This window comes from Dermacentor albipictus, chromosome 1, assembly GCF_038994185.2.
Source record: "Dermacentor albipictus isolate Rhodes 1998 colony chromosome 1, USDA_Dalb.pri_finalv2, whole genome shotgun sequence".
NCBI classification, from domain to species: Eukaryota; Metazoa; Arthropoda; class Arachnida; order Ixodida; family Ixodidae; genus Dermacentor; species Dermacentor albipictus.
The window spans coordinates 402,253,543-402,325,631 of NC_091821.1; positions in this window are offsets into that span (position 1 = coordinate 402,253,543).

The following is a 72,089-nucleotide window of genomic DNA, read 5'->3' on the forward strand; positions in this document are numbered from 1 at the left end:
TCTTAAAATCCTGTAATGCTGGCCGTTTGTGCGTTGCAGATCTATTGAAACAGTTATGCCCCGCCACAGGGAGCATATATATATATATATATATATATATATATATATATATATATATATATATATATATATATATATCCTCCTGAGTCCCCGCTACGGGGATTTGTCCAATATATTGGACATTAAGAAATAAGACAGCACTTCTGTCACAAGGCTTTCATCCTCATGAAACCGCACTGTCCAACTTATTGGACACCTGCTTGCGCCATCTATGCAGCATTGATGAAAATACATCGTTCAAATTCCTGCCGAAACAATTCCACAATGGCGGCATTCAGCGGCGCGGCGTTTTACGGCAGCTGCCGGAGAAGTAAGCACTGTTTCTCGTATTTCTACCTGCTATCAGGGAATATCTTTGATTTTATAATAAAGTTAATACAACAGCATAAGCGCAGAATACGAAATTTAAATTTTTGGCGCGCTTACTTTTTTTCACGATTCCTTTGATTTCGCGTGTCCATTATGTTGGACGCTAGGACTCAACCCGGTTATTTAGACCGCGCTTTTGAGATGGCCTTGTTATGAACAGCAGGCGAGTACTCTTGGCATTTAGCGGCTTGTGGACGAAATCGCGTCGCTTTTTTTTTTCTTTAGGGGACCGGCCTCGCGTGTCTGATGAATTAAGCGGATAACCTTTCTTTTTTCAATCCATGGCTAGGACCCGCACGACACCTGTCACAGGTGGTCTCGTAAAGAACAGAACATATCGATGTTCCTCGACCAGACATTGTGCGCATGTACAACGTCAACATGGGGGGTGTTGACAAGGCAGATCAAATGATAAGTTGCTACAGGATAAAAGCACGCGTCAACAAGTGGACAGTCAGAGCCATCTTTCACCTCTTCTACATTGCCCTCAGCAACTCCTGGGTGCAGTACACGCGGGACATACGCTCCCTAAAGAAACAGTGGAAAGAAATACTCAAATCTATGCAGTTCCGCCAATCTGTTGCTTAGACTCTCGTGGCTCAAGGGAAGAAGCAGGATGAAACGAAGAGTGAGAACAAAGCCGAGTTGCATCCGCCATCAAGGCAGGCTCGACTGTCTCCTCGAGAACCCCCAAAAAAGAGCACTACCCACTGCTCAATGCTGGCTGACACTGCAAACGCTGCCCGTTGCAGACTACATGGCTGCGACATGGAAACAAATCTTTTTCACCAAATGTCGGCTCTTCTTCGGCATCACCCAGGAACAAAAAGCGTTTTGAAATTGCCCACAGGAAGTGAACACAAGAGCAAAATTTTTGTTGAGCAGAGGAATGCTCTTTTTTGTACTTTATTCACTACTTTGCCTTTCGAGTTATTAAAATATTTTTGCACACGAGTTTGAGCGAAATATCTGCGGTATGACATTACGTGCGCGCTGGGTGAAAAAGACCGGGTAGCATATATATATATATATATATATGGAAGGCGGTGTTCGTTTAGAAATCTGAGATTATAGCTTAACGAATGCAATTGTTGGAACCGCTTGCGGGGCACTCGAATCCCGTTCGCTTCTGCAGCGTTCTGCTAGCGTGCATTACTCACCATGCAAGCCAGTCCGAGAACCAGTGGTGACAAGGCTCGAGATGCGCGGTGTGAGCCAGCCGTGTCTCACGCAAGTGTGAGCCAGTAAACTTTTTTACACGATACGTTATGTAATGAACTTAGTACACGCTGTTTTAGAGCCTGCTGACACAAGAAGGGGAACAGAAAATATTAGGGAAAACATTAATTTCATTATTCTTTACAAAAAGAAAGCAGAAAAAGGAACCTGACACCTCTATCTGTGACAGGGTGTGTGCACTAAGCGTAGACATACTGCCATTATAATTTGATGGATTCGTCTAAGAAGAATTAAACAGAAGGAAAACTCTAACGAAAATTTATTTTAAAGACCCGACAATTCGGAGCCTGGCCTGCTTCTTCTTCAGGGGGGAGGCGGCGTGAGACGTATAAGTGCTGATATGCGTTTTTTTGGCGCTTTGACAGACGCGCAGACACTTTTCGTAGACCTTGAGAGTAAACGGCGGGAAATGTTCCTGACAAAGATTCACGTTGTAGCCGCCGTGTTCTCGATGTATCAAGATTCCAAAAGGAGCCGCCGCCGGGGGTTGTTTTCTCTCTCCAAGACAACAGGAGAGAGAAAACACATTATAAGGGGCTATAAGCTGTGGTGGTCAAGAAAGCTCGCAAGGTTCGGCCCCAGCACCGCGTTCTCTGTTTCGGTGGCGAAGGTAGTTCTTGTGTCGACAAATTCTTTACAAGTTTCTAGCCTCGCCAATATACGACGCGGGGCATTCGGCACAGGTTATCTTGTACACAATGCCCTGCGCCTTTTCGACAAGAACGCAGCCTCTTGGACGAGGGATGGGGCTACACGTCAACCCCTGCACATCACAGCCCACGGGCTGTCTCGCTGACGCCTCGAACATATGGTATCAAGACACCGTGCCGTTGCTTGTTTGGCAGCCACCATCTTCTTTTCATTCTCGTTTGGTAGGGCGAAGGTTTGCCTTTGTATAACCGTTCATCCCAAGGTCACGGATTACTATGCTCTTCTCTTCCGTCCGTAGGTGCAGGAACGAGCAAATTCTTTCGTCTTGAATTCACTTTGTCACCGACCACGCAGTGATCTGCCAAAAGTCTACCTTCGTCTAAAAAGAAGCCTTCGGGGTGCCTAGCACAACACAAAGTATGCACAGCACAAGAAAGTTGTGGTATATCTAATTTACCTCTTTTGTGGAAAGGGGTACATTGGTGATTTAGGCTAATGTCCAAAAATTAAATTAATTTTGTTTTTTACCGCGCCCAAACCGTTATCTCGGTTTGCGTTAACGAAATGCTAACACGCTTGTTCGTATCACAAAATTTTAGCCTAGCGTTATATTGGACATATCATTAGTGAATGCTACCACTCAATGACAATGATCACTAACAAACGTAATGTTTTGAGAATCCGGCGCCTGATCATGAGGCACGTCGTAGTAGGGGACTCCGGGTGAGCTTTGACAACTTGAGGTCCTTTAGGTAGCGCCTATATCTAAGTATAGAAAGAGCTCTAACGAACGAGTAAGGAATCACAACTACCGGGTTAAAAGCAACAATGACCAGCAAGCCATGGTTGTCAGGCAGTCAAATGGTAAATTTCCGCGTGTATTCCCTCTCTTGTAGATAACAAAGCTGATTACTTAAACAAAAATGCGCATTCCAAGTGCGCATAGCAAACGTATATGTGCCTCTGTTCTTTTCCCGAAAAAAGCGAGTTGAAAGGAACACTTCATGGACCCTATGCCGTTTATTGTACCCATGTCCTTCAAGGCTAAACATTTTGACTATGAATAATCAAGTCGCCCAAATCACCACTCTCACAAGTTTACAAACGTCGCACCGTAGAGCGGGTCAGAAATTTGAAGGAACAGAAGTTGGGGGCCAATAATTTCTGGGGCAAGCCACGCTTCTGCACCATATTACTGTATCTGTGAACTATATCATGAAACGTCCGTTAGCGCTCACTCTTTGTAACGTTAACTCTTTGCAATTTCTTGATTCGCTGCCTCGGAAAAGCTGTCGGAATTTACTGCGGAACTTCAGAGTTACTGCAATTTTGCATTCATTTTCTTTTTTTGCTTTGTAGGCACAAGGTAAGAAAAGCAGCAGCAGTTTGCGCCAATGATATTCGTACCAGCTCACCCGGCTCTCAAAGTGATTTGCTTTGCTCCGGGAAGCGTGCGTTGGTAGCTTTTGTAAGATCGATCGAATACAAATTCTGGCGTCGTATGAGTTATTTAACCATCAAGGGATTGCCTTATTTAAGTATGCTGAGGCCGTGAGCGTGTAGCAACTGCTAGTGTGGCGCCTTAGAGCTATCAGAAAAAGTGCGCTTTGTCACAGGGTCGTTTGCTCGGTGACGCGCTCAGACGAAAAGTCTCGCGGTAGCGAAAACGTTTCCCTTTGAACGCTTAACGCAAAAAGAAATAGAACCTACACGTTGAACAATTTTACAAGATTGATAATGCGGGTACGCGAGGACCGCTTGTTTCTTGTTCCTAAGAAATCAGACCTCAAGGGGCGCGCAGGAGACATGTGTTCTCCACGGTGGTCGCGTCGCGCCGTTTTCCCTCGAGACCCCGCGAGTTCCGCCCGGCTATGTTCTTCATAAACTTGTTCGTAAACGACACGGCTTCTTAATATGTTATTTAGGCTGCCTCCACCCTCTCCGTAATTTATGAGTCTTTTACCCAGAAAAATTATGATTAACTAGTTCTTTTCCAGCAGCGAGGCGTGTAGTGAGGCGTACATGTCTTTATCAATACCCGCTGTTACATAGACTGCTACTTCGCTCCACGAGAATAAGTTAAACTAAACACGCACTGTCCGCCTCTACATTCCAAATTAAAATACCCCCCCCCCCCCCCCCTCCCCCACCCAGAGCAAGTAAAAAAGTATCTAACCCGGCTGAAGCACCACGGACATTCCGTGGTTTTTGAATTAGCCTAGGTGGATATGAAATAGACTTCCCCAACCAAAGATCTAAAAAAAAAACAACTGAAGCCTTTTCTGTGGGGGGAAGCTCAACTCTCGTGCCGATTCTTAAGGCTTAGCAGTTTCGCGACTTCTGCCCGTCCTACTTCTTTAGGGACGTAAGCTGAGGCAATTATTTTCCACGGACCAGTCTCAGTACCTGAGGCGAAAGCATGCAATTAGACTCTCCCGAATGTTGCTTCCATCGTCGTAAGCTACATCCTTAGCTAAAACTGCACTTTGTGATAATTGTGGTGGTGTTGGCGCAAAGGGCGCGGCTAGTCTGGCATGATTAGTCGAGAATTCTTCCGCCTGGGCATTTCTTACACTATTAGTACGTGCGTTATACCAAAAACTCATTAACGAGGTGTCTCGGAATTAGTAATAAGAGGCTCAGAACTTCTTTGCTAGCTGCTACGGGTGTTTCGGTAACACCCCGACCTGAACACTCGCATCGACAAGACCTCACCTCGGTACGCTGTGAAATCGCACCTGTCTATTTTTTTTCTTTCTTTTTTGCCGTTATTGGGTCGCCTTTATACACAGTGCTGAACTTCATCCAGCTTCGATCTGATTTCCGCTGCTGACATCTGCCCCGTTCCGGCACCGTCATGACTCATGGGGGTTTCATGGCGGTTTCCCGCGTCATTGAAAAGAGCATCGCCCAACATTGCCTGCGTTAAATTTTTTTGCAAAACAACTGGCGCAAAAATGCAGTGTCCTGACGGACGCAGGTACCGTGATGGTGATGGGTTGGGGTCGAAGATGGCTGCGTAAAGGTGACCCTAGAAACTAAGCTAAGATGATAATCTAGTATTAAATGAATAAACCTATGTGCAGGTGGATCCAGTACAAACACAATACAAGACAGCCAGCACCTTCGCAAGTAGGTCTTTCCACCGTACAAGTTTCATGTGGTGGTTTACTAACCATCCGAAAATAATGGCCAAGTCGGTTAGAATAAACGTTTCAGTGAAAGACAATGAAAACAGAACGCACAAGCCATGCTTCGTGTTAAATGGAGCGACACTGTCTATGGTATGGAACCTCGTACCTCACAACTACTCATTCTCAAAAGACAAGCCTGACCGCTCTATGCTCAGCCGTATCTCCCGTATTCTACATGATTGGCTATATAAATGTGAAACGTTATTTGACTCGTTTTCACTACTTAAGGTAGGACACTTAAGGCCGTAAGCCTAAATTAGGATCGCGTGTGTGTGTCGACACTTATTCAGCTCGCACCAACTGTCTCACTATTTTGCCGCACCACGTACCTATCATCAAGGCGACGGGCGCTCCCCCAAGCTCTCCTTACGTGGTTGCCCTTGTGCTACCCTTCAAACATTCACTGACTGCTTGCCCTCTCGAGGGTCTTGCCTCTGTGCCACATTTGAAGCTTTCTAAGTTCCGTTGAACTGTTGACCCCTTCCTGCGATTCGAAGAGAGGGGCCCAGTGACACCCAGCATCAACAATCAAGTACTTCTTCTACGACTAGAAAGAATGCCGTGCGGGTGACGTCAGCATCCGTGCCGTCTCGTTCCTCCTGACGATGGGTCGGCAAGGGCCTTTAAGGAAGAACGAGCCCTTTGTTAAGTCAGACCGTCACCGCCAGTCGCCAATCGGTGTTTTGCGCTCTTGTCGCACAATAACGCTATTCTCTACTATCTCTGCACATATATTTAAAGGTTTTTGTTTCCTCTTCTTATGTTCCAACAGTCCGTCTCTCGTCCTCCGCCCCGAAGTCACAACACCCACTTAAGTGCAGGGAGAACAAGCACAAGCAAAATACCGTGCAATCTGGATGAATGCGGCGAAGTGTGCGTAGTCTTAAGTATATTCTATTGCGCCTGTGCAATGCCCGGAGATTAACTTTCAAAGAATCAGAAACTTTAGAAGATGGAAATTTGAAATGTAATCCAAACAATCATGCCACAAAATGATGCCACACAAGGCTCCCCATTACTGTGGGTGCAATGGAATGGAATGACAATGCTATTTTCGTTCATTGAGTATACCTGACTATTACGAAAGGTGTCCAAAGTCAAAGAGCACGCCGTGACACTGACATTACAGGCTACCGAATGGCGTTGCAGAAGCAATGCTACAAAAGAATGTTGCCGTCGGGCGGATGACTGCTATGGAGTGCCCTCAGTGGTTGAAATCCTTCGACTGTGCCTTTTTTCCCCCGGGGCTTCCTACATGGCATGTACTCCGTTGAGCAACTATGCATAGGGCGGTGCAACGACTAAAGCTAAAGTACTTCTTGGAATTCTTGGCAAACCAAGCAATGCAAACCCAGGCCTTACTCAGCGATACTGTGCTACCTTGAATGTTTTTTTTTTCACGTTGGTATTCACATTTCTACTCCTCCGTCAACACGCCAGAAATGTTTCAAGAAAACATGAAAATATGAAGCATTACAGATGATGCAGAGCATTACAAGTTTGAGGGTTTAAATTGAGTTCATCGCGAATTACTTGAGGTTCTTACACAAACTCATCCCTCCTTGTTTGATAGACGTTGTTTTATTGAATTCCACGAACAATTGCAGATTGCAGGACTATAAAAGCCAGTATTCTCCTTGCACAAGCTATAACCGATAGGAGTTCACATGAGCAAGATTCCTTTTGTAAATGCGCATCTTTTGTATGAGAGACTGTTGCTTCCTTCTTGCCTCTCGAGTTACAAACATATATAAACCTCTACTTCATTATTTAAAACTACGTCCGCTTGATAAATTTTTACATGTGTAGACGTTCACTGACCAGAGTCATTTCTTTTCATTGGCTTATCCGAACAGCACAAATGGATATCCGAAACTTAACGAAAGCAAACCCACCATATTGATCAAGGAAAGTGAAAATAAGGGCTGCTCGTAAAAAAATATGAAACGTTAAAACCAGTTTTGCAGTCATGGGTGCAGCAGCCACTTGCATAATAGGAAAAAATACCGGAGAACACTCTAATCGAACATCGCTGAGCTCAAACCAATTTAGGGATATTCCGGCACATACCACAAGACACCCATTAAAACAACGACTGAATCTGAGAGAGCAGCATATTTTCAAGCACAACGCTTGGTTTCGGAACTATAACTCCATTATATCTAAACCACACACGAGCACACACACGCACACACACGCGCGCACACACACCCTTGATGTCTATTCGCAGTGCACCTCTACTGGCATATACGTGGTGTCCCAATTAATTTTGGCCAGAGTTTAAGGATATGTGAATGCCACGGAACTTACCAGCACCACGGTAGTGTTTTTGGCCATCGCTTGTAGATAGCCAAATAATTTTTTCATTTCCTAACTAGATAATTAGTCTTATTTAATTAATAATCTTCTAAAATATAACAATTAAGTTAAAAGTGTCAATGAGAAAATTGTAGAGCGACATAAAGAACTTCTGATACAGCTTTCTGTTGCTCAATACGTGCTACATAATGGTGTTTTTCCGAGCGCGAAAGGAGCCTGCAAATGCACACAAAATTGCTGCGCGACTGGCCGCTCTAGGCGCTTTGCGTGTACCTTCACGACATTTTCGAAGTGGCCTGTAAAGTTACTTTTGATAACGACAGGTTACTTTCTTCGGTGTCCACGTCAAAACGGCTGTGCTACATCTGGTAACGTAACTGTTGCACCCAGAAAGGAAGAGCACGACGGCCAGATGAGGAGTCGCATACCCACATGTTTAATGGGCTCTCAGACGTGCACTATCTCTAGAATAAGAAGAGCACGCTCTGCCAGATTGCCGATCACGCGCAGTCACAGGGAACTATGTCTCCCCGTTTTCACTAGATGACAGCATATACATCTCCCAACAGAGCAAGTGAAGTTCACTGCAGCAGGCGGCATCACGCATCCCCCACTTCCAGTATGCATCTGGGAAGTGTCTTGGCAACACGAACGGGCGTTTGCTGCACCGTCACTGACACTGCGTCACTGCGTTGGTTTTAGCAGGGGAATAGCGAACTAACTGGGTCCCGTTCCCGCGTACAGCGCCGGTGTCGGTGTTAACCCAGTAAGACTGAGGCTCATCGGCTGGGGCTTGTACTGTCGCTTTGCACTTGAGGGCTGTCAACCAGACGTCGTCTCCGTAGAGTAGCTCCGGCAGGTCGCGGACTCCGTGACGTCTGTCGAAGTCTTTCCTTTTACCTTTCCGGTACTGTTCTTCCAACTTCCGAAGGCTCTCTTGATCCGGCAGTTTGGGTGTCAGCTTGGTGGAACTAAGAGGAAGCTTGGTTCTTAGCCGACGACTCATCAGTAGTTCCGCAGGGCTATACCCATTCTTCAAAGGAGTCGTCTGTAAGCTAGAAACGTTAAGTAAGGGTCTTTCGTCTTTGTCATGGAAGTCTTGATAATTTTTACCGCAGCCTCAGCAAGTCCATCGCTCTGAGGATAGTGAGGGCTAGAGGTAACGTGCTTGAAGGCATAGTCCTGAGCGAAGAGTGATAACTGAGTCGGCGCAAACTGCGGGCCGTTGTCGGAAACCACTTCCTCGGGAATCCCGTGGCGTGCAAAAAATAACTTGCAGTTGTTTACTACAGCTACGGACGTAAGCTTCTCGAGACAAGCCAGTTCAGGGTATCTTGAATAATAATCTATGGCTATCAACCACCACTGGCTCTTAAAGGGAAACAAGTCCATTGCAACGCGTTGCAATGATGTTTCTGGAAAGTCTCTTTAGTGGCTTTTTCCGCCTAATTGTCGTTTCGATGCACTGCTGACATTGCTTCACCAGGGGCCTGACATCAGCTCCTGTAGCGATCCACCAGACACAATCTCTGGCTAGAGCAAGTGTCTTTGTTATGCCGAAGTTTCCTTCATGTAAGAGTCATAGGACTTCATTTGTTTTGGCAAGAGGAGGGAACGACAACTCGAGCCACGTAGAGGAGTAAATCATTCTCCAGAGTAAGCTGGTGTCGATGCTCGTAGAAGGGTTTTCGGTCCGCTAGTAAATCTCGCCTGGAGGGCCACTCTTTCTTTTTGCTCCACCGGCGATGTTGTGCACAAATAGGGCCTGTTTGTTGGGATGTCTTTAACTATTGAAGGCAGTGCTCCTTTATGGGAAAAGAGGTTTTCAAAGGGCGTACGAAAGCTTCCACGTTTTCTTCGAGCTCTGTGTCGTGTATTTTTTGGAGAGTCGCTCTGAAAAAAGTGCCTGCGGCTAGGAGGTCTTTGCCTGGAGCGCATGCAATCTCGTACTCGCATCGCACCATTCTCATCTTTAGCCTCTGTAATCTAGGTGTGAGGTCGTCAAGGCTCTTTGAAGTGAAGATGGGAACCAATGGCTTGTATTCACTCTCCAGCTTGAACAGCTTGCTGACAAGATAATCGCCGAACTTGTCACATGCCCAGACTAAAGCAAGAGCCTCTTTCTCGATTTGAGCGTAACGCTTCTCGGTCTCTAAGAGTAATCGTGAAGCATAAGCGATCACAGAAAACTTGCCATTCGTTTGCTTCTGCCGGATTAATGCACCAAGTCCGAAGGAAGACGCATGTGCAGTGACTATCGTTTCTCTCGATAGATCGTAAACTCCAAAGACAGGGCGAGACGAGAGCACCGACTTCCACCTGCATGTTGAACGCATGCAGTTGTGGAGCACTCCAAGCAAACTGTTGCTTCTTTGACAGCAAAGGAGTAAGTGATTGCAGGAATTGAGACAGTTTGGGAATGAATCTGGCGAGGCATGTTGCCATTCCGAGAATTCTCTGCAGCTCGGTCTTTTTTCCTGGGCTCTCCATCCAGAAGTGGTCCCTATCATAATAGGAATGAGTAAACTTCGACCAGTTGGGAACTGTAGTAACCCTAAAGTATGTGTCATTTAAGAAACACGTTTAAACATGAATGTTGAGCAGGTAACGAGAACTACGCAGTATCGCGAACCATCTGTTATTATTTACGATGACGTCAATAATCATTTACTGATTATTGCAGCTTAAAACATGCCAAAATTTACTGTTATCACTTTCATGCGTACATTAGAAATGCCTTTATCGACCGACAACCCCTTTCTGTGCCAACCAAATGGAAAGGTGAAGAGAAAAATATATGAGGATGATGGTTCGAGGTCTATTTGGTGTAATATTGACAGACGAAGCACTAAACACTCGGAATTTATGCTCCCTTCCGTATGCATGGCATTTTACTCCCGACAGTGATTGCCAGTGGTCAGGTCAGTGCGTTCCCGTCGCCACTGCCATAAGGAGATGATGTCGTTACTCATGATGTATCTTACTTTAGCCTTCGGTCAAAAAACTTATGCCCCTCGCGACCAGCATTTTTCGATATCGCGTCGCGATCATAAATCGCAGGGAGGACGTTTTCGCTGCGGGACTTCTATCAGTGATGGTCCTCTCTCATCTTGCTGCAGAACATCCCAGGGCCAGCCTATAATATGTGAAAGCAGGATCTCCCTTTGCTGCGCGTTGTCGTGGCTTTCAGCGCGGCCTTACCGGTCCTCTTGGTGGTTATTTTCAGAGCTCTCTTAAAAGGCTCCCGCATGCAATCTTGATGTGGCGCGCGGTGATGTTGAAGTTTGATGGTTCCCTTAATCATGCAGTGCCATGGCGTTGTCTGAGTAAAAAACTCTTCTCTTCTATACCGGCACCTTGAAGTTGTTGATGACTGATCGAGGCAGATATGCGTGCATGTCAAGTGTAAGACTAGCTTCTTGGTTTGCGCACTGGACTTGAGACACCATGTCCCTGTGTGAAACCAGGACGCTTTGTGACATTGAATTACGCCACAGTATTTGGTGCTCACAGGAAGTTACGGCGATGATATTGCTAGAATCGCGCTTGACCGCAGTGGAAGGGATACCCGCTTAAATTCAATGACTAGTGGCGCATTGGTTCTTTTGCTTGATTGTTCTGGTGCGCATTGAAATAGTACTGGTAGCTAGGGCACTGTACTCGCCCCATGTATTACTCGGCGCTTGATGTAGTGGGTGCTCTTGAGAACTGCAAGGTTGTATGTTCGAGCGTATTGCAAAGTATTACTGCGCTCTTAGAAATAAAACCACATATGGTAGAAACACGGCAAGCAGTAAGCATATTTTTGCATGCTCTGACTTAGAAAAATTGTAGCATGAGGTACTCCATAACACATGTGCAAGTAGGAAACTGAAGAACACTATTTTTTTTTCGTTCAGAACACTTTTGAATTATGATAATAATTATGTAAATATACTCAAGCTGAATGCTGCTGTGGAAATTGACAATGACGAATGCGAGCGCTCTGTATGCATGCCAACAATATATTTACCAAATAGAGAAGACATTACACGTCTTTAGGTTGTGGCCGAATAACTTCAATATATCATGAATATACACCCAAGATGATGTCACTGTATTGAGAATGGTGGCTTCATCGCCTTTTTCGGTTGAGTTGGCGAACATTACACCTCCTTCAACTTTATTTGTGTCATTTGGTAACCAAAAGGGCTTTGAACAGTGTCGTGTTGCTGCGCCGTGCTTTTTATAGTGCTATTACGTTATTTTCACGTCTAAGTGGCACGTGCAAATGACAGCGTAAACGACGGTGTAACTATACTATAACTATAAACATTTTTGCACAACCAGCAAGCCCTAAGCTTGCTGGTTTCTGAATTTTCTTAAATTCGCTGCCAAGAAAACGCGGACATTATATCAAAGAGCATTTACTAAATGTTCCTAGTTATCTCGGTGAGAAAGCCTAAATAGACGATTCATGTGGAAATGATGGCCAAAGAGATGGCATTGGTTGGAACGTCCTGTAGCGGTGTCGCCTCTGGTCAGCGAGTGAACGTATCCGCAATGGTCAGAATGTGACAGAAACCTTTAAATGGTGACAACGACTCCAGCACGTCAACATGGACGTAGTTCAAAAAGGCATGAGTAAAACAGTGGACTTTGATAACAGTGTGGAAGTGTGCCGCAAGCTAGAAGAGAATGGCAAGTATGGCAAGCCATACTTGTGCCCACAGAAGTGCGAACGTAGATGTTCATTCCTGGCCAATCAAAATGGTCCGCTACGAGGAGTCGTGAAGCACAGACGCCGCGATGTGAAAGCTAGTGAAGTTGGCCAAAAATGATGTTGGTGCAGTGTCAGAGGCACGTAAATGCATTGATGTGGTACTCTCGTTCTTGTAGCTCTGCTAGCTAATGGACCGCCATAGAGAGCTTCCGAGCTTGCACATGCTTCTGAGAGTGTCGGTAGAAAGTTCTCTGCTTCTTTTACAGGCAGACTTCGTTGCATACTCGCACATAGGAATACCGAACAAGTAATTAGACGTATACTGGAAGTAGTTTAGGCCGATGTGAAGGGGTGCTTAGTGACTTGTTATCTGTAAAAATATGGAAAGGCCATTATTGAGGAAACACCGGGAATGACTTACGGTCAAGCTGGGCAAAAACCAATGTACCCCATGCCCACATCATTCAGGTCCACGTCCGAATGCACTGTGTCTTTGCTCCCGAGACGTTAGTTTTCGGGGGAAACGGAAACGTACATAAGTATTGACGAGCACAGATGGCATAGCTTGACGCCGATCATGTCAATCAAGTAGATGTCGAGCTTCGGATGTAACGGCTGAGTTGCTTACGATAAAGCATGCTCGATAACGATGGAGGGGGCGTTGGCAACGGCTGACCAAGCATGAAAAGCTGAAGTTGACTTAGTAGTGCGAAGGAGAGTTTCGAGAGATCGGACGATGGCGGCACATTTGGACAGGAAGCACCTGTAACAATTAATTGGCACTTCACAGTGATGGGTATGGCCTTGGAGGGAAAGAAACATATATTGTTGGTGTTGGCTGAACGTCCACGGAAAAAAAATTCGCAAATTGTATTTGGCTGCCTTGATACTCACAGAGTATGTGCAGAGGTGGCACGTGTTTAGACGGCCAAGCAGTGGCAATCAGGACATTGATCGAGGCATTGGCGGCCAACCCAGATCGCCATTATGCAGTCATTGGTTACTGAATCTTTATACTTTTATAGTGATGGATATTTCTACCATCTTGCGCATTTTTGTTCATAGTTGCCGCGTCATTAGCACTATAATAACTGAAGCAACATCACTCACTTGCTTCTAGTAAGCGCTCTTCCCCAAACGTGATGACCCTTGGTTGCGTAAGCTCTGTCTTAGGTTTTCGTAAGTGCTTTCTGTACCATTCCATCAGCACCAGCTCAATCTTAACGAAGACGTCCTAACTCAATCGTCCGTGCTTGAATTTGGAACAATGTAAACCTCCACCCACTCGGTTTTCTGCGAGCATTAAATGCTCTATGAAGTAATCTAACACTGCGATAGCTGAGAACGTTGTGGCGCAATCCACTTCACGCTTCATCGGTAGTTATGCTTTGTGGCTGCCTTATGTGGCTACCGGAGAAGTTCTGTGAAAATAAAGTTTGTGAAAAAGGCGCTGCGAATCGCAAAATTTCGGGCCCCTGAGCATTCCGAAGCATTGAGCGCCTAGTGTTTTGGAAAAAAAAGGCTTCAGGGTGGTTTCAAATGTCGCGTGCCGTAAAGGGACGCTTTTCTACGGGTTTGCAATATTTGGCTGCGCCAGGAGAATAGAGGTGAAAATAAAAGAAGCGTTTATTGCGCTCGCTTATTTTGTGTGTGTCCTTTGTTGCCCCTCAGCTGGTGACAAATACTATAGATTTTTCGTGAATGAATGTATATACAGTATATGCAGGGTGACCAGCTAACTTTAGCCAGAGTTTAAAAATATGCAAATGCCACGCAGCTGGACAAAACAAAGGTAATGTTATTTGCCACGGCTTGCAGATGCTGAAACTTTTTTTTTCATTCCGCTTAATTAGGTAAATTAGTCATATTTATTTGTACAACTTCTCAAATATTAAGATTACATGAAAAGTGTCAATGAGAAAATTGTAGAGCGACATGAAAAACTCCTGCTGCAGCTTTCTTTTGCTCAACACGTGCTACATAAAAGTGTTTTTCTGAGCATGAAAGAAGGCCGCAAATGCATGCAACATTGCCGCGCGAGTAGCCGCTCGAAGCTCTTTCCGTGCAATCAATCAATCAATCAATCAATCAATCAATCAATCAATTTTTATTATTACTGAATATACTTTACAGAAAGAGGTACCCAGAAGGAGGTCTCATAGTAAAACTAAATTGGCACCTACTGTTCAAGGCTAACATAAAAGTTACATTGGCAAGAAACAGCAGCTGAATCGGTAAAATTACAGAAATGATGAATAATGAAATACAGACATTAGATATATGAAGATATATAGATATATAGATAAATGAAGATATATAGATATAAGCAATATTGTGAAACTAGACAAAACTGAAATAGAAGATGAGGAAAAACTAGGAGAATGCCTGCAAACTTGAAAGTAGAAAAAAATTGAGAAGCAGACATAGACAAACCGACAGTAAGGTGGCAGGAGGAAAAAGAATTACACAAATAACAAACTTGGGTAACATGTTGGAGTACATACGAGTGGCAGGTCTAAAACGAAAAATCGGGTTATGCAGTACACAGCGTCACATATACATCATATAACAAAACATTTTTCAGTTTATGGCAGAATCGATGGGTTTTCTGCAGTTTTATGACAAATGGTAATGCTTTCTATAATGACATAGCTGCATATTGAACGGCCTATTTGTCATAACTATAGCGCACTTTGGGCACAATGAAGTTAGTATGCAGCGCGAAACATGTTTAGTTAGTGTTTGTTAGAGATGATATGGGAATAAGCTAGAATGAGTTTTTGTCATTTATCAGTTTGAAAAGAAAAGAGGCATAGTCGTACTTGACAACGGCTCCAACGTCCGGAATGTTATTTGCTTGTAGTAACTGTTTAGCATTGGCGGTGTGTGGACTCGACGTGATTATTCTAATTGCCTGGTTTTGGATGGTTTATATCGGCTTTAGGTGAATAGTGCGCGTGTTACGCAGAAGGTTATGCACTAATTAATGTGAGAGTGTACAAACGCGAAATAGAGTGAGAGCAACACAGGTCGTGAAAAGAATGGATTTGCCCTAATGAGAGTCTGTGTTTTATGTGACAACTTCTTTTTGATATGAGTTATATGGCGATAGAATTTTAGGTTACAGCCAATATTAACACCTAAGTATGTGCATTCTTCACTTGCTGATAATAAATAGTTACCAGTGGGAATGAGCGGAATGCACAGTGATGATTTATTTTGGGATGAGAATAAAAGACATTTAGTTTTAGTGGGATTAATGTTAAGTGCATTCATTTTGAGCCATTCTAACAAGTTATTCCTACCTGCCATTTCTGTCTTCTCTCTCTCTCTCTCTCTCTCTCTCTCTAACACGTTATGAAGATCACTATTAAGCCTGGTTATTACCATTGACAGACATTTGCCAAAATTAGTAATTGTAATGACATCGGCATATAGTATACACTTGGGAGATGTGAGGCATTAATATGAAGTGAAAAGAGTATACGGTCCCAAAATGGATAATTGAGGTACACCTAAATTAGTCATTTGACGTTTCGAATAATCATCGTCAACATTAACAACCTCGTATCTGTCTTGTACGTAGCTGCACAATAGTAGTAAAGGAGGACCTGTCATACCTATTGAATCGAGTTGAACGTTAAGGAATCTCATGATCAGTGCTATAAAATGCCTTTGCGAATTCTACAAATAAGGAAGCTGTGAATTTACCGTCATCAGTGACTTTCCTTTCATTAGTCAGTAAGAGATACAAGTGCCAGGTCAGTAAAGTAACCCGACCTAAATCCTAATTGGCCAGGTGAAAGAATAATAAATTTGCTTAAGTATTTGATTAATCGTTTTTCGATTATTGTCTCGATGCCCTTGCTAAAGAAACGTAAAACACAGATTGGCCTATAATTAGATAGTAATGAGCGATTGCTTTTCTTAAAAACTGCAGTAACCCCATCACGTTCAAGCTCGCGAGGAAAGGTTCCTCTTTTAAACCTGAGGTTAATAATATCAGACAGTACAAATAATATTGATCTTGAAATTAATTAAACATGGCTAGCATGAATGTTGTCCAGTCCCGCACAAGTTATTTTTTAATTGTTGATCACTGATGCCACCTCATCAGGAGTGCTTTGAAACATATAAATTGTGGAAGGCGCTTTGATGTATGCAAATTCTGTTCAGCTTGAGCGGAAATATTGGGAAAAAAGAAATCGTTGAAAGTATGCGCAATCATAGGTGGTTCTAAATAAGTATTACTATCATGAGATATTTCAGCTACGCTATCCGCTCCTAGCTTCCCATTCAAAAATGAGTTCACTATTTGCCATTTTTCTTTCTTTACGTCAGAACCACATCTGAGTATTTTTTCTTCAGAATATTTGGTTTTAGCTGTCTAAACCGAGAAGAAAGAGTGTTGCAAAATTTCTTGTACTGCGCAAGTAGGTTTGTATTGAATGGTTGTATCTGATATACATATATATGTATATATGTATAAAGGCTTTCTCGTGTGCGCATGGGTTTTAGCACATTATCTGTGACCCATGAATTTTGAGCTGAAGCCACTTTCTTTTTGCATTTGCTTATCTAAGAGTAAGAATGATAGTGTGATAGTGTGATAAGAACTTTGTTAGAAATCGCGACAAGGCTACCTGCGGATCATTGGTATTAAGAGCGAAAGACAAGCCACTGTGAGATACTGCTTTTGAGAACAATGTTTTATCGAAAACAAGTTTGCTGTAAGAGTTGGAATAGGAATACTGTGAAGATGAAGAGCGCAGGAAGATGATAAAATGATTAGTAATCTCAGTCAAGTACTCTAGCATCACGTGGATTCACAAGATTAGACTGCATGATCGATTATAGTGCTAGAACTCCCAAGAGCTGGACGAGTAGGGAAATTAATAAGACATTCGTAACCAGAACCCGGAAAACAATACGAATAACTTACACAGCTCGGAGATGACTCCATTAAATTTATGCTCCGATCACCCATAGTTACGACATTCTTTGTCTCCACGGATAACTTTGCCATGATTTTTTCGAGACAAATCTAAAAGTTTGGAAGTGAAAAGGAAGGTGAACGGTAAACGCAACCAAATATGAAGTTTCTATTATCGGTGTTGAGAAAGTTAGGAGCGAATTCCAGCCAAACTGATTCACAGTTTCGAAGATTTAACGTGAGGTTGAGTCATCGTTTGTAAGGGATTCCACACGAGATAGAGACAGCTGGTCCACCGTAGTTACGGGACTGTCTGTGGGCATACGCTGATATACAAGAAGAGAAACAGGACAAGTTTTAATTAACTTCGTTAAGCCAGGTCGCCTACACAACAATGACTGAAAACGTTAAAGAAAGAGTTGAAAGCATATTCTGGAAGTCATCGTGATGTTTTCCGAGGTTGCGCGTATTGAAACGAATAAGAGAGCGATTACTATTCTGAACGAAGTCCTTTAACTCGCTCGTTGTGAAATGATGCCATGATGGAAGAAAGAGGTTAAGGGAGGCACAAACTTAATGCTCATTAGTTAATGACCGTAGGTCTGAATCATCGGCCATGTGGTACACTCTGATTTCCTCGCCTTTTCTGGCCTTGATTTGGAAGTTGCTGGTGCACAGAAATTGTAATTTGTGTTGTTTTTTAAAGCCAGCGCCTTTAAAAAGAGTGCTTTACTTCGCGGCGTCAAGTGTTCATTGATGTAGACTGCACTGTCAACAAAAGCTTTCACAGCGATGTCACTTAGCTGAAGCTTAGCCTTATGTGTCTTGCTGACAAATTCATCATTCTTCGTGCGGGAACAGAATCTAGCCATGATGTTTTTCTTGTCTTTAACTTTTGTAGAGACCCAATGAGCGACATCGAGGTCAGCCGCCGTTACCGGGCACCCAGTTTTAGTGCCAATGGTTTGCATGACTGCAATGCAGTCCCGCCTTGGGTGCAGGGGACGCCCCTGACCTGCACATTGTTCATTCTAGATTATTAGCTCAGCCATCCTTTCGGAGAGTGCTTTGTTCTCCGACATGGGTTTTTTGTTGTCAGTTGTAAGGTTGAGCTTTTCATCCCGCGTTTTTCGAATGATGTTAAGACACCTACATTTGCTTCCAGGTTTTGAACCTGCTTTTTTTATTTCAACAGCATCAAGCCCAGTGGAGGGCTACTTTACCATAATGTTACCGGAAATGTCATCAGCGAATTGGCTGTTTAGTTCGTAGTTTAGCCTCAATTGCTTCAATCCTCTGGGCAAGCTCTCAATTTTTCGTCATTTTGGGTTCGCAACAAAGCGCTAGCCAAACAACTTCGTAGAAAAGGGCACATAGGGAAAAAAAAGCAACTGCGGCAGCAATGACAGCGAACAGGTCACTAGCAGAATCTGGGCAAGATTTTTAAAAAACTAACCTGCATATGCAGAGAAAATATGTGAGGCAGTGCTTGTTGCGCCGTCGCTGCCATCAGTCAATCCAGTCATCCAAGCGCTTCTTTCACGCTCGGAAAAACACTTTTATGCTGCATGTATTCAGCAACAGAAAGCTGTATCGGGAGTTTTTCATGTCACTCAACAATTTTTTCATTGACACTTTTCATCTGATAATAAGGTTTGACAAATAGAATTACTAATTAAGACTCACTATCTAATTAGACGGAATTTAAACAAAGATAGTTTGAGTGTGTCCAAGTGACGGCAAGCAACATTACTTTTGTTCTGTATGGCTACGTGGCATTTGAATATTTTTAATGTCTGACTTAAGTCAGCTGGGACACAAAGTATGTATGTATGTATGTATGTATGTATGTATGTATGTATGTATGTATGTATGTATGTATGTATGTATGTATGTATGTATGTATGTATGTATGTATGTATGTATGTATGTATGTATGTATGTATGTATGTATGTATGTATGTATGTATGTATGTATGTATGTATGTATGTATGTATGTATGTATGTATGTATGTATGTATGTATGTATGTATGTATGTATGTATGTATGTATGTATGTGTGTGTGTGTATGTATGTATGTATATCATAAGAAGCCAACAGTGAAACCAAGCACAACATTGGGGAAATTACCTGTGCTTAATAAATGAAATAAAGAAACGATAAGTTAATGGAAATAGAAGTGAATGAAAAAACATGCGAAGGTTGTGGGATTGTTACACACCTGTAGCAATTTGTTTTTTCACCCACATTTATTTCCATTAGTTTATTGTTTTTTTATTTCATTCGTTAAGCACAAGTAATTTCTCCTATTTTGTCCTTGGTGTCGATGTTTGTTGGCTTCTTATTATCTGACTAATAAAGGTCGGGCCCATTGGTTAACTCCCTGTCTTCTCGCGCATATCTATCTATCTATCTATCTATCTATCTATCTATCTATCTATCTATCTATCTATCTATCTATCTATCTATCTATCTATCTATCTATCTATCTATCTATCTATCTATCTATCTATCTATCTATCTATCTATCTATATATATATATATATATATATATATATATATATATATATATATATATATATATATATATATATATATATATATATATATATATACATACATACATACATACATACATCCTTCAACAAATCTGCTGTTACCTGACCCTACCCAGCTGCCTTCCCCCTTTGCATAACTCCCAAGGCTTTCTTTACTTCTTCCGGCGTTACTTGTGGCATTTCAAATTCCTCTAGACTATTCTCTCTTCCATTATCCTCGTGGCTGTCACTGGTACTGCATAAATCTCTATAGAACTCCTCAGCCACTTGAACGATCTCATCCATATTAGTAATGATATTGCCGGCTTTGTCTCTTAACGCATACATCTCATTCTTGCCTATTCCTAGTTTGTTCTTCACTGCTTTTAGGCTTCCTCCGTTTCTGAGAGCATGTTCATTTCTTTCCACATTACACTTCATTATGTCAGCTGCTTACGCTTGTTGATTAACTTAGAAAGTTCTGCCAGTTCTATTCTAGCTGTAGGGTTAGAGGCTTTCATACATTGGCGTTTCTTCATCACGTCTTTCGTCTCCTGCGATAGCTTACTGGCATCCTGTCTAACAGAGTTATTACCGACTTCTACTGCCCATTCCTTAATGATGCCCATAAGATTGTCGTTCATAGCTTCAACACTATGGTCCTCTTGAAAGCCTGTTCTGTAGCTTGATCCGGGATTCATCTACTTTCCTTCTTATCGCTAACTCATTGGTGGGCTTCTGATGTGCCAGTTTCTTCCGTTCCCTTCTCAGGTCTAGGTAATTCGAGTTCATACCATCCTACGGTCACTGCAGTGCACCTTGCCGAGCACGTCCACATCTTGTATGATGCCAGGGTTGCGCAGAGTATAAATTCTATTTCATTTCTACTCTCGCCATTTGGGATCCTCCACGTCCACTTTCGGCTATCCCGCTTGCGGAAGAAGGTATTTATTATCCGCATATTATTCTGTTCTACAAACTCTACTAATAACTCTCCCCTGCTATTCCTCGGGTCTATGCCATATTCCCCCACTGAATTGTCTCTATCCTGCTTCTTGCCTACCCTGGCATTGAAGTCGCCCATCAGTATAGTGTATTCTGTTTTGACTTTACACATCGCCGATTCCACGTCTTCATAGAAACTTTCGACTTCGTGGTCATCATGGCTGGATGTAGGGGCGTAGACCTGTACGACCTTCAATTTGTACCTCTCATTAAGCTTAACAACAAGACCTGCCGCTCTCTTGTTAATGCTATAGAATTCCTGTATGTTACCAGCTATATCCTTATTAATCAGGAATTCGACTCCTAGTTCTCGTCTCTCCGCTAAGCCCCGGTAGCACAGGACGTGCCCGCTTTTCAGCACTGTATGTGCTTCTTTTGTCCTCCTAACTTCACTGAGCCCTATTATATCCCATTTACTGCCCTCTAATTCCTCCAATCATAATATAATAGTTCAGTAAATAATACAATGCACGCATAACTGACAGGCTTCCTATAGCTACCGTGATGTCATCATTATATATATATATATATATATATATATATATATATATATATATATATATATATATATATATATATATATATATATATATATATATATATATATATATATATATATATATATATGCCCTATATATAGATCCGGATCATGAGTCTGAAATAATCAGAAGAATAAGAATGGGCTGGGGTGCGTTTGGCAGGCATTCTCAGATCATGAACAGCAGGTTACCATTATCCCTCAAGAGAAAAGCGTATAACAGCTGTGTCTTACCATATATATATATATATATATATATATATATATATATATATATATATATATATATATATATAAACGAAACCTTTAGTAACTCAGGGGACCAACTGCAATGCATGCTCACTGTGTTGGAGAGGCAAAGCAGAAGGGTGGGTCTAAAGATTAACCTGCATAAAACTAAAGTAATGTTTAACATACATACATACATACATACATACATACATACATACATACATACATACACACACACACACATACATACATACATACATACATACATACATACATACATACATACATACATACATACATACATACATACATACATACATACATACATACATACATACATACATACATACATACATACATACATACATACATACATACGTACATGTACATGTACGTACATGTACATGTACATGTACATGTACGTACGTATGTACGTACATGTATGTATGTACGTACATACATACGTACGTACGTACGTACGTACGTACGTACGTACGTACATACGTACATACATACATACATACATACATACATACATACATACATACATACATACATACATACATACATACATACATACATACATACATACATACATACATACATACATACATACATACATACATACATACATACATACAGTGTCCTAGAAAGACTGGCCACCCTATATACACTATGCCTCATGACTTCGACCGTACCGGAATCTTCGAAGAAGGCTAACATATTCCTAATCCACAAGAAAGGGGATTCCAAAGACATGAAAAATTATGGACCGATCAGCTTACTGTCCGTTGCCTACAAAGAATTTACTAAGGTAATTGCAAATAGAATCAGGAACACCTTAAACGTCCGGCAACCACAGGACCAGGCAGGATTCCGTAAAGGCTACTCAACAATAGACCATATTCACACTATCAATCATGTGATAGAGAAATGCGCGGAATATAACCAACCCTTATATATAGCTTTCATTGATTACGAGAAAGCGTTTGATTCAGACGAAACCTCAGCAGACATGGAGACATTACGAAATCAGGGCGTAGACGAGCCGTATGTAAAAATACTGAAAGATATCTATAGCGCCTCCACTGCCACCGTAGTCCTCTATAAAGAAACCAACGAAATGCCAATAAAGAAAGGCGTCAGGCAGGGAGATACAATCTCTCCAATGCTATTCACAGCGTGTTTACAGAAGGTATTCAGAGACCTGGATTGGGAAAAATTGGTTATAAGAGGTAATGGAGAATACCTTAATAATTTGCGATTCGCTGGTGATATATCCTTGCTTAGTAACTCAGGGGACCAACTGCAATGCATGCTCACTGTGCTGGAGAGGCAAAGCAGAAGGGTGGGTCTAAAGATTAACCTGCATAAAACTAAAGTAATGTTTAACAGTGTTGGAAGAGAATTGCAGTTTACAATAGGTAGCGAGGCACTGGAAGTGGTAAGGGAATACATCTACTTAGGACAGGTAGTGACTGCAGATCCGGATCATGAGTCTGAAATAATCAGAATAATAAGAATGGGCTGGGGTGCGTTTGGCACGCATTCTCATATCATGAACAGCAGGTTACCATTATCCCTCAAGAGAAAAGCCTATAACAGCTGTGTCTTACCAGTATTCACGTACGGGGCAGAAACCTGGAGGCTCACAAAAAGTGTTCTGCTTAAATTGAGGACGACGAAACGAGGTATGGAAAGAAGAATGATGGCTGTAACGTTAAAGGATAAGAAAAGAGCAGATTGGGTTAGGGAACAAACGCGGGTAATGACATCTTAGTTGAAATCAAGAAAAGGAAATGGGCATGGGCAGGACATGTAATGAGGAGGGAAAATAACCGATGGTGATTACGGGTTACGGAATGGATTCCAAGGAAAGGGAAGCGTAGCAGGGGGCGGCAGAAAGTGAGGTGGACGGATGAGATTAAGAAGTTTGCAGGGACGACATGGCCACAATTAGTACATGACCGGGGTAGTAGGAGAAGTATGGGAGCGGCCTCTGCCCTACAGTGGGCGTAACAAGGGTGATGGTGATGATATTATTGAATAGTTTTTGCCACAGTTTGTACTGTTTATCCACTAAGAGCCCGCCTCTTTATTTTAGTAAGCCTTTAGCAAGAAAATAATTATAAAGTGGAATCGAAATCAAGCACAGACGACAGAAATGAAATGTCTAGAGTGTATTTCTGTGACGGATTGTTTTAAAGTACCTAGAGAAGAAACAGCTCTAAAAAGACGAGGGCTCAGGGAAGAATGGGTACGACGGACAGGCACTTCTCTGTCGTACCTGTTCTTCTTTTAGTCGTCGTTTTTTTAATGCAGTTTCTTTCTTGAAGTATTTACACCCACTATCCCACATCAAGTTCCTGCTGCTTCGTATTAAAATAGTTTTTGATTTCAGTGTTACTTATGTGTTCTGAAAAAGCTGGTAAACCGGGTGAAATATGCCATTGATTGATGTGTGGTGCTATATGACGCAAGGGCCCGGCATGGCCAAAGAGCGCCATGACAAACGGTAATGTTAAGTGAATTATTGATGGAATGGACAATGTTTCCTTCATGGCACATGTGGCATAGCTGTAAAAGGGCCTAAATGTTGTCGCTTTTAGTGGAATAAAAGATGTAGCAACTAAAATAATGGCACTGACTAGCTAGTGCTGTGGGCTATGGCAACTAGGTTAGAATAAAATACATAAATAAACAAAACATGAAAGTGATACAAGAGCTTCAAAAGAGCTCTTGCATACCAAGGTTGTTAGTAACGTGCTAAAAATACTTGACCAAATGATTTTCAGTGTCTGTTTCAGCTAACACTCTAAGACGATTCGCAGATTAAAAAGCGGTTCATTGCGAAGAAAAGAGCCGTGTGTGGAGGTATGTTTTCGTGGTATGCAGAAGGGAAATAATTTTTCCTTTCTGCTTCTACTGCAGGGCGTTGCATAAGAACATGAAGAACTGTTAGAATATTACCGCACTTGCTACAAGTCGGAGGATCGCTTCCAGTCAAGAGGTAAGAGAGCGTACTGTGTTTCCTATTATTAATCGACATACAAGTACGTCCTTGTGCCGTGCTGTTTTCTCCCTTATCCAGTTCCCTAGTTTAGGTTTTATCATGTGTAGCTTATTCAATGCTTGGGTATTCCACCATCCTTGCCAATGCTTCCTCAGCATACGGCCTAGAAAATACTTTAAGTCTGGGGTAGGGATGGGAATATTTGAATCTATATCACTAAAGTTACTGACGTAGCGCTTTCATCGGCAGCTATGTTGCCATTGATGCCTTTGTGGCCATGTACTCAGCATATGACAATCACTTGATTGAATATATATGCGGAGCACAGCAAGCTGTACAGCTCACTAAAACGGAGTTCTTGTGCTTTCGTCGATTAATTGGGGCTCTGACTATGTAAACACAATTGGCCAAGCGGCATTTGTGAGCCTTACGTGTTGAGCAGCCGAGAGTATAGCGTAGGCTTCGGACGTAAATATACTTGTGTGTGGGTTCAATGCCCCGGATGTTGAAAATGAAGGCCCGAGAGCTGCGTAACGAACACCAGTAGAGGACTTGGGAGCCTCTGTATGTTATTCTGTAGAGTAGTACTTATCCTGGAGTTCACGAAAATGGGAGTGTATATGTGCTTCCGGCGCACACTTTTATATTTCTAAAAAGGAGGTCATGTCGCATTGAACGGTATGCCATTCCCACGGTGGAGACAGGCGACTGGGAGCTATTAGAACATTCTCTAGAACTGGGACGCCTGTGTCTTGAGTCAGTGCTTCGAAACGAAGATTCAATGGAGTCCTAATAGCTGGGCAGTTACGAAGCAGCCTGGCAGTCGACATGTCATGAATAGATGAGTCACATGGATGCTCCACAGCTGATTTAACCTTGCAAGCCTAGGAAATACTTAGCTATGTCCTTTGCAGATACAGTGACTATTCATTAGATTCCACATGCAGGCTTTCTACAGGGCTAGTCCTGAAATCACCTGTAGCGAGGCGTATACCCAAATGGTGAACGGGATATATCGACTTGAAAGCACTAGGCGTAGCAAGTTATATACTATAGCTCCGTAACCAAAGCGGGTCCATATAAGGCTTGCGTAGAGGCTCAAAAGGCCTCTCCTGTCGCTTCCCCAAGATGTGCGGGATAAGAGCTTGAGCAGATTGAATGTCTTCAGACACCTGGCTCTCAGATATCTAAGGCAAAGAACAAGGGTTAGTTCGGAGTCTAAGATAATGCCTAAAGATGTACGTTTGCGGTTGAAAGATAAAAGTTGTCCATTAAGATAGATAGCGGGGTCAGGCAATATACCACTCTTCCTTGAGAAGAGGACGCGTGTGCTTTTTTGAGGGTTTAGTTTAAATCCATTCTTACCAGCACACTTAGATAATTTACTTAGACCAAGCTGTACATGACGCTCACAGATAGAACTCTTATGTGATTTAAAGTATCTTTGCACACCATCCACATACACAAAATAGAACATTGTGCGGGGTGTGACCCTACATAGCGAGTTTATTTTCATAACAAAGAGAGTGCAGCTCAGCACACCACCTTGTGGTACACACGTTTCCCGTGTAAATGGAAGAAATAACACATTACCAACCCTTACACAAAACGTACCATCAGAGAGATAGCTTTTAATCACGTTCAATAGGTTGCCTCGGGCACCCATACCAGCCAGATCATGAAGAATTCCAAAACGCCAAGTTGTATCGCATGCCTTGTTCATATCTAAAAAATACCGATAATTTACATTGTTTGCGCACGAAGGCACCGGGGATATTTGCCTCGATGCGGACAGGGTGATCAGTTACGGGTCTTCCTTCCCTAAAACCGCACTGCAAAGGGTCTAGTGTTTTATTGCTTTCAAGCTAATGGATCAGGTGTGGGTTCACCATTTTGTCAAAGAATTTGCAAAGACAGTTAGTTAGGGATATAGGCCTGTAGCTGCTTGCAGAGCATGGACCCTTGTCCTCTTTGAGAATAGAAATTATTACTGCTTGCTTCCAGGCGGATGGAATATAGTTGGCAGAGAATATGGCGTTAAGAAGTGATAGAAGGGATTTGTGTGCTTCAGGGTGTAAGTGTTCGATCGTGCTTCTGCGCTTCAGAAGGACTCGTAAAATCATCTCGGAAACTATTCAACCGTTTCCAGGACCCCATTTATTGTAATTTAGTGCAGCCTGAAATTGCGCAATATGTAAGAGACAGTTGTAATGCTCATTTCTATTTCCTATCTGATCCAGAGGCTGTCGTTCCGCTTGTCGCTGGTATCTCATGAATGCATCTGAGTAATGGGAATAGCTAGAAACGTACTGAAAATGTGCACCTTGAGAATCAGCTTGGTCCTCAAGTGTGTCTCTTTGCGCATTTGCTAAGATAGAGGATGAGGTTCACGGCCTTTTATTTTGTTTACCCTGTTCAATGCTTTTCTTTTGTCATTATAAGAATTTATGGCAGAGACTAATTTCTGCCGCCTTTCCCTTTTGGTTCGGCAGTGGGTTATTCTATTTTCGGACTTTATTTTCTTGAAGCTTATCAAGTTCTCAGCAGTTGGAGAGTCGCGAAGGTGACTCGAAGCCTTATTTTGATTTCTACGGGCTTCCTTGCACTCCTCACTCCACAGGGAACACGTCGTTTCGAGGGCGATGTGTTTGATTCAGGGATACATACCGAGGCAGCATCTATATTGAACGCTCTCAAATATGCTACTACATCATCGATAGGAAGTGTAGAGATGTCTTCTGAGGTCATGCACGTGAATTATTTTGTAGCGATTCCAGTCGCTGACTCGACTTTCCATCGGGGACGCATCACCTTTTGTTTATTTTATGACAATCCGAAAAGGGTCGCTCCCATATGGATCATTAATCACGTTCCGATCCAGATACGGTACGAGTGTAGTAGAAGAAATGGTTGAATCGAAAGACGAGAATGTTTTCTTTGCCACGTTATAGAACATAGACTTTTTATAATTCAGTAAGCTTGCACTAGTAGAGAGGAGTAAGTCTTCTTCACCCAGTGGGCGTTGTGTGCATTAAAATCTCCTACGACAATATAAGGTTTGGGCAGTTCAAAGATAAAGCTGTGAAATTTTGTTTTTGAAAGATAATAGTTGGAAGGGATGTATAGGGAGGTAATTGTGACAAGCTTATTAAAGGGTACCGCACGGACCGGGCGTTTTATGCTGTAATCGCCGGCCAGCAACACCCTCATCAACTACTATTGCCACACCACCCGACGAGACAAGGGTCTCATTTCGGTCTTTTTGGTAAATGGCCTACTGCCGGAGAACGTTCGGGCGTGAAGGATTAGGATGTTTTTCTTGGACACACAGAACCTTTGGATTGAACTTACGTATTATAAGAGTTTCTTAATGGCGTCTAGCTTGCGCAGTAAACCTCTGAGATTTCGCTCTTCCAAACGAGCAAAAGATAAACCATGGTTTCACTCTCGACTTCGTTTCTTATTACGAAAAATTAGAAGTATATATCGGTAGATTGTAACTAAGAAATCGGATAGTCGTCACATACAGTTAGCTGAGTTTAAACGTAGCTTTATAGAGCTCGCTCGATCTGCTAAACGCAGATACATTGCGAACTTGGGGCAGAGATTAGTGGACCATCCTAAGAAATTTTGGAAATATGGTAAGAGAACCGGTAAGGATGACACTTCTGTTCCACCCTTGCACTGGTCCGACAGAATTGTTAATGATGACTCAAGTAAGGTCGAAATTTTGTCAAATACCTTTCATGAGTATTTCAGTCTACTCATTCAACCATTAGTGGGGTTAATAGAGTTGATTTTGCGGTCGAAGCCGACGAAATGTTTGAGGTTGTGTTTAGTTTGACGGGCATCCAGCGATTATTACAGTATTTGAAACCAACAGAAGCGTGTGGTCCAGATGATATCTCTGCAACATTCCTTATAAGTTGCTCGGGCATTTTATGTTTTTACTTGCGTCGCTTATTTCAAAATTTCTTAAGTAACAGCATTGTTACTGGTGAATGGAGGCTAGCGCGAGTGGTGCCAATTTATAATAGTGGATAGATAGACAGAGTTACGAATTACGGACCAGTATCCTTAACGAGCACTGTATGTAAGGTAATGGAACATGGATTTATAGCTGCATCATGTCTCATCTTGATAACAATAACCGTCTTCATCCTAGTCAGCATGCGTTTCGGCAGGGTTTTTCGTGTACGACATAATCGGTTGCATTCACTCATGAGCTAGTCTCAGCAGTCGACAAGAAATACATTGTTGACTGCATATTTCTGGATTTCAAAAAAGCTTTTGACGTTGTTACGCATAGTATACTGATCGCTAAAATCCGATGGTACAAATCAGATGACAAAGTTATCGCATGGATTGCTGAGTATCTTCGCTAAAGACAGATGTCTGCGGTTCTCAATGGATGTTCCCTTGAATATGTTCTTGTGACTTCTGGTGTACACCGGCGATCTGTTTTAGGTCCACTTTTATTTTTGTTGTTCATTAGCGACATCACTTTGGACATTACATGATAATTTAATATGTTTGCAGATTATTGTATAGTATATACGGTCATCAACAGCGAATCTGACCATCAAGCACTACAACATGATTTGGATTTGATTGCCACATGGTGTGAAAAATAAAAAATGTCGCTGAATGGGAAAAAGGGTGTCCACGTCACCTTTACCAGGAAGCGCTCATACGACAGCAATCATTACATTATAAATAATGCTACTCTTGGACAAGTGACCGAACATAAATATTTAGGTCTATTTTTTTCTGCTCATCTAAGGTGGAACAGACGTCTTACCCATGTTAGGAACAAGGCTGTAGGAGCATTGGGTTACTTGAAACGTAACTTTAGTAGTTTGCCACAGAAACTTAGGGAGCAACTGTCTCTCACACATGTCCGCAGTACACTGGAGTATGCGTGTATTTGCTGGGATCCATATACTACATAACTTTTAGATAAACTAAGAAAAGTGCAGAACAGGACAGTTCGGTTTGTCCTTGGCAATTATGGCAGGATGCTCAGCATGACAGAAAGTAAAAAAAAACATTAAATTGGTATCTTCCTGAACACCGTCGTAGAAATCTCAGATTAAAATTTCTGCATAGCATATACTACTCTAAAAGAGGGATGGCTAGGGAATTGTATTTTCAGCCGGCCACATGTCCTTCTACAAGGCGAAATCAGAAATTAAAGATACGTGAGATTCCTTTTAAAAGTGACCCTTTCTGCTACTCTTTCTTTGTTCTTAATGTAAGAGATTGGAATACTCTACTACCTGACACTGTCGGTATTTGTTCAAATGATTTCTGCCATGCTTTATGAATGTTTTTTTGAGTGTTCGTTTATGTGAGTTGTGCCCTCTTTGCTCTAATGCCTCAATGGCGAAGCAGGTACCCAATGAATAAATAAACTAATATCTGTGTACCCATATTATATGTGTTTTGTGATGTGCGTCTAAAGTATATAAATTAGATTAGCTTACGAGACCTTTGCAGGCCCCGTAATACGGGATTTTTCTTTCTCCCCGACGCGATCGAGGGAGCTGCGCCGTTCCTTAGGCGTCTCTGACGACGGAAAGTTGTGCGTTGCGTCCATCATCTCGTCTGAGACAGCAGATTGGGCACGTTCGCGGGGGTTTCGGCCCATCTGCACGGACAGTGGCCGTGGGTCTGGCAGACCCGGGAGTCGGCTGGCCCTCCTTGGCGAGGGGCGGAAAAGCACTGGCTGTTCCAGTCGTGGGGGCTGATGGCGTGACCCCCGTCACACTCCGTGGGACTTGGACGGCCGCTGAATGATGTGGCTCTGCCACCCGGAGCGCCACATCGGTGTAGAACGGACTAGACTGGTTAATAGAGAAGCGTTTGCGTGCTTCTTCGAATGAAAAGTTCAGTTTGATTTTGATTTCGATTATTTCTTTTTCTTTGTTATACGACGGGCAAGAACGGGAGCACACGGTGTGATCCTCACCACAGTTAGCGCAGCGAGTTGTGCAAGTGCAAGTGTAGTACGAGTGCTCGTTGGATGCACATTTTGCACAAGAAGTGCGCCCTCGGCAGTTTTGCCAACTATGTCCGAGCCGCTGACACTTGAAACATCGGCGTGGGTTAGGAATGTATGTCTTTACACGGAGTTTGCAGTACCCTTTTTCTATTGAGTCTGGTAAGTTGCGATTTCCAAATGTTATGATTACGTGTTTTGTGGGGCTTTCCTTGCCGTCCCACCTAATGGTTATTCTCTGCACCTTTACTACATTTTGATTTTACCATTCCTCAATTAGCTCACTTTCGCTAAGATCAAGCAGACCATCTGCAGAGATTACACCGCAGACATTGTTCAAGGATCTGCGTGGGCCTACTGAAGCTGGAATGTCCCCAAGAGCAAATAGTTTGGACAATTTACTGTACTGCATCTTGTCACGAACTTCAAGAAGAAGGTCGCCGCTTCCAATCTTAATTACTTCGTAGCCTGGTCCGATTGAGTTTGCTACAACAAAAGGAAATTATATGCGGACTGTCTTGGTTTCGTGCTGACTGTGGTACTTTGGGAACGTTTCTCATTCATGAAGAAGTTCAAGGACTCTTCAGTGCGCCCCCTCTTGAAGGAGCGATCAGGGAGTGAAGGGAAAGTTGATTCCATAAGGAATAATACTATGATTCCATAAGGAATATATTACTATATTACTACGCCCACCATGAAGTCCAACCAGGGGACGACACACGACGGGAAGAATTCAGTTCTGCGCACGCCAGCGGTACATTCCCACTATAACCAAAGACATATGCCCAAAGCTGGATATAATGCACAGGTTAACCCATGACGCTTGCGAAGTCGGACGTAAAAAGAAAATAAATAGAGTACAGGAAAGATTGAAAGTGCGAGAAAGACGAAGATTTGAGAGGAGGATGGGAAAAGCAATGCCGATTACCCCAGGGTGTGACAGTCCGAGGGTGCCATCTACGTGAAGCTGAGGCCAAAGGGCTATGTTGCCTCAGCGGGGCCTTAAAGGTCCTAACACTCTGCATCGGCTCAACCTCCAGGGCACGCCTAAGCCGCACACGGTTAAACGCGGGAGGGTCCAACCCTCATGTGCTCGCGTACGTGGTGTCGCAACACACTAAAGGGCCGTTTATAGTTCGACGTAACGGCCGCGCGTGCGCGCGCACACGCTACGTCACGTCGGCGCAAACGACACCTCTATAGTCGGGCGCACCGGCGCAGCCAACGTAACCGGCGGCTTCCGATGCGCCCCGTCGGGCCCGGCGCCGATATGGCTCCTGAGCCATTCGCGCGTCGAAGTCGGCGCAACTCTGGCACCACAATGCATTGCGCGCGAAGAAAAAGGCGCCAACACAACTCCGCAGACGGCTTTTGCGGACGGCGCGCGACTTGGGGAACCTTCTGCGCATGCTCCGAAGATAGCAGCCTACGGCGCGCGCGTTGAAGTATAGAGGGGATGGCATCTCGGCTGGCGCAGCGCAACCGACGCAGCGTGACTGACCGCGAACGACGCTCGCCCGCGCGCCGATAACGTCGGACTATAAACGAGCCTTAAATGTCGGCTAATATAGACGCCTCAGCGGGGTCGAACTATAGCAACGTGTGCCACATTTTCTTCTGCCCTGCTCACTTATAGACAACCCTCTGTGCTATTTAACGTAAGTTTCCGCAAAGCTTCTTGCTGAGATAATTGGTTCATGGCTTAAAAACAAAGGTTACGCCGCTAAGCATACGAGGACGAATTGAGACACCAACGACATATAGGCGTACTCGTAAATGCGAGAAATTTGCAAACTCTCGTCAGGAGGTGTGATAGTTTACGTATGTGTGTAACAGGGCTTTCGCCTCTTCGGTAGTGCTAGGGAGAGCAATATAATATGGCTGCTACAACAGAATCGAGGCACCATATTGAGGTTCACCGTAAAAAACTAAGTCCTTTGCGTAAACAACGCAAGAAAACTGCGTAAAACGCTAACTTTTCGAAGATAATAGTTGCGTTTCAATGCCGAGGCTGCAAGTCATATAAAAGTACTATTCGTATAGCTATATTGAGTTTGGTAGCCATCCTTGTATTACTGGTAAAGTATATCGTGTCCCTGTTTTGTTGCTTCATGCTGTAGTTCTTTTTTATCTGTGATGCAAGTTTGGAGGGGCTGCCTTCAGATTGTGGTGTCAATGGTAACAACACGCCCATTCTGCGCAAGACAATGGCATATCCGTTTCAATTACACCAGCAAGAATGGGTTTCGCATATGTTTGCTTCGCCTCATTTAGTGTCTTTAACAATTTGCTTCTGCGAACGCTAAAGGTTTACAGTTTGTGCTTACAGTTTATGCCTATTATGAACCACCCAAATGCATTTCAGTAGTATTGTGTGGTTTTGAATATGGGTACATGTATAAAATATGTCCATACACATATACATGTAGCCATATACTTACGTACCCATATACATATACCCATATACATGTGCATGTATATGGGTATATGTAGAAGGAGACATGACGATAATGCTAGACGTCAAATCCTTAAAAAGTAGCTAAGAAAAAGAAGCTGCCTACCAAATATTTTAAGAGTGATCAAATATATCAATGCGAGAATATAGTGTGCGCGCCTGCATTTTGACTTCACACCTTGGAAAATGTTTTCTAAGAACTCATGCGCTTGCCCACAGCACTCTGGTTGCCTTTTGAAAAAAACAACAACGAAAGTTTAAAACAAAAATTTGAGAACAATGAGTAATTTAAAGGACATCATAGGGCAGATATCGTATTTAATGTATCTGGTAAATATGTGGTAGATATGTGGTAAATACTTAAAGAGGAGTGCCATGCCATACCGTCGGCTTTTCATATTCATTTCTTCCCCAAACGAGCAAAGATTGGAATAACTTACCCGCATTACTTACAAGCATTATTGACACCAATAACTTTAAAAGCACACCTCAAAGATTCATGTTATAAATTATTGTTGCGTTTGTTTGTTCTGTATAATAACTGCTTTTATGCCATTGTTTTACATTATTGCTTGTATTTTTATATCGTATGTTCTTTCCTTTCTTTATTTTGTTACGCCATGTATTTTTGCCACGCTTACAAGTTTCTATTTACCATTCCTATTTTGTATACGATGTTTTTTGCCATGTTGTTTGCCTTCCTTCCTTATTTTGTGAATTGCCTCTGTATTTACTTACTTTGCCCCTCCCCTCTGCAATGTACAACCGTACCTTGAGGGTATGATAAATGAATAAATAAATAAATAAATAAATAAATAAATAAATAAAAAGCGTTCATGTGGCATTGGAAGTCCCAGTATGGATGTTCTTTTCAAGCAGGAAATGTAGCATGAATCTGAAAAGAAACCTCCGCATGTTATTGTTATCGTTCCGTGCGAATATTAACAAGTACGTTCTTATGTAAGAGCGCATGTGTCACACTCAATGGGAGAATTCTAAAGATTCTCTGGTGGTCAAAATAATTTGGAGTCCCCCACTACACGTGCCTCATAATCGAATTGTGCTTTTGGTACGTTCAACCAACGGGTCCATTTCAAGCTGGAGCTGTCCTTCAGAGCAGGTAAGAGCTGTCTCATGAAGCGAATGTTTCATGAGATTAGCGAAGGCTGCCGGCCTATGAAAAACAACAGTTACGAAAAGTAAGCTTTGTGAATTCGGCTTCAGGTGAATACATTTTTTCCTTTCAATATGTGATTCTGTTCAGTCTCTCAATCACAACCAAACCATGCCAGTCATTGTGTAGCGTCCTCCAACTTGCGTGCCATCTATCAGTCATCAGAAAAGCCTTATATAGAATTATTAGGACTCGTCTTTCGATGAGGACAGGTTCTGAGGATCAAACGTGTGGAACCGCCGAGCAGTGACATGCCTCACCTACATGAGCACATACTTTTTGTGTGTCGCTAGGACTGGGGTGTCTTGTTCTGCTAATGCTGTAATACTGCCATTGATTCTTCAAATGCCTGTCTATAGTCTGGAGTAAAATACCAGCTATAAGGCGCTCGCCAGGACATAAAAGCGAGTACAATAGATTTCACAAATGATCGCAAACATTCGCATCATATAAAACACACAGGGCATCTCGTTCTCACAGGGCCCTTAACCCGTGCGGTTATAGATACCGTATGAAGGTCCCTACACCATTTGCTGAAGTATGCCTCTGGTGTTGATGGTCCTGAGGTCACAAAAATCGCGTAGTAAATGTTTATTTAGCATATATGGGGTGAGGCGTTTGTGTGGTACAGTAATTTATTAGTGCAATGATACCCGCCGTGGTTGCTCAGTGGCAATGCTGTTAGGCTGCTGAGCACGAGGTCGCGGGATCGAATCCCGGCCACGGCGGCCGCATTTCGATGGGGGCGAAATGCGAAAACACCCGTGTACTTAGATTTAGGTGCACGGTAAAGAACCCCAGGTGGTCGAAATTTCAGGAGTCCTCCAGAACGGTGTGCGTCATAATCAGAAAGTGGTTTTGGCACGTAAAACCCCATAATTTAATTTTTTTAAGTGCAATGATGTTTTTGGTAATTTGCTACTTAACTCATGCAGAAATGCTTGGTAATATTGTCTTAACTACTTGATAATCTGACGGCACAAATTGCGCAATATTTCAATGTTCACCCTCCGCTGTGGTGCTATTTTATCCGAAATCGCCTTTTTGAATAAATTAAGTCCCCTCTGCTAAGCTCCTGCCAAGTACGTATGCACAAGCTCTCAACCACCCCCGACGTGGCGTGCCAGACAGCAGCATCAGAGGAAAAGTGGAAGGAAGAGCCAAAGAAAGCTTCCATTTTGTATAATAAAGTCTGCATCTTAGAGGTTCCTGTGCCTGCAGAACTAACAGCACATAGTAAATAAAAAGGCCGGTGTTGCAGCAAACCTACAGTGTGCTTATACCGAGAAATTTCACCCACAGCACACACGACCGTGCGACTCGACAGTAGGTTGTATTGTATCCAGGTTACAGAAAGGCTAGCTTTGTAAGTTCGGGTGTATTAAGTTCTTACTTTGTGTTCTCAAGCATCCCAAACCGATCTAGAAGAAGTCTTCAAAGTCCCATCATGCTCGCGTGCGGTTACAAAACGTAAAAAGTATCTCATACTCAGCGAAAAATGCCTGTCATTTTGAAACACTAGAAGGAGCTCGTTGGAAAAAACTAAGAACATGCAAACAAATATCAAGTCAATTTTAGAGCTGGTTTATTTTCTTTCCTGGTCCTGGTGCCCTCCTTCATGTCTGCGATGAACAAAGTCCACAACTCGACTTGACATCCAGCTGCAAGGGCGCCTTAGGGCTTGGATACCGAAGTGCATGAAGCGAGACACCTCAAAACTCTATAAAGAACACTTGCGGTATTTCTTAAAGAGCTACACTGCTCCGCTTGCCCTGCTTTATCTTCAACTACTTCGAACGATTTTCTTTTTGTTGGCAGAAATGTCTATTTTCTGTCTACAGCTTCTTTTTTTATTGCATATGCCCCTTTCTTTGCTAAGGGGGCAACCATCTGCCTTGAAGCTGAATAGACACTTGGGCGACATGGTACGGTGTCATTTTGCGGCGTGCAATAACACAATCAAAGAAAATAGAAGCAGCGTGTCGGGTGACTATCACTTAAAGATTTCTTTTTAAGGTAACGATAACTGAATGCGGCATTTTATCATGAAAGTAATGTAAGATAAGCTACACGAGCTGAGCACAGCAATACTATTTGATCAGATAGTAAAAAATTAACAAACCGTGTTGGGTCGGTGCATGTGTTTAGCATGTAAAAGAAATCGTATTTGACATCGCGAAACGTACTTAGCTAAATAAAGCATGAGTTCAGTGTTGTTCTTAGGTGAGAAGCTTTAAAATCCTAGCTATTCGTTTGCTTCTTGTGCCTAAGCTATAGGTCGGTGTCATCAAATAACTATGCACATACACATGCGTGACCATGTGGTCCCAGATGGAAAGACCGGACATTTTCCTTTAATTTGGGCCCTTAAGTTTCCGTTGAGAGCCAGCACCTTGTTGTGTTTCTATGCTCGTCATTGTTGCGGTCCGATATTTGGCACAGGGTAAGCTGATACAGCCTACTGACGTATCGTTCTTGTTACCGGAGCACGAACACTTCGTCTGAACCTTTCAAGAAACCGTTAAACGAGTTTACGTTTCCTTTGTCATATACGTGTTTTTTGCTTTGTTAAGCAGGGGGTAATTCACTCTTTGTATAAAACTCATATCAAATAATAAAAAAAATTCCAGCATTCTACACACGCATGCAGTCAAGGTGTTTTTCGAAGCGATGATGTAATCAAAACATTTTAGTTTCTATTGTAAATTAATTCGACTTCAGCGGCTGTGTAAAAAGACAACCAAATTCTAAAGTTTACGAATATAGCGTGTTACTGCTTTGGTATAGCAAATCACGTTCCAGGTTAAACTAGTTCGTCCATGCGAAGCTATTGCTAAAGAATTGAATGATTTAATGATGGAAACACTGTTTCTGGCGAGGCTATAGTCTTAATAATTTCAATTCCCAAGAAAGCCGACAAAATAAATGTCCAAGGAACGACTTTCGTAATCTTCGAAACCAGCCCACAGAAAAGGACCCTGCAATCAAGTGTAATGCCCTTTCCCTTCGCCTCAGTCGTACAAATAACATTGACTATTCAGGTGTAAGATTCCTGACAACATGTTCAATGGAATATAAAGCGAATAAATGTGAGGTGTAAGTTTGACGAGAACGAGTGCGAAACATTGTGAGGTCATTGCAAGGTCACACGCTGGCCGCTATAAATGGTATAGAATACTCAGTAAGTCAACGCTTTCCCCTAACAGTATCAGTACATATACTGGATTGCACATGCGATTATGACCAACAATGCCAAGTCACATTGCGCTTCTTCTTTGGCTGTGGGCAAAGAAAAGAATTATCTTTTAAAGTTGGTAACGTGAACCAGTGTACGGAAGCCTTGAATATATTGGCGGTCAGAAAACAACCGCTGTGCAATGCCATTAGGAAAGCCTCAGTGCGATCCGTAGCAACTACAGATTACGAAGCAAATACGTCTTTTGAGCCTTCTCCGAGCCCGACGCATATGAACGCCAACTCCGCAGTCGCTAAGCACTGAGATTCCTCTTCGACGCTCTCGAGCCAGAATTCGGATTGAACCTCTGTGCGTGACGTTTGAGAAGTGGCCTTTCGATCGCCCTCTTTGTGCATTTGCGCACATGAGGACACGTCGCAAAGCTCATTGCAAAGCATGTAGCAGTAAGTGGGATTAGGCACAGACGGGAACCGTACAGTTAAGGTCCCAGACCTTCTTTGCCATCACTGCTACTTGAACTCGAGAAAAGGTTCATGGTCAGCCTCATTGGAGTGCCTTGTTCGAGGGCTTGTAATTAGCTGCGCCCACGTCAGGGTCATGAACAGTAAGGTGGCAAAGGCAATTTCTGCTTCTGTAAAGTTATTCGCAAAGGAAGAGGCTGATGACACGGTAATATTACTTCTCTGGTCTTCTCGTGTTCTGTTTCACCTTCCTTTCTTACTATCTTACTAGAGTTGATCTGACTTCATTGCAATAGCTTATATTTTTAGACAGAACATATAGAGCTATTATAGCTTTTCGTTTTATAAGATTATTCAATTTTATGATTCTTCTGAGAAGAAAAGGCTTGCAGTGGTGCCTGCGTGTTAGTCCACTGTCCGAAATTATGTCAGGAGAAAGAGGTCTGCATAGTATGGCCGATTGTAAGAGCAGGCATGTCAAAACAGGACTTAATTTTAGGATATCTCTTAAAGAAATGACCCCTACTGCTCGGCTGCGTCTTGACTACTTCGACGGGCGTGCGGAAGGGGACTTAGAGATATTGCTTTAGCCTCCTAGGCATTGTGAATTGCCGTGCATATCTCTTTCTTGAGGAAATACACTTGAACCGGCCGACTTGTTCTATATGCTTGATTTTATATATGCGAACAAAAATATATAGTATAAATTGAACCTCCCCTAGAAAAAGATGATACGGGCAAAACTATAAGAAATATAAAAGGGTTCTTCGCAGAGAGATATTACCTAACCCTAAAGGACACCTGCACATTGAGACTCACCATAAAAGTGCAAGATCCATCGAGGCCTGTCCTTTTGCGCGTGTCCAAAAGGCCCTACCCCAATTAGTATGATATTGAAGCAAGTAACTGACTGTGAAGAGGGAAGAGGGATGTGGTAAGGCGCTTCGGAGAAAAGCCTCTGCGACAGCAGCTTTGATTCAGAAAAGTCAACGCGACACTAGTGCTACTGCGCGATCTCTCCCGAGTATTGTTATACGGCTCTACTCCTGTCGAGAACGCGCGTCTTCGGTTTTGCTGTCAATCAGCTTGAGCCAAAGAAAAACTGCGAACTTGCAAACGGAAGCCCACAAAGAACGCACCAAGCATTGAGCTCGTGCTTTAGTTCAATGTTATTTAATGTTAAGCTAATTCCTGAAAGAGCTTGTGTGGAAAAGTTGGACTGCATAAGCGTAACTTCAGCTTCGCACTCGATAAAGATATTGCACTCATAGAAAAGCCCCTAAAAATGTTTTTCATTGCTCGATGGCATTTTATTTTCTACTGTGCTTAGCGTTATTAACTTTTGATGCCGGTTCTTATTATTGTGCTTTTGTTTAATTTTGTTTTATTATAACGACATGGGAAAATACCTACATGGTACGATTTCGTTTAAATGCGTAAGCGTTTGTATGCTTACCCAAAGATAAATCTGTTAGTCCGTCCCTTTGTCCGTCTGTCCCGTAAGAGAACCGCTTTCGAGATAGCGCACGCAGCAGCGAGTGCATTCCCTTTCGTGATGCCTTTCGCTTCAACGCCAACGAAGCGGTCAGAACACAGTGCTCACAGAGCTCTCAGCACACACCGCACTCAGCCACTTTCGGAGATCGCTTTCAAGATACGGGCCATCGTGTCTCTTTTCTACGGTTGGCGGTGAGGACACATCGCGCGAAGCTATGAGCAGTCAGCGCTCTTTGTCGACATCGCAGATTGCTTTCAAGGCACGGTCCGCGATCTGGTGCCACCGGCCGAGTAGGTTTGGTCATGGTTAACAACGGTTCGACGCGGATGGATAAGGCGCTAAAGAGTGATAACAACTTACAATGATCAAAACGTCATCAGCGCATCTGACACCGCCACCTGCCGTGCTTTGCATGCGTCATCAATGCTCCTTGCGACGCCGTCCGCACCAGTTCCTGTCGCCGCAGCGCTGTCGTTTGTAATTGCAGGATCAAGTTTCATAACATTGATAATGACACCGGGCTGCATGGAGATGATCAAGTGGAACAATTCTTACGCATACTTAGAGAACTCCCAGAGGTTTTCCTGCGTGATCTTTTTTTTTTTGTGTGACTGACGCTTTTCTTTCGACACACTTTTGTAGACCTGGCATGAACTAGGAAACAAATGAAATTGGACAAACTTATGAATTTTATGAATTTTCAGATGCAGACATGGCAGTACTTCTTTATGAAGAATAGTAGCACACTTTCTTATGTAGCTGTTACAGCTCCAACGCCTATGGCACTCCTCGACCAATAGGACGCACTTCATTTGTATGAATGTATACAGGCTCATTATGTACAAAACGTGGTCGTTAGTGCAACAACAATCGTTTGTGCAACGAAGGGTTAGACAATGTCACATCAGTCAACGACCATTTGAATTGATTTCGTCATTTATAGAGCTAGTCGTGCGAATATGAAAGCGACCACAACTAAAAGGCACCTCCCACACTGCATTGACACGGCATTCTGCAAGCATTTCAGCTGCGTGTGGTTACCATCTGTCCAGGCATTTTTTTCCTGCAGCTGGTCTTTGTTTCTCGGTAGGGCGAGGCCCTTCGTTTCTAGCGTATTACTAGCAGTACATACAACGTTACTCACGAATCGCTTAGTTACTTCTGACACAGAGTAAAAGAAATGTAAAGGATAAGTGTCGGAGGTCAACCAAGTAGCAGTAACCTGTTTGCTACCCTGCATCGGGGGGAGAGAAAAAGCAGTTTCGCCGGACGCGCGAATCAATGTGATGGCAAGGTTTAGCGTTCCGCATGAACTGCTCGGATGATGTGTGCTAACTATACGTGGGTCCGACTAACGCGGGCGCGACATACGTGGAAGCGCCGAAATTTCTGGCAACCTTAAAAGCTTTGACGACGCTGTCTAGGGCCTGTAATGAAATAGCACAGGTGCCACTGCGCGGCCCGCAAAGAGCGGCGCAAGTAAAATTACCTCACTTTCAGGTTTGAGCGGTGATACTGTTTTGAACTTTTGTTATGTTTATATATATATATATATATATATATATATATATATATACACACACACACATATATATATATATATATATATATATATATATATATATATATATATATATATATATATATATATATATATATATATATATATATATATATATATATATATATATATATAATCACTACGATCAAATTAAACAAACATTGGGTCAACGCTAGGGCAATATTGTGTTCGAAGGGAAATGCATGCGACTCCAATGCAGCTATTGTAAATATTTTCTTTATCAAGTATTCAAAAGCGGTACACGAGCATACTGCGCTGCGAGTTTCATTGTCCTGAGGAAACTCTATGTTACTCGAACTTCATATATGACGAAACATAGGCAACGGTATGGGTTGGCAAATTACATTGGCAAAATTCAAAGCGTTTTGGTGTATTGCGGCTTGTGTAATAAATTACGTATTCAGGAGCTGCTAAGCGCATATTGATTGAGTGGCGCGAAATTCATCGTGCATCTCTTGCATAAGTATAAAGAACAACGAAAATCAAACTTGGCAAAACTGAGTTGGCCGCTAGCGCAAATGTGCGTGTGAATTTAAATGCGTATGAATGAAACAGAGGTTTGGAAAACATTTCGTCATCGCAGGTTTGAAATGATCAGGACGCATTTGTCAGCTACGTTTAACACTTTCCTGAGATTACTCTACCTTGAACAAAATTTGTATTTAGGATAAATGGGGGCCATGTAACTTGCAATACGACCCAACAGGCGAACCTTCACGGCCTATATATAGACTTTAGTATTATATATTGAATTCTCGTATTTTTGCGTTTTCATGCTTTATATGAACATCTCCTTGTATCCTCGGTGAACTAAACGAAGCCTAATCATAAGCGTACAGCGTGAACATGAAACATGAATGAGACAAGCGACAAGGACAAGTGACATATGACAAGAAATTTGCGCTTGTCCTTGTTAGTTGTCTCGTGCACATCGAACCGTCGCGGTGTATGCGTACGATTATGAATCGCGAACTTGCACAATCAGCCACCCTGCTAAACGAGGCAACTCGTTTGTGCTTCGTGAAAGCAAGAGCCGGATAATTGCGTACGCAAATTTAAAAGTGGGTAGCTTATTCGCGAACTCTGCAATAAACTAATTACACGTGCGCGTGCTCTGGCGCATGACATGACATGAATGTCATGACATACGTGTGATGTAGGTCATGAAACAGCTGTCTACATATCGGTGCTTTCATGGTCGTTCCGTTCACTTAGTGGGCTCTCCGCACACTGCTTCGCATGATGTCGATTCCAACAGGGCGTGGGTTCCATAGGGTTTTTCATGTTATTACTCTGTCCTCGTTTTTTCTAGTGTGCTATAATATGTTCGTAGTAGGTTCCCTGGTGTCCTCGTGAACTAAGCAAGGCACGTCGTTTATATTTGTTTAAATATACAGGCAGGTTATCTGTAACGAGTTGGCGAAATTCGAAGCGCAAGGACTAGTTGCGGCTTTTGCAGTAAATTACATGATCAGGAGCGTTGTTAGGGTGTTTTACGAAAAACGCTAAATTTATCCCGCTGCCCTAGGACAATTATAAGTGAACAACTATCATCTAGAGCGATGAACAGAGAGAGAGAGAGAGAGAGAGAGAACGATCGCCAATGTTCTCGGGAAGTCAAGGTTTTGTGGCTAAATATCTCATTTGAATTACTGCCTTTGTAAAAGAACTTAAGCAAGTACTCGAAAACGTTACTTGCGGAAACATTTTGAACAAATCAGTCACACGTGGGCAAACTTTGAAGTAGGTAATTTAACGACGCACATCTGAAATTGTTAAATAGCTGCCCAAAAGAAACCGCTTCGCTGCAAATTGGGTTGTGATTCTGCAATGCCGCAAAAGTCTGCTGCCATTTTTTCAGCTGCGGGACTGTATTGTCGTGGACGAGGGGCCTCATATGCTTGTGCGTCAGGTGACATGATGTGCCTTTCTCTCCTCTATTTTTCTTCTTTCTTTCCTCTTCCGGAAGCTAGTGTAAGAGAGGCGGGGCAATGTGGTCTAACTTTCAGCAGACAATTCGTGGACTGACACTTTTTCTTTCACGTGATATTTGCTTGTTTGAGTAAAAATGATATAGGTGTAATGAAGAATACGTACTAGCAAAATTTTGCGATTTATTGTCAAGCCACAGCTTTACAAAAACAGAGCAACTACACATATCCTACGTAACAACTTTGCAAAGCCATGCTTTGCTTGACGTCCAAGCGACATTATGCATGCACATTTCTGTTCCTATAAATATAACCAGGGATTTCAAGACTCGTCATGACGCATGTTTTATTATCACACATGATTACCGTTTATCTATCCAAGCAAAGTTTATTTTTAGCAATTATTTAATCTGTAGCTGTCCATTTTACACCCTCTACTCGTTCTATATACGCTCGCTCTACCTGTCTATCAAGCCATGAATATAAAGAGTGGTTATATAGAAGTTAGACACATCGCCCGTACAACACTTTACTTGTTGAGTATGTACTTCTCTGCTCTATGCTTAAGTGACCGTATAAGCAGGCTTAATCAGTTTCTTTTAATCTCACAACAAGCACCCCGTTTATGGGGCATGTCTCAGCAATGTTCGAGGGGGCATGGCGTACGTGCTTGCAGTATCACGCGTGGCATCGCAATGTAACCACAACAACGTGCCTGTCGATCGCGCGCAATGCGTATGCTTTCTGAGGGCTTTTGCGAATCCGAAATATCGCCACGGTTTGGCTTGCACAAGCTGATCGGAGCTGAGTTTGGCATTATTTCATTTCGCAACGTCGTGATTGCCGCCCTTGCGTCCCCGTTCCGGCCAGGAGATTACAGTTGCAACTGACGGTGACAGCTGACGGTGACAGCTATGTTGGGTTGTTGACACAGCCTGGAAATGACATGCCACTCCACTTTGACAGTTCACGGTAAATTATTCATCATTTTCGATTTATGTTTTGCTGGGCAACCGACAGCGTCGATATTGCAATCTTGCCAACTGCTAGTCGGTAATCAAAAAAACGCGCATAATGCAATTGCGAACACCTGTTGGTTCTTTTTTTTTTCTTCGGTGTTCCCTCGAAAACGAAATTTTGGAGGGTCATATTACACATATGTGCGCGATTGGTCAACCAACAACCCAGGGATTACAGGGTGCGTGAATTATTAAGTTTGGTGAAATGAGCAGCTCAAAAAGCGAATACTGTCTCCGATGCTATCCTTTCAAATAGTTTTCACAAAGATTCACGAATTAATTCAGGGTTTGTCAGAATAAATAAAAGAATATGGAAATGTTATTGCCCTAAGCACAAAACGTCTCAAGAAGTTGCAAATGCACTTTGCAAAATGTATCGCCGCCGGCTATATTGCTAGGTGAACTTGTTCTTGTCGTTATTATACACGATACTTCTTAGCATTCATCATGAGAAGTTTCACGCGCCATTGATTTAATACTGAGTGTTTTAAATGTCACTGCCTTAAATTCCTCTGCACAAAGAATAGGAACTGGGGAGCACATCTTCTTTTCCTTTATTTCAATACGAATTTCTAGGGGCCAGCGTTCGACGGATGAATGATGAAATGCTCTAGTTTGAAACCAAATGAATATAAACGAGCTAAAAATATTTAATTAAATTTATTTAAATTAAATATAAATAAATATTAAATATTATTTAGCACTTGGATGATTGATCACGTTGAGTAGATTTTGTACTTGCGTAGGCAGTACTTCAATATTATCGAATAAAATATATAAAAAGACTGTCTTCTTTCGTGAGATGTAAAAAAATTCTTACTTTTTATGACACAATAATGACTTGGGGGTGCGAATGAATTCATAGACAGGAAGGGTGTGTAGTTACGTGTCGCGGCGTTTTTTTTTCCTGTCTCTTCTTTACTGGCATTAAAAAATAACCCCAGGGATAAACACTAAACAAATTTCGGCGGATAAGTGGTTCCTCGATAATTATTTTTGGTAACTTTGCGGAAACAAACTGATTATTAGAAAGACAAAGAAGTGAAAGTTCCAATTTCTTTTTACTTTGCGTGGATACTCTAGCACCGGAACGTCAGCGTGACGTCACGAAGTCAAAGTAGTTCTTCGTATTTTAGTCACGTTGGCTCAGTGAAACTGCAAGAAATTCGCCATGTCCAATCTTGAGCTGTTTTAGAACACAGTATAGTAAATTTTAAAGATAAACAATTAACTACAGGCTCGAGCAGACGCCGTCAAGAATGCGCTACGTCACGGCAGGCTGGTTCGTGAACTTCAAAGTGGTGTCGCCACCGGTGTTTTTCTTTGGTGGCTTGTCCACCTTATCAACCCTCTCCTCGCGGTAGGAGTTGCATTTTTAGTATTACAACTGGGTAATTTATCATAACAGGCCAAATAATTTTGTTTTTCTGTTAAGTGTCCCTGAAGCGTGTACCTGCGTTCCAGTCGGCTTGCCGTGTGTGCTTCTCCCTTTTTTTGCAACTTTTCCTCAGGCATTCCCTAGAATTTCAAACATAAGATTTCTGTATAGAGGCAGCTATGTTTGTACAGAGTATCTAACTATAGGCCTTATTACGCAGCCCAAAATTTCGTCACAGCTTACGTTTAAAAAGAGGACAACATTTTTAAGTAAGATAGTACATTATCTTTCTTGGTCGAATTTGATTATTCGTGTATGACAACCTTCTTTTTTTTGTTCCTGTGTGCACACAATAACCTACGCTTATACCCTTGCTTTTATGACGTTTTCCTTTCAGGTACTCAAGATTCTGGGCCTCATTTTGTATAGCTAGTAGGTCGCGGCAGTAAATGAAATATTCTTCGAACCTGCAAAAGTGCCACCTTGGTTGCTTCGCTCAGAGATTGATAAAAAGGACAGTGTTTTTTTAATGGAATTGCCGCACCTGCAGAGCTACAGTTTTCGGTAGATGTGCAACTTGCGATTGTTGTGATACATATGGGATCAAGCACGCGCAGCCATCCGTTGTTGGTAGTCCGCGGCCGAACATCCAGCACATAATTTTGGTGCAACCGCGAATCCTATAGGTGAATTCAAGCTTTCCTCCGGAACTATTCAACACCTAATGCAAACGCGGTTATTCTAGCTCGTGACATTTCGTTCCCGCTTGTACGGCCGCAAGTGTGCGCCCTCTACTGACCCTAATTTCTCTTTGCACAAGGTTATATTTAACTCAATGCCTTTCAGTCACTGCATCGATTGCCAAAGCCACAGAACACCCAGCCTCGATCTAAATATAGCTACTGGCACACTTAATGGGCATATTCGCAGATTTTTCTCGGACCTCTGACCACCATCTGGTTTGTTTGCCTGTATAATGAAAACTCAGGCTACATTTTCGAGAATGATTGTTATTCGCCAGCCTTCCATTCAAAAACAAACTTTGCACCCGCTTCAAGATCACCATCTCTATTGTGGGGTATGCAGAAGCCTGAAATACGCCTCCAAATACCAGAGATTAGAAAGAAGGCCCAGATGCCGTCCACACTCTTGAAGGAGCTTACTCTGTCGCTTTTAGACGGAGTGTATGCGGACTGCGTTACCATTGACATAGACGATTCAGTCACGTCAGCCAATTCAATGGCTGCTGTCCGCCCGTCTGTTTACCGTTAAACTTCGAAAGTCAAATCACACAAGACCATGACGCCAAGATCAGAACTTGCGGCTCTTCATGCCACTGCTGAATATATTGAAGAAGAATCACCATGTATGCAAGAGTGTTCTGTGACAATGAATCAGAGGTTCAAAGCCTGCAGGCAGCAGTGCTCCATGGGAATTACGAACAGACGATTTCAATGCTTACAAAAGCCTTCGATCGAGATGTAGCAAAAAGACAATGTTTTTTTTTCTTTTCTTTGCGATCGCGGGCTAATGGTTAGACATGATGCTATTTCCCAGTGGCTACCTTCTCATTGGTGTTTTTTTGACAACCACTTGCTGATGAAGCGGCAAGATCAGCCCACGATAGCGCACAGAGTGCGCTCAAACCACCATCAAGAACGGACGCAGCCAGTGAACTTGAACTAATTGCTCCCGGCATCACGCAGGCTCTTTGGAAGACACCAGAGTATTACAACCGTCATTTGTGCGTCATTGCAGCTTTGATTGCCATGAAACATCTTCCTTTTGACATTACACTACTGTGCTGATTCAGACTATGTGCAGGTTTTACAAACTCATACGCCTTGCTCACTGGAACGGTTGACTCCCCAATATGCGACCGACCAACTTGTCAGGAGACCATCGATAATTTTTTTTTTCTGCCACTGCACCAGCTTTGACATCCAACATCAGCCTCTTAGGAGCCCACTGAGCCATCTGGATGGTCGACCATTTACAGAAGCGAAGATTCTCGGTATTTGGCATCATCGAACATCAACCCAGAAAGCTACGCGTGGTCTCGCGGCTTTTCAAACTCAGTGAATGAAAAAAGACGCTTATAGACACACTACATCTACTAGAGTGCAAGTGAACCGGACGTGCATTTAGTAACCTTCGACATTCCTTGTTTCTCTCTCTCTTTAGGTGTAGGAACTTCGGCAGCAAACGATACTTATACCGAACATTTGAATCAACATGGACTGAGCGTGAAGTTTCCGTGTTCGGCAGCTTAAATGGTGAACGTGAAATGATATCGCACGCTTGAATATACAGAAGTGAGCAAACGTATACGCAGACGTCACAAAACTTATATTTCTGGGAATAAGAAACTTTCCTGGTCGCAAGAGCGAGGATTCCAAAGAAACATATTACATGCAGCTTTTTCTTAGGAGCTGCCAGTCGGTGATCAATATCTATTTATTTTACAGCGGACCTGTTAGGCCAACTTCCCCCAGGATCGTGTTCATGTGTTAACACAAAACTATCATCATCAAGATTGGTTCCAGCGTCGTCGTCTCCCTCCACAGCTGGCTCGTCGGCGCCCCGCAGCGCTACCGTGCGAACGCGCTCGTGCCACTGCTCCTGCGTGTGTCGTCAGAATTGATTAATTAATTATTCAATTAATTAAGAAACACAAGGACGTTACCAACTGACACCGAATTACAGTGAAGCTGTTAAGGGCTAGCTCGCTCAGGAACAACCCAAATTTTTAAAAGAATAAACTGCGAAAGCTCAAAATTACTCCGGAGCCCTTTATGCTACAGTGCCTCTCAAATAACGACAAAAAAAAAAAGACCCGCACGCGTTTGTGTTTTTTTTTCGGCCTGCGTATCAAATGTATTGGCGAGCTAAACCCGAAAAAAGAGCTTGGAGTAAAACGAGCCCTTTATGCTACGGTGACTCTCAAATAACGTGCAGTCCGTGCGCAGACATGAAACTCCCCATATGTGGGCCGATCCCTAAAACAGTGCAATGCCGGGCCGACCCGCGGCGGAGATGCAGTTCGCCATTAAGGGGCCCACATACACAGCTTCTCTGGTCATCCTTCTTCACAGAGTAGAAGGGCACTGAACCTTTCTTCTTCATTTTGTCGCTACACTAAACCGGGTCTCTGCGCTTTTGTTTATGTCTGCTTCAGGTTCATTAAATTTACGAGCTCTTCAACTTTACAGCAGCCGAAGTTTCGAGGCTTGTTATGTTCGTGCATCGTAATAGGAACTCCGGACGCAGTTCAGGGAAGCAGTGTAGCATAAGAAGTGCGTAGTAAGATTTACTGGGGCAGCCGTAAATTCACAGAGCTCTTACCGTTCCGAATAGCCACACCGGAAATGTTTTGCACGCAAGGGTCCAGTATATAAGCGCTGCGCCAACCCCTACGAGAGCATGCCCTGACAAACCTAATATATATATATATATGTATATATCTGTGTATGTGTGCGTGTGTACGTGTTTGTGTGTGTGTTATTTTTCTCACACTTTTGCTTGTCTCTGTGCGCTAATTTAAAGCTTGCACCGTAAAACGCGGGAAAAGCCCTGAACTCTATTCAGCTACCTTGTTTTACGCTTACTTTTTTTGTCTCCAGTGACGCCAAAATGAACAATCTTGAGAGAGCTCGTTTTACTCCAAGCTCTTTTGTCGGGTTTAGCGCGTCAATACATTTGATACGCAGGCCGAAAAAACAGAAAACAAGCGCGTGCGGGTTTGTTTTTGTCGTTGTTTGAGAGGCACCGTAGCATAAAGAGCTCCCGAGTAATTTTGAGCTTTTGCAGTTTATTGTTTTAAAAATTTGGGTTGTTCCGTCCAGTAACTGGAGAGTGACTACGTCGTATAGCGCAGGACTCCGGAATAATTTTGGCCATCTGAGATGGTTTAATTTGCACCGCAATAAGGGTACAGGAGCGTTTAGTAGTTATCCCTTATATATACATGGCGGCCGTCTTGGCCGGGATCCAAACCCGCGAGCTTGTGTTCAGCCTCGCAATGCTATAACTCCTGACGTAGTGCGGCGGGTGGAAATTCTGATTCACGAGCTTAGTTCTACGAAAGTTCTTACTCCTAATATATAGCAGAACTTCAGTTCCATGTACGAGCTAGACAGTTATTCTGTGCCCGTAAATAGACAAAAGAAAAGAGAAAGAACACGAAGAAAAGAAAATGTACCCGTGGGCCAATATCTAATATATTACAGATCTCCGATGAAACAGCTATCAGATGACTCGACAGCCGTCAACGTGCATGCTCTAATGAAGGACTAGAGTATACACAGGCGTGTTTTGCGTGGTTCCTACTAAGAATCGCGTGCACCATTTCGGTATCAGCGCAGTCCTAAAATATTCGCAAGTGTTGCCACAACACAGAGCAAAAATATTGGCGGATCCCATGCTAATATGAGAATGGCTGTTAAACGAAGATTTCGGTGATCTTTGAGCAAATGGCAAAGTCAACTTTATGTAAACTTAACGCCAATACCCGAATTGCTTGACGGAAATTACACAACTTAAATCTTATTTTATGCAAATAAAATGTCAATGGCGCAAGGTCAATCCAATGTTTAAACAAAACGTGACGCGGTCACGCAAGTGTAACCTATAGACGCCGATGTTTTGGTGCACGCGTGGAATCTGTGTAGAGGAGAGAAATGCATGTTAAATGGGCACATACCCACTACAAGGATGAATTGTTGTTGCGAACCTATTGTTGGCAACATAAGCTTCTCTGTTGCCGACTTGTTTGCGACCTTCCTAGGTCGTAAATGGGTAGTGCGTATTAACGGTAATATAATGGCAACGTTTCAATGACCTCCAGCTGCTTGATAAGAGTGCTGTAATATTGACCAAGAGTTCTGGTAAGTGCGCAGGTTACCAGCGCCTTAGTAGTGCCTTTTAATATTCCGAACAGTGCAGGGACGCAGATGAGGCCTCGAGCCTACAGCCGTCAAAGTAATTGAAAAAATATTTTTTTTTACGCGACTGCTTTAAAAAAGGTGCGTTGAAAAAACTGAACACACAAATATACGTTCCTGTGGTTGTCTATGTCGAATAGGCTTCTATTGCATAATATTAAAGCTCCAACAAGCAGGTACAACGGGAAAACACACCGGATACAATCAGTTTCTTGTATGCGCTTTGATCATGAGCTATCTCTATAATAACAGTGTTTGAGGTAGACGCATGGTATTCCTGGGCGCCACCCGAATAGCTAGTGTATAGGCGCATTTTGGGTATAGCGTAAACCTTACTGGGACCACTAATTCACAGATGGCTGTAACACTTGCCTTTGAAATGTTACGTAACTGGGTTTACTGATTAAGAATAATTTTGCTTATGTAATTCTGTTGCGAATAGCCTCATCATGCAATTGTGATTTATTAATCGATTGTGATTTATTCCATTGACCTACATTATTGCTATTCTACCTAATTCACTAAACATAATACTTCTGGCCTAGTGTTTATAGCCAAACTGCAATATTCTGTCCCCTAAAATTGCTTGCTTTTGAACCTTCGGCTGCCTCATCACAATTTGATTCAGCAATTAAAAGCGCATTAAAATTTGGGAACACAACCTATGAACCAATGTCCACGCTATCAGTGTGTTGTGATTATTAAGTACAACTATATTAGTCTCATCTGTATGGACATGTTTTCAAGTTTCGCTGCATATCTGGATACTTTTGCCGGTATTTTGCCATTTTGAGATTTTCATCGAAAGTTCCACAGATTGTCTTCCAACATATCTCGTATATTACAGACAAATAACAGCGCTTCCACCACTAGGTCTGAAGCCCTGGTCCTGAGGCTCGGAACACCAATAGAACGACCACTTTCCATGCAACGGGACCATGCAACGCCCGAGTGTCAATAATCAAAAACGATCTTTCCATCCATCACCTAACTTGCCATGCCCCCGTCACTGTGTCTTATTGATCTACCCTACCTACCTAGTTACCTATACCACATTCTGTACGCTAGGAGGTTCGAGACATCGCTTTATTCAGATTAGGACTAATGTATTAGGCATCAGAATCTGAACACTTTGCTTTGCGCCTAATTTTGGTGCATTAAGAGCCATAACTCCTAGCGGTCTCGTGCCTGTCTATATTTTTTTATACATATTATCAGAAGATTGCTTAGATGCACCTGCTACATTACTACATTTAGTTCTTCGAATATTACCAACGGATTCATAGCTTTTCGTAAGGAGAAAAGAGCTGAATGAGCATGCAGAGAACGAAACATAGCAGATTCGCTTGGAGCAACGCCTGGTATCCCCCATAGAAATTCTTCAAGCAACTTCACATTTCCGCCCAGCTGATTCCAGGCCCAGATGTCACTGTTTAGGCGATACAGCGTACAGCCCTCTAAACGAGGTGGTCTCTAGAATTGGCACTTGACGATTTTTTTAATTGCTTATTTAAATGTTGGTGTGATGGACTGTAGATTTATGGTAGTTCTCGGCAAGCAGTTTACACTCTATGTAAAAGGCAGTAGCTGTGACGCTGCAGTCACCGCATCCAACTAACGATGGGGCACGTATGCCGGCCGCCTTCCTCAACGTCTGTTAAGTTTCCATTTGATCGCATAGGTTACCGATTGTGTGCGTTGACTGCGCATCGTTGAGGCGAAAATTCAGTACTACTGCGATCTGCGCAGCGTTGCCTGAATAGCGCTGGCACGATGTAAAAGAAATAAAAATAGAAGGGTCTCGACAGTGTTAAGATTATTACATTGTCTGTAGAAGTCTCTCAAGTGATTGGCGCCGGTAATGTGCCCCGAATTATTATTCTCCTGGAAGAAGTCACCTCCCGTAGCACTAGCTTTACTAATAGATCTCAAAGAATGTGCCAAGTCCCAATCTTATTTGCACATAAGTGCTTTCTTTCGCTCGATAAATCACAAGGTTGTAAAAACTTTCTTCTTCTTGCAAAAATTTTCACTGGCGTCTTATTACGTAAGCGACAATAACAGAGGGGAAGGAAGATCCACTTCGCAAGCGTGACCATGCATACGCTATACCACATGCCAGCACTCAGCTACCCCGCCGTCATCTATCTTAGAAAATTAATGACCTAACGAAACCTGATATATTGTAATCAACTAGCCAAGCCCTAAAATACACACCCAAGCATTGTTTTGAAGACCGAATGTATAGATTGGTTAAAGAAGAAGCTCGATTACTCCATGTTATATTTGCAATACTGAGAGCAGTGGCAACTTAACTTCGCGAACAGTCCAGTGTGCTCTATAGTATATACTACCGGCCAGCAAAATAGGCATCTCGGCATAAAGTCTTTAATGTTTGAAAGCTTATTAACATTAATAAGGATGCAATAGCAAAGCACACATTTTTTTGGGACCCAACAAATTTGCAATGCCTCAGAAGATTAATTTCTGCTACCAGGAAATAACGTGGTATGAAGCATATACAGTTGTGTGGTGGGTGGGACACAAAGGAGCGCCGAATATGCTGCATGTACCTAATGACACTCACATAAACCAAACTAATGACATCCCTTTCCTAATTTTTACACAGCAGACGCTATCACAACGACAGAGAGATTGCCACGATGAGAAGCCATAAAATATTTAACATCTCAGCGCTAGTGTTTATTCTTCAACAGTGTTTTTGTTAGTAGACTTTCTGAAATGCTCGTTTATTCATGAAGAAATCAGTGCTGGCTAGTCAATTTTCCATTTTGAATTCCTTATTCCTGTCATGTATTAGCGCCAGCCTCTCGAATGCCGAATGTTTTGTTACTAGTTTCAGAAGTGTTAACTTATTTCATGCTCGGAAGAAACAACGCCAAATTTCGTGTTTTTTGTATAGAGATTACCTAAACTCGGAACGGACAGACCGCTCTATAAAGACATTTTGTTGCCTTACCCAAAAAGATACAAAATCTCCAATAAAGTTTCAACTTGATGGTCTCTACAATAATCCTACTATAAACGCAAGCTAAATATCCGTATCTTAAAGTGACAATGAAGAATTCTGAACAAATGGTTATAACTGTCCGAAAACTGTTGGTACCCAGACTAAGCTGTTTCTCATTAACATAGGTGTGTAAGTTTTAAATAGCCCTGTAGTGTGGCTAAAGATGTCCGTCGTTCTAGGAAATGGAAGTCTGTCGGTATCAGTGAATAAAAGGTAAAGTGAAGAGGATGTTACAGCTCCTTTGTCAACAAACAGTTCAAAGGAAAGCCCAAGGACGACTCAGCCATAAACTTGCACGTTGGGCGAATAAAACCTAGCACCCGATACAGAGGCTGAGCTGAACACCCTCTACAAAAGCATCCAAGCCGCATGCACAAAGCTGGCAAACCTTACGGGTGCTGATTGCCTTCAGTGTTGTGACCACGTGCGTGTGTATTTGAGGTTAATTGTGTTCACGCGCACGAGTTCATATTGCGCGGAAGAAATCGCCTCTCTCCACGTTTTGCTCGACTCGACCTTAACAACAAATACCGAGTGCTGGCACACAAAGACCGCTTTTCCTTCTGTATTTACTTGTCGCAGGTACAATTCTTCGCCTGGCTGACTCATTTCTTGTGACGATGGTGCGGAACGCCAGGATGAAAGAGTACACGCATTGTCGCACCCGAAAACAGGTAGACAGTATTCCAGGGGTGGCAGTTAGACTCTCGCGATTTGCTTAGGGTCTCATGAAAAAAATAGGGAAAAAAAGAAATGACGCAGACCAGGCGACAACTTTGTATCTTAGGATAGCGGGGCAAAGAATGAGCATACAGAAACAAAAACTACGAGCACCAACATCATCCCCTCTGTATTCGTGGCTTCGCTACGAAAACACGACTGCGTGCTAGGCTTTCACATCAGTAGCTTTCAGACTACTTCCTCTGGTGGCCGCAGCACCTGCTCCTCAAATGGAATCCTCTCGACGTGATTCACAGAATGAACTTCAATGTGCAGTGTGCGTCGTTCAATATTACAGAAGCCAAGGGGTTAGCATACTCCACTGCCACCCGTACACCTCTGGTCATACAATTCAGTCCATTTGATAGGGTGGATTTTTTTATTTCCGAGAGCGGTAAGATGAATACTGAACATCTATATAAATTTTAGGACGCTTCACCTGCCAAGCAAAAACCCAATGTCGTTCACAGAGACCATAGGTAGCGGTATAAGAGCCATGTTTCGTATTCTCGTCTAATTTCTCTTGACTTTATGTAAGAAATTTCCAATATCAACGCAAATTTTTGTACTATGTTTCTATGGCGTATACAATAAGCTCACCCGTTGAATTATGACGTTATTTTCGTGTAGGATATATTTCAGAAAGTTTTGGTTTTGGTTTGTAAACGGCTGACCTACAAAATCCAACATGCGCTTCAGGGGGCAATGAATGAATGAATGAATGAATGAATGAATGAATGAATGAATGAATGAATGAATGAATGAATGAATGAATGGGAGCTGCCTGTTAAATATGAAAGTAATTGCGAAATAGTGTCCTTGTAGGTCAACATCCTCAAGGTTGAAAAGGAACCAATTATCTCCACTATAGAGGGAGCTGGATCGCGCTTCGAGCGCGGTGGCGTGAAGCAGCCGGAAGTCGCCTGCCTTGTCCCGGATGCGAGCGCCAGCGGCCGCTCGATTGTTGCAGGAGGGCCAACGTTTAGCGTTTCTTTGTTTTTTTTCGAAACAATGCCTGCCTGTTGCGCAGAAGACTTCGCAAGCTGACCAGAAAATTTCCCAGAAGAACGTTTCACACCCGAGTACGCCGAAATCAAAAGAAGGGGAATGTCGCTGATTCTTTGATGGTTTCTGTTATGACTCATCTTTCTGGAGGCCTTCAAAAGCTGTAACCAGGGCTACATGAGCATGTATATTTGAGTCAGCCACTGAATCGGACCACTTACTGCGTCTTGTGAAGTGCGTAACCGCATCGAACGTCAAGATTAGAAAGGATCATACTGCAGAAACAACGAGTGCCAGAATTACTGGATCAAACATTCGCAAGCGGTTGACGAAACTGATCGTTTTCTGTTATCACGAAAAACTTCATGCTCACCAACCTCACATGGCTAGTACATACGTAAATGAGGTGGTCTGTTGCGTAATTTTATTCTGCTTCCATGCTCAGCTCTAGCATGCTTCTATGTCCTAACTTCTACGCACCTCATGATCACCAGAAATTGCACAATAATTACTATAGGAGCTTGTTTTGAGCTATTCACAGGTCTCGCACTTATGTTCCAATTCTGCTGTTATTACATATCACTAATTCAACAGCTTACTTTTCCAGTTTTATTGTGGTCAGGCTGCAGGGTTTCATAAATCTATATATCTTTATCAGTCTTCATAAATTAGAGCTGAAAGTTTGGTCCTTTCTATATTGCTTAGCTTACTGTAAATTCTTCTCTCCAGGCCAGTCGTACCCGGCATGGTGGCTTAGCGACTATGGTTTTGCACTGCTAAGCACGAGGTTGCGGGATCAGATTGCGGCTGCGGCGCCTGCATTTAGATGGGGACGAAAGGCAAAAATGCCCGTGTCGCCGTGTATTGGGGCCAAGTAAAAGATCCCGTGGTGGTAAAAATTAATCCGGACTATAGCATCCGGACTACAGCATCCCCCACTACAGCATGCTTCATAATCAAATCGTGGTTTTGGCACGTAAAACACAAAAATTATCGCCAGGTTCGTTATAATACAAAGCATTTTGCATCTTTTGTGGCACGCATCGGCAGTGTCATTGGTCTCCACTAAGATCAGTGGGCACTGCCAGTAACTGCCAGTGAGGTATTCCTTTTAAAAGCAGCTCCTTGTACACGTGTTTAGCTACCCTTGCCTTTATAGAAGTAAAGGTTAAGCAGTTTCTTGCTTTCGCACTGAAGGCTTACTGCTTATTGTAATCCTAATGCGCGGTACTTCTAAAGCAGCCCGAAAATGCAAGGAGTTTTAACTCCGTACCACTAGTAAAACGACTCTACGATTATTATTAGTTTTTACTTTTGCTTTTGCACTTGGGCACAAGCATGTTGGAATTTCTGGAACGTCTCCACCGTACGCGAAAATGAAACGACCCATGCCCCACAAGCGAAGTCGCAGCAATAGACAAATTTACGTGGAATGCGATGACTGCGCATACTGTGAAATAAAATAGAATATCACAACGTAAAACCTCAATGACAAGCATAAGCCTACCTGGCAGAAAGGCACACTTTGAGAAGCACGTCACGCTGGCGTGTGAATATTTTTCTTTTGAAAGCTGCATTCAGGCAAAATTTATTTGCATCTGTGGCTTCCCCGTGCTCTCTTGTGTTGCTCTAGCGACCACGAACAATTGTTAATAAATAATATAACTTAAAGATATGCGCTAAAGACAAACATCTGCATCTCGACAATACTTCATTTTCGCGCACTGAGAAGCGCAGCAGACGCCGGCTTCCGAGACAAGTGGCGGAACTTCCGGTGACTTCACAAGCTCCCGCCTCGGGTAGCGGTGATGCGCCATCTAGCACATTTAGTGGAGGTCAGTGTGGAGAGCGAGCAATAACAATTTTTTGAAGGCCAATCCGAGAGGGCTGCTTGCAGGGTCAGTATTTGACGCAACAACGTCATCAAGATGTATGCCATCTTACGGCTTATATGGCTCAGCAGGGGGCTATAACGTAAGAAGGCAGCGATTGACCGTTTTTTTTTCACAGACGATCTAGAATACGAACTCTACCTTCGTTCGTAGTATACATAGACGTAACTGATCGCGAGTAGCTGAAACGTTCTTTTCGCGAAATCTTTGCTGGAAAGCTTAGAAGGCCTCCTTACCTTTTATGGTACAACGGGTATGTGTCGCTCAATTTCACGAGGATCATGCGCACTCTACCGCTTTCATGCAATAGTATAATATTCAGAAGAAGCTGGCATGGTGTACAGGAAGGTAGTCATCTCGGTTACATTGATTCGTGAACATTCGGAGTCTCCTTTAGGCCGAATACTAAATCCACCCTTTTTGCAAGCTTTTATGTCGAGATATTCTACCTTTCTTCCATGGCAATAAACACAGTGTCACAGTGCAACCTTAAGTTATTATCTACAGCGTCCCTTCAGTGTGATATGTTGCCTAACAAAATGTAAACGCTATGACGCAACCAGACGTATAGCATTTATCACGTGTTGTTTATTCTAGAATATTACAAATTCTTGTTAAATTTTCTCGGGCTTTCTAAGCGGTTCCAGTCTGACCGACGACGTTTGCGAAAGTTGTGTATGTCTGGCCGCTAAGGCAGGCGGAGATTTTCTTGCTTTCGAAAATATGTTCACTGTTCACTAGTTACACAGATGAGATGCAAGAACGTGAAATGCTGCTTTCTTTTTCTCAAGATGAGCGAAGTTTTCCGTGATCGTATTTCTATTCGTTCGCAAATTCGTCGTTTATTCTACTATTGTGTCTTGGCACTCAACAGCGTGTCATCACGACGTTGTCGCTTCAGTGATAGGCAACACAGCTCGGCTCACGATAGACTATTATTGCCGCCAACGTAACGACACAGGCAGCGCAATGGAGGAGGCCACTAGAAGCACTGCGCACCGGTCGATCCGACGGAACAATCGCGCCATGTCCTCGACGAACATGGCAACGGCGTTGTTGGGCATTTGGAACCTCGAAGATAGTGCCTGTCCGGCTCTTTCTTTCTTTTCGGGGGTGCTCAAGGCGTCGCGAAGCTGTCGGTAAAACTCATGCCAGCTGGTCTAAAAGGGAAAAGTAGGCGTTCTTCAACCTATGGTAATCGTTCCAGTCATTAAAGATGGCGACTCAGCCGAAATGGTCTAACCAGTCTTCGACGCCCTCAAAGGCGTCACTATGGAATGGGTTAGGCGTGCGAGGTGCGTTGACAAAGCATAGTGCAACTGCATTTGGAATCCCCTTGGTTTGGCTTGCGGTTGTTGTTGACATCTTCCTCGCAGAGCTTGCCAGGGGACTGTATTGCTGTGGAAGACTTTGGAGGCGATCGCTGCTTTGAAGGATTTCTCCCATCCCCGAGGCATACTAGCTTCGGCACCTTCTGGTTGAAGACCAGTAGGCATAGGGCTTATGCGTAGCCAGATCTTCCACCAGTTTGTTGCGGTGAGGAAAAGGCAATCAGTCGGATCCAAGCGGTCGATCGTTTACTGTTCGTTTCTGCAGCAGCTACCGCACACACTTCTACATCCTAGACTTCCAGAGTGGCTAGTGTGTGGCAATACATAGTCACATAGTGGCTGACGTAGGCTAAGAATGCTAATCGCTTTGAAAAAGCGAGTCTTTCAACAACATCCTTAATATCTGGATACAAAGATGTACTCGGGCACTTCCGCCGAAGCTATCTACCACCACGCTTTAACTCCTTCTTTTTTTAACTGCACGTTTCCCTACTCCCAGTTAAGAAAATGGTGCAAGCGAGAGGCTACTCCAATATGATATCATCGCAGGAGGATTAGGCATTTATATATTGGTTGCACATGGCTTCTCCAAATATAACACATACGCCGCTTTCAAGTCCATGTTGGCCGCGAAATTGAATGGGAACGTGAGGTTTAATGTCCCAAGGCAACTCATGCACTATGAGGGATGGCGTATTGGGATATTAATGCAGTCCGCATTAATTTTGACCCCCTGAGGTTCTTTATCTGGCACCGAAGTCAAGGTTCACGAGCGGCCTTGCACTCCGCCTGATGAGAATGCGGCCGCCGCGGTAGGGAACCGAGCCGGTGACCTCGTGTTTAGCAGCACAACACCATGGCTACAGCCACATGGTCACCACGCGGTGGGTGGTCACAAAACTGAGAGAGCAGGCAATATATTGCCACCTTTCGTTGTGCTTATGTGTATACGGCTGACGCCAAGAAACGTGTGTGCGCCCATACCAGATCCAACTGTTGGTTGCATACACACGCTGGCGACTATACTAAAGAACAGGAGATGATCGCGCACTTCGCCGTACTTCCAGAGCCAGATACGTGGCGCCACGAGAAAAAGAGCAGAACAGATGAAAGATATAAAATTACCGCGCGGAAGAACAGCGTAATTTGCTGTTCGGCACGACTGCGGATCCTTGAGCTGGCCCATCCTTTCTCCGCTAATTGGAATCGGCCGTTCACCGAACACGGAACCAATATTTACGTCGCCTTTCCAGCCCGTTTCGTGCTCGCCCGAGGATTGAACGCCGCGATCTTGGGTTCTCGTTTTTTGTCCTTTCGCCAGCTTTTTCCTTCAGTTTTCGCAGAAACGAAAAGTCATTTTTCTTAGCAAGCACTTCCGCATCTGCATCTTGGCTGTCGAAGGCACGCACTGCAGGCAGATCCATAAGTATTAACGATCGCACGCATACGCGCACTCCACGAAAACCCCGTTGCTCAAGGCTAGCGGGCAAAAGGGTGCTTGCCGCCACATCCCCGACTAAATTTGCCGAGTCAATAACTAACCGCTATTCGAAGAATGAACGCGCCACAAGCAGAGTAAACAAAGCCATACACATGCAGTCGCCGGCTGCCCCTTTTCATGGTTGAGGCAAGACTCCGGGACGAGCCGCTGAATTCCGAACATTGCTGCCCCAGGAACACAAAATGAAAGTGACTTATATGGCTCTCTTTTTATCCGCTGATTCTCAGTAATGTCACGGTCTTGGAACTCGTAGCACTTGTTTTTTTTTAGAGAAAAATTGGCGGTGGCAAACCGAAGACACTGTCATTACATAAAGTGCGCCATCCACTAGTTCTGAATAAAAATTTGGGATTTGCCAATATATAATAAGAAATGTACAACCAAAAAAGAACAAAACAAAAAGAAACAAGAGAGACCGCAATAGAACTAACGCAGAAACTGCTCTGGGAGTTATTTAAGTATGCGTCAGCGTTCTGCCATTTGTGCATATGCACGCAGCACAATGCCATTATCAGTGTTATGAAACTTGATCTGACCAATACAATTACTTATCAACCGTTATCGGTCGTCATCATCATTATACGAATATATCGAACCCTTATGAACCCTTATCGATTGTTATCAAGTTTATCTGACTCAATCCGAGCCGTATAGCCCTTGTCGCTCGGTATCAACCGTATCGCAGTCAATCCGATCCTTCCTTATCAAACTCTTATCTGTCCTCACCAACATTTTCGGACATAATCTGTCCCTTATCAACATATCAAAGCTGAGAGCTGGGTAGGTTGCTGCAGCTCCACCCTAACAAATAAGCGCGAAAAAGACGTGGACGAGCGCCCGTCTTTGTCGTTTCTTTGCTCGTCCACGTATTTTTCGCGCTGTTTTTCGTTAAGATAGAACCTTAACTCCTATCGGCCCTTATCAACTTTAGACGACTTGGTCCGACCATATCGACCCTTATCGATGTCTATTAGCCTTGTCAGAATTGCCGCGACCACGTAAGCGTTTATTGCTCTTTAGTACCTTACCTCTCCGCGTCGAACCATTAACAGCCTTGATGATACCCATATTCCCCTTCATCACTATTTATCATCCTTATCAGCTCATTGGCTGCTTATCTATCTGTGTTGCACGACTCGACGCGCATGAGCCCTAAGAGGTTGGTGGCATTTCCGTCGGGGAAGGAACGCTGCAATGGAAGGCGCATCAAGCGACCACAGAAACGCATCGAGGATGAGGCGTGTTTGGCATTGATTATCACCATCATCACCATCATCAGCCTGGCTACGCCCACTGCAGGACAAAGGCCTTTCCCATACTTGTCCAACTACCCCGGTCATGTGCTAATTGCGACCATGTTGTCCTTGCAAACTTAATCTTATCCGCCCACCTAACTTTCTGCCGCCCTCAGCTACACTTCCCTTTTGTTGGAAAACAGTCCGTAACCCCTAATGACCATCGGTTATCTTCCCTCCTCATTACATGTCCTGCCCATGCCCATTTCTTTCTCTTAATTTCAACAAAGATGTCATCAGCTCGCGTTTGTTCCCTCACCCAATCTACTCTCTTTTTATCACCCCTTAACGTTGCACCCATCGTTCTTCTTTCCATAGCTTGTTGCGTCGTCCTCAATTTAAGTAGAACCCTTTCCGTAAGCCTCCAGGTTTCTGCCCCGTAGGTGTGTACGGGTAAGACACAGCTGTTATACATTCTCCTCTTGAGGGATAATGGCAACCTGCTGTTCATGATCTGAGAATGCCTGCCAAACGCACTTAAGCCCATTCTTAGTCTTGTGATTATTTCAGTTTCATGATGCGGGTCCACGCTCACTACCTGTCCTAAGTAGATGTATTCCCTTTCCACTTCGAGTGCCTCGCTATCTATCGTAAACTGCTGTTCTCTTCCGAGACTGTTAAACATTACTCTAGTTTTCTGCAGATTAATTTTTAGACCCACCCTTCTGCTTTGCATGTCCAGGTCAGTGCACATGCATTGCAATTGGTCCCGTGAGTTACTAGGGAAGGCAATATCATCAGCGAATCTCAAGTTACTAAGGCATTCTCCATTAACTCTTATCCCAATTCTTCCCAATCCAGGTCTCTGGATACCCCCTGCAAACACGCTGTGAATAGCGTTGGAGATGTCGTATCTCCCAACCTGACGCCCTTCTTTATTGGGATTTTGTTGCTTTCTTAATGAATGACTACGGTGGCTGTGGAGTCGTTATAGATATTTTTCAGCATACTACATATGGCTCCTCTACACCCTGATTCCATAACGCCTGCATGACTGCTGAGGTTTCAACTGAATCAAACGCTCTCTCGCAATCAATGAAAACTATATATAAGGATTGGTTATATTCCGCGCATTTCTCTATCACCTAATTGATAGTGTGAATATGATCTATTGTTGAGTAGCCTTTGTGAAAACCTGCCTGGTCCTCTGGTTGACAGAAGTTTAAGACGTTCCTGATTATATTTGCGATTACCTTAGTAAATACTTCGCAGGCAACGGACAGCATGCTAATCGGGCTATAATTTTTCAAGTCTTTGGCGTCCGCTTTCTTATGGAATAAGATTATGTTGGCGTTCTTCCAAAATTCCGGTACGCTTGATCTCATGAGGCATTGCGTATACAGGGTGGCCTGTTTCTCTAGAGCAATCTGCCCACCATCCTTCAACAAATCTGCTGTTACCTGATCCTCCCCAGCTGCGTTCCCCCTTTGCATATCTCCCAAGGCTTTCTTTACTTCTTCCAGCGTTACCTGTGGGATTTCGAATTCCTCTAGACTATTTTTTCTGCGATTATCGTCGTGGGTGCCACTGGTACTGTATAAATCTCTATAGAACTCCTCCACCACTTGAACTATCTTATACATATTAGTTATGATGTTGCCGGCTTTGACGGCGAATGTTCCCCATCTGGCGTCAAGGTCGTGAGTTATGGCACTGACTATCACTCCCAGGTTTAGTTCCAGGAGATGAACAAATACCTCAGAAAGTGTATGGGAAAATGGCACCACGGTAGCTCATTTGGTAAGAGTATCGCACGTGTGATGCGACCACGTGGGTTCATGCCCCACCTGTGACCAGTTGCTTTTACTTCCGCTTTAATTGCTATTAATGTATAATTTATTTATTTCAGTTACCTATAGCAGGAGTAATTTTCCCTATGCTGTCCGCAGTGTACTTTTTTCGGTTTGTTAGGATATGACAAGTAAAAATTGGGCCCTCGGTTTGCTTTCTTCTCGTCCAAGATGCAGTCTGAATCATGCAAGCCCTCATTGTTAGATGAATCACCTATGGCACCCATTACCTAGACCTCAGTAACGGAGAAATTAAAAAAAAACTGTACACCCTCACGAGGAAGGCCTTCAGGATTACCATAGGGATTGCCACAACACTTGGGAAGAGCTGGTCGAAACACACGAAGTTAAACAATTCGAACGTCTCTAACTTACTGAAACAGGAAGGGCAACACTCAAAAGGTCAGGATATACTCAAGGTATGCAAATGCGCGACGAGAAAATGAGAACCCTGGAGACTGTTCAAGTGTGCATCTCTGTAGCCCCCATTCCAAGAAATGTGTTTCGGCTAGCATGTTAACAAGACAAATAGGTAGAGTGAACTGCAATAGCCATGACCATGCCAACCTGCCGGGTGGGGGCGATAATACTCACTGAGTCACAAACCACTTGCCGGCATTTCTAGAAAGCGAGAATCTCCAGGCAAGCCCTGCAAATTCTTACAGAAACGCCAAAAAAAAAAGGAAACGCTTACCAAACGTCGAGATCGTTTGAACTCCGGGGCACCAGTAGCTCCTGACGAATGAGGCAGCGGACGCCTCCACCCAAGCTCACGTTCTTCGGGCTTTCTCACAGGACGCGCACAGGAGGACTGGGGAACTTCCCAGAAAGCACACCGGCATGTGGCAACACTTCAGGCTAGACAGAAGAACGTACCCGGCCACCTCAACCCAGCCTAACACGGGAAGAGGCAGTAACCCTCAGGAAATTGCAAACCAACATCTTCGTCCACAGTATCCTACTGCACCGAATTTCACCCACCCATCAACAGCTACAAGTACTGTAATATCCCAGGCACACTATCCCATATGGCCTGGGGATGCCGAACATTTTTGTACGACTGCTAGTGTAATTACCCAAAATGAAGCAGTGAGTAAGAGAATCTTGCTAGAAATAATTAAACCACGTCTTAGAAACCTCTTTCCCTGACGAAACGTGATGATTTCCCAAGACCATTGCGCAAGAACAGACAGCTCTGAGCTATGTAAACTCGATCGTGGGCGGCGGGCAATCGTTCCTATGTGCACATTTAACACCTTACTGCTCTGCGCATGTCTAAACTTCGTGTTCGTTTGTATTTGTTTGCTACATATAGCAAATACGTAGAATGTTTAAGAATGGTTACGTGACGTAATATCTGATGATCTTTTATAGCATTATCAAACGCAATGCTCATGAGTAGATTGCAGCACAAAGATAAAACTATAAAAAGTATTCAAGTGTAAATTGGTAGCGTGGCCATCATAGTAATCTTTGTTACGCTTGATCGCAACCAGATGTGGTAGAGTACGGAAATTTGCGACGACTGTCACCGGTACGGAATAGCAGAAAATGGAACTATCAACGCCACCCAGTGCGAATCAACGTGAATATTCAAAGATCATGCAACCATCCATATAGGATATGCAACCACGTCCGAGGAAAAAAGAGTCAGCTTTCGGCTTGGAAGCGATGGAGGCTATGACGTGATGGGCCGGTGGGAATAAACGACTTATAAAAGAAAAAAATTTTCCCCGCTTGACGTTTAGGCAGTCGTGATAGTACCTGATTTGGCACCGTGCATGCAACACTTTATAAAACGTAAGATTTCAATGTCACAAAGGCAATATTGGACACACAATCTAGTGTGCAGTGGGGCAACCGAAAATCATTCATCATTTCAGATGCCATTCATCAAGTTGAGGCTATATCGGAAGCCATCGCCAGGGGCCAGTATCGTTAGGTCGTGTCGCAAGGAAAGAAGACTACACTCAGAAGGAAGGTCATTGAACGGGAACAGCTGCCAGCAGAATAAAGAACCAACGAACCGTGAAAATAACCAGACGAGTCTATACAGACAGTATTGACATGGCGGGACCACGAATGTGAGAAAGAATGTGGACGCGCCTTGCTCTTTTTTTTTTACTTCTTCTTTCATGCCTTTTTCTGAAACGTCGACCACGGAAGCAAATGACACTGCACGGCACAATGGCAGGAATGTTTCATGCCTTCACACGGTTGTGCACATACAGAAAAAAATGAGAAAGAAGAGATAAACGTGGAAGGACACAAGGGATGCCAGTACCCCGTGCATGCGTCTTGAATTGAGGACCGCTTGCAAAAATCTTTGAATACCGCGGCCGTACGTTTTCCGACCAATGCGTGCAGTTCACCGGGGCATTAGTTTGACGCTGTCATCTGGTTTCTATTATTCGAGCTCAGACCGCCGGCCCGAAAGTGCTTTCCTGTGGCAAGCTCGTTTCTCCCAGACGTTTATTTCCTATTCCTTTCAGTTTTCTAGTTTGGAGCCCTCTGTCACGTGTTGGTTGTTGGGCAGCGGGAACCGAGCGCCATCTCGGAGCGCATGCGTTTGTGGACTAGGCGGCTGTTTGTCGGGAGACGACGGCAACGGCGCGTGTGCGATCGCGTTCGCGTGCTCGACCAAATGGTGCCCACAAAATGACCGGCACACGCGCGATTGCCGCATCTATCGTCTCGCGACCGTTTGTGTTTTACTCCAAGCAGCCGTAAAAGCGCTGCTGCGTTTCTTGAAATGCACCAGCCTGTGCGAGGGCTTGTGATTGACTCGGCGATTAACGCTTGAAATGATGTGTGCACCAGCGAAATTTTCTGTTTCTTCTCGGATTTCATCCTTTTTTTTTTCCTTTCCTCCAGTGTAGGGTATCCTACCGGGCTTAGCCTGATTAACCTCCCTGCCTTTCCCTCATGACTTCTTTTTCAACGCAGCGAGGAGAACCCGCATAGATGAGGAAGTTGCATTTCTTTTCATCGAGAGAGTGGAATCCACTCGAGAGTGTGTAGGTCTGGTCCATGAATGCAATTGTGTTTCTCGACTGCATTTATTTCCTTTTTCCTTTTATTTCGTTATACGTTGTAGCACTGCCATTGGCTCAAAAAGTAATTAGCATATGGCCAGAAGTTTACGTGATCTGTATTTAATTTACTTTTGCGTAATGACCGGCAGTGGTTGGATTTTTTCGCCACCGATACGAAGGCACCGATGCCAACCGCCAGTGCTCGCACACTACCATTTTGCGGGGCCCGTGGTGCAGCATTGTGTGCATACTTTTCTAGCTGTGGTACCATTGAATAATGGTAGGTAGTATTGTGGTCGTGGTAGTATTGTACACATGTTTGAGCCATGTGCAACAGAAGTAAGTTTGTCGACTGCACTTCATGGCGGCAGGCGACCATTCGAGTAGAAAACTCTGAGAAGTGGCCTCCACACTTCGTACACAAAAAGAGGTTATAGTAAGCTCAACTGTATACATTCTGGTGTACATATCGTCGCTGTTGGGAAAAACAGTCAAACGCTGGCGCTTGTAGGGAGGCGAGAGACAAGGGATCCATTATTCTGAAACTCTAAAGTTACCGCTGCTTAAAATTGGTTGCTCGTGTAGCCTTTTGCAGAGTACTCCTGCATGTACGACGGCAAACTCTAAGCTCCAGTAGCGGCCATGTGTGTGCCCTGTGGCTGCCCATGTGGCTAAGGGACTGTTAATTGAGGAAGGCATCGAAGGAAACTGCCGTCGCTGTTTTCAGACTGTTTCACAGAAGCGTTGAGCAATCGACGTTGCTGCGAAGCTTAACAGTTTGAAAACCCCTTTTGCGTGGCTCTCCAATCACTACACGAGTGGGAAATGCGTTTACGACGGCTGCGGAGTGGCTGCCATTTCGGGCCGGCAATTTCAGTGAAGCACTGTTCGCGCTCAACTCATCGCTCGAGGCTCTACGAACTCGCCACGTGCGGCGACGGCAATCCACTTTGTGAAAAGTGTTGATTCTATGGAACTTTCTGAGTTGCCAGCCTACGAACACGCCTCCCTGCACAGAAGAGCCACCAGTCGTTTCATAGTTTATCATATTTAATGAAGGCAAAAGGGGACATGCGTCCAATAGTAACGATTGCTACAAAGGAGACCCGTACGGGTTCCTCGAAAGAGGAACCTTTATGGGTGCGTAGTGCTACATTTGCGGTTCTTCGGATGGTGACTTCTTTATTAAGCATCACTGCACTTCCAAGCACGCGAAGCGCGAGAGCATGGTCACTACTTACCTGGAAGGCCTCTGTGGACGATTTCCTTACGTTTACAGTGCAAATTGCCATTTCTGTAATTTGTTGTCACATTTGTGTGTCTGTAGAAGATTACGCAGTAACTATTGCGCTGCTTAAGTGCGCGATTCCAATGCTATAGCTGACGTGTGCGTGCCTTCAGTTTTGTTCCACGATCAGTATATTCGCCTACAGAAGAGAATAACACAAATGTATATACCAGGCACCACATTGACATTATACATACGAACAGGGACATATGTCCTGGAATACGTAACAGCGCAATGAAATTTACGGAGATAATCATCTAAGCCTCAAAGTGTGTTAAATTTTGAATGGTGCCTACGTCGCAGCAATCAATAACAATCACATAGAACACCAAGAATGTCTGTGTTGTCCTAAATATCATTGTGCTACATATAGCATGTGAAATAATAATATAATCGAGGTATTTTTATTCCCCTGCCTTTTCAAAGCACTGAACAGTATGTGAACGTACATATGAGAAACTGCAACCCAGAACATACCTGTCATGCGCGTGCTGGAAACCTCAGATAATTCTGGTTAATCCTTTCACTGGCAAGCTACGAAAGATATGATTATGATTATGATATATGATTATGATATAATTATTATATATGATTGATTGCCTCATTTCATTTTAACATCGCACGAATAACTGCTAAACGAGATATGAAAACGTTTAGCCAAGAACTAAGCGAGAGACAGGATGTCAAAAATAATGTTGAGGTGCCGGTGCCCAAGACTGTTGTCTGGTATTTTTTTGTCAAGGTGAACATGTCTTATATAGACGCACTTCTTTGGAGAAAAAAGAATAAGCTTGCTTAAACAAAGAAAACAATTTTCGTTATGGCGAGAAAAAGACTAGCACTAGCGCTAAGAGGAGAACGACGTTTCCTTTGGGTTTTGTCCCCAAGCCATCTGCTGCTCCTCACGCTCGTCATTTTCTTTTCTGAACAGAACTGTTGTGCAGCTAGGTAAGTAAAACTAAAATTATATTTATCCCAACTCCGCACTAAATACCGGGATGGGACAGAGGAGCTAATTAACCGAATAAGGCTGACTATAGTGCTGTCCTTTTTGTCGATTGTTCCGTGACTGCAGCAGCATCGTTCTTTTTTGGATTTTGAAATAATAACTGATTTCTTGGTACCGCTGCAAAGCGAGTTTCTGGGACCACGAGAAATGATAGTTGTTTATTGCTAATATGTTATCGGGCACAGTTCATCGGTGTCTCTTACTTGTTTTACAACTATGATTGCGTTAGTAGAATAGGCGCTCGTATATCCTATGTATTCATCTCTAAATGCTGGCACAAATGAAAACAAATATTATATTTGGAAATCAAAAGGTGCAGCGTTGAACATTAGGGACGGAATTCACACAGATTTACGTTCGTTAGCCCTCTTTGCCATTTACTGGCTGCCTTCCCTAATAGTATGTCTTCTATCAGGATTGGCTCAACTGTTCTTCAAGAAAGAATTCTACAGCGAGAAGTTTTTGTGATACCGGCCAGGAGTGTAGATCGTATTCTTTGCAGGGGACAGACAATAAAGAACTTAAGTAGAGAGGTGATCAACCCTTGCCTAAACATGTATGTCAAGCCGGCGTAATGCTGAAAGCAAAAGAGCATTCTTTTTTTTATTTCCGCACTAGCGGATTCATAGTCAAGTTGCTCCCGACCGTCTCCAGTGTTCATACCGGCCTCATTTACTGCGAGCCAGATTTTTGGGTAACCTTCAACAACGCTTTAGTTTCATGCGGTAAAGCACTTTTTATTGTATGATCAGCAGTGGTTTCACAAAAAAAATGAAGCCAGCTGTTTGGATATTATACTTTTGACTTAACTGATTCAAAAACGGTTCTAATGTTTAATAAATTTAAGAAACTGTCGTGTTCGTACTTTCCCATTGGTACACCTGCGCGCGAACCATGTCGAAAGCAGAGGAATGGTATCCATAATTTGCAGTATGCGAAACTGAGTGCTCCTTACAACGTGCAAAATAAAGTAGTGAAGTCCTAGCCTTTATCTAGGCTATAGGCTATACAACTTTGCAGTCCTAATCTTAGAGACTACGAAGACACCCAGAGCATACCATTTCCTTTGTTGAAGGCATACACTACGAGCAAACATCGTTCGCTTGCTCACATAAGGAGACAATCTTTCTGGAGTTCTACGATCCCCTCTATATAGTTGCAGGCTGACAAGTATTTGTTATGGCTGAAAGTGCCAACAAGAATGCATATAGCTGTACTTCCTATGCATGGGGGTAATCCCTGCACAAACAGCTAATATTTTCTTATATAGGTGTCACGTTTACAAATGCGGATCATCTTGTGGATATCCGTAAATCAGCGGTAGCATGTAGTTTACTTCTCTTCAAAACGATAATCTACATTTGTCTCTCTTCAGACCACATTAGAAAGGCAGGACTCCAGAAACTAGCTCAACACAAACGAGTGACACTCGTGTTGCCCACAGCGCAAAACATCATTTTCGGGCGAACTGCGATCATTGCATACAAGGACTTTCGCACGGCTGGATAATCAGCGCCGATGTTGGAACAGCTGTGGCGGATGCCGGTAAAAACATAAAAACAGGGAGGACGCTAGAGCCTCAGCTTTAAAAGCGGTACGCAATATCGTTCAGAGATATCTGGCTTCTTCTCACGCTTCCTGGCGACTGCGGCTTATTTAACTATTACCGGCAAACGCTGGCGACGAACGCTATGCACGAAGGCGAGCTTTCTGGTAGAGACACGGCCTCTTGCGTGGGCAGATCTCGGAGATAGCCCACAGCTTCACCAAAAAATTACTCATTTGCAGGTTTCTGTTACTGTTTCGCACTTTTAATGTTTCAGTCTGAGAATATTTGAGATAATTGACATGCGCTGTGGGTGTTGTGTTTCATGAGATTTGTTTGTGGGCTGCCATTAACAAAATTCAGAGGAATAACTTTATCAAGATCGTAAGACGTGGTATGAGCAACTTAATGATAGAATGGTTCGGCAATATAGCCCTAATGTACCGCATGTCATATAGCAAGGCGTGGCATGTACCAAAAATATACGAAAATTTTCGCTCACGAAGAAACTGCACTGTCGCCAACACCAGAGTTTCTGCTACATGGGGCCCTTGACGTTATCGCGTTGAATGGTCCGTCATTTACATTTAGCTATTAGACTGCTCCGTAAAAATGAAAAGAATCTCAGAATCCGACAGATAGCTTCGAAGAACAGTTATTATCATATAAGTCAGCACTGCATGTCACCTTAAAATAAAACACAGAATATCTGACAGACAAATCTCACCAACAAAAATGACCGCGTGCGGCCACCACGAGCACGTGCCGCACTTTTCTGTCAAAAGACGATCATTGCATGCATCAGGACTTTCGTATGGCTGCATAAGCAGCGCCGATGTTGAAACAGTTGGGACGGATGGTGGTGAAGACATTTTACACCCAGATTCACTAAGCGCCTCTTGCAAGCTGGCGTTGTTTATAACTTCCTCTTCATTCACTGGCTTCGCCTTTGCGTGCCCTGACGACACACCTCCAATCAGTATTAAGAGACAAGCTTCTGTTTCGGGGCTGCTAATAAAATCGCCAGAAATTACTGAGATGAAGCCATGCGCTCGATGCCTTCGCGGTCGCAGTAATTATCCTCGGGGCAACTGACGCCTTTCGCGGTGGCCCGCAACCGAATGTGCACTTTGCACAACAGGCTGCGTTCATCAAGCCTTGCGGAGGCCGCCAAACTGAGTCCTCTAGCCGCCAACACCAGTTCTCCACAGTTATGTCCTGTATACGGAAACCACCCGCTAACTGGGTGTCACATACTAATTAGGTTAAAGAGCGGCGTATGCTAATTAAAACGTTCTGCATTACAACCACCGAAGTTGCGCCGTATCGTATGTTTGTGCGGGGTCACTGTGCCGCGTTGCACATTCGGATCCTGCGTTACGTAATGATTTTGTGCATGCGATGCTTTTGCACACTTTCCTCACGCATCCTGTTCGTAGGGTGTAAGATCGAGTCGCCTCAGAGAGAAGCAAGTTATGCGAGCACGACGGCTGCTTGCATCGCCTAATGAAGATATAAAAATATTTATAAATGGGAACAGTAAGCTCTGCATGCCCCTGGCACCTCGTATGGTCTCGTTGATTTAATAAAGTTCTTATTAGGAGTAACTTTTGGCGTTGTTCAAATTGTTATTATTTTACTACATCATCTGCTGTCTTATCTACGCTGTGAAGCACAATGCAAATGGGAACCGCTGTTATCTCCGAGTTCGGATGCATATTTGACGGCATCTAAATCTCAGCTAAGAAAAAGCAAAGAAATCGATGCCGCTGAGATAGGAACAAACAAATCTGGGCAAGAAATTTTGGGAGCAGCTGTTTTATATTTTTTACATCCTCTGTCTCTGCCAAGATACAATATGTGCGCCACCGTACTGTACAGCGTCACGTTGGCGTTTTAATTTACGAGAAAGGCTAACATAAATATAACATAAAAAATTAATAAAGCACCTTGCTAAACTATAGCGATTGCCACGACCTAGCCTATTATGTAGAGAAAGAAAGAAGGCCTTCTATCGTGCTTGCGTTTTCTCCGGCCCAGAACAGTGAATTTCGAGACTTTTGCAGTAGAATTCTCCACTCCTATGGATACTGGCAGCAAGGCAAAAATTCGGCGCAATTCCACTACACAATAGCACTACGCCAATAGTTACACTACGCCAGCGAGAAGTTGACGCTCACAGAGTCTAGCGTCTGGCGAACTCTGCCTGGCCAT